The sequence below is a fragment of the Mchenga conophoros genome, linkage group LG11 (assembly GCF_057382185.1).
Source record: "Mchenga conophoros isolate Kocher_MC1m ecotype Shallow Benthic linkage group LG11, M_conophoros_male_GT1.1, whole genome shotgun sequence".
NCBI classification, from domain to species: Eukaryota; Metazoa; Chordata; class Actinopteri; order Cichliformes; family Cichlidae; genus Mchenga; species Mchenga conophoros.
This window is the reverse complement of record NC_140536.1, coordinates 5,820,887-5,892,975: the sequence shown is the minus strand read 5'-3', so window position 1 is coordinate 5,892,975 and position 72,089 is coordinate 5,820,887. Positions and strand designations below refer to the sequence as shown.

Here is a 72,089-nt window from a genome sequence, read left to right as displayed (position 1 = left end):
TTAGGGACAGAATAACAGTTCTATATAAATGTGTGTAAATGAGATGTGTCGTAAATAAACATACTGAGTGCTCAATTAGAGTAGAAAAGTGCTTTATAACTATTATCCATTTGCATACTGTCACTTGAGCAGAACCCATGTATGGACTGGGTATTAGTCCTGAAACTAAATAAAGCAGAGTCTACACATGAATTTAAAAGTGGTCTAACATAATACTCTAACCCTAGTGCCCTGTATAAAAATCCACTATTTGTCACTTTCACATCCAAATGTGAAGCTTTTGCTTCTTTGCCAAGAGAAAGCCATTCTGTTTCTGTCTTTCTGTAAGAAAATATTTTTCCCATTCAACCTTATTGTATATTGCATGTCCGATTTTGCCAAATAGTTATTCAGTCAGTGTTACTAGGCAGGTAATAACAATTACCCTTTTAGATTAGTATCTTCTACCATAGAGGTAGGATTAACTTGTACAGGTTAGCTAAGAAGGTTGCTAACAGCTAAAACTAACTAAGCATTATATATAAAAATGCATCTGGTGCTGTGCAAATTGGAGTTCCTGCTTTCCATAGTATTTCAATACGAAATGGCAATTGGTGGAATTGTCAGCCAGTACTGTATACAATAAATAAAACTGAATCTAACTGAACTGAACTTACCACCAGTCATTTGTTACAAGGTCAAAATAGAGATTAGAGGACGTGGTTTAAGTTAAGGACAGTTGGCCACTCTTTCTGTCTCTCACACACACTTAAGTTTATAAAGTATGCCACAAAGTTATTGAAAATTAAACTGCATGGCTTAATTGTTCTTAATCATTACATCTGTAATATGACATCTACACACACATATACACATCACATGCAAGATAACTCCAGAAAACTGCATGGCAAGAAATTCTCTCCCTATAGAGGAGATAATCTGATTAGATTTTGGATCACCCTGATGCCTGCATTTGCATATTAATGAGAAAAATTTCCTTCAAAACTACCATACTGATGATGGCTCCATAAGACCAAAGTGGGTTAAATGAAGACAAGAGTGGAAAGATAGAAAGACAGATTTGCTCATTTATATCATTTAATTACCATAGTTTGTTTTGGTTAATAATAATAGTAATTATGTTTTCAAGCACCCATGTTTTTCTCACTCCTCAAGCAAGACAGGTAGGGAAAAAGTCAACTGCATAAACTCACACCAGCAGATGTAAACAGATGTGGAAGGCTCCCTCTAAAAGCAGATATTTTGTGTTTGTCTTTAATGGTACAAATGGTTCTTTTCTATGAAAGAAAGCATTTTACTCTGCACATTGGTAAAGGAAATAAAGCGAGGGTGACCAATTTACCAACACACTTAATTGTTTACTTAAAAGCCACATTTGGAAAATATAAGAAAACCACAAACTCAGCTGTCATTTCAGCATTCACAGAATCTTTCTGCATCTTACTCTTTTCTCCATCCCATTAGCATTGTTGGGTATGATAATATAGCAGCTAGCTTATGTAATCATAACAGACAGAGGAGTGGGTTTACAGCCTCCTAATGGCCTCATCACTGTTAATCTCTTGGATAATAATGAGATGAAATGTGGGTACATGCACAAGCTAATGCACTGCACTGAGAAGAAAATAATTAACGCACATAACTTAATACTTAGACTAGTTTGCTAACATGGACTCATGTACTCTATAGTCTATAATTTGGTTGTAGGTGTCATTTTGGTGTTAATACCCACAAAACTGCTGTGGTGGTTTCATTTTGGTATAGCTGTGTATAGAGGTTGAGCAGTTAAAAAGACAATCTGTTATACTAGCACAGCTTTAATTGTAATTTAAGTGAACTTAATTGGTTCTGCTTTTTTCTAACATTTGTAAAGGTTATAGTTACAGTAACGGAAACTCATATTAAACATGGCTAAATTTCCACTAATGGGGTCACAATATGTACAAGTAATACCTGTAAGCCAAATGCCCAAGTTTGAGATTTCTCTAAACACTCGATTTTAAGTGATTTTTGTTTCATCTCTTGTGCCTGGATGATGCCAACTGGAGGTAATTCACTGTGCTGGTGGAGCACTTCGACCCTCCTGTTAATGTTCAATCAGATTTGGAAATATTTATGCTCTACTTATGAGTACTATTCAAGATTTGGAGGATAACCAAAAAATGTTTGTGGAGTAAATTGAACTTAGTCAGTGGGGATTACAAGCAGGTGCACTTCTAATGTTGGTCCCAAACCAAGATAAATAGGAAGGGTTGCATTAAGAAGGGCAATTGGTATAAAATATTTGAATAAACAACTTTGCAGATTATCTTTTCATACTAGATGGGTGGCGGCTGGAGTTAACAATCACAGCCACAGGTATGACTGACCAGCAGGTTATTGGTGGAAACTCTGCTACTGATAACCAGAAACATTTGGCAATGATAAAGATAATTGACAGGGCTATTACATCAATATAAGACAATACTGAGAGGTCCAAACAAGGATGAGCAATGGTGATACTATGCAGTCACAAAGTAACAGCACTAGCTACGTGCTACATTATCTTCCGAATTTCCTGATAGAAGTTGTGTACTTCGGTCAGCATTTTAGCACATTATTTTCCATGCATAAACTTATTGACTAAGACATGCAGTATACTGACAAAATACAGTTTTTGACTAAAAAGATTACATCCATTGTTATGTCCTTTGCAGATAATGAAAGTAGCATTTACCAGACATGATCATGCAGTAATCATTTTTGCTGTAGGTGTTGTTTTTTTTACTGTTTTCCAGTGTCACTCAGCTTTTTTTCCACTAGTACCTACTCAGCTTGACTCAACTTGGTTTCAGTTGTAGGTCACGTAGGTCACTTGACATTACTTGTATGCAAAAGAAACAACGCAACAATAGAAGACATTGAAGCGATGCTATACCTGCCACCTCATCAGTGGACAACACAGGGAAATGGTTTGTCTGCAGCCATTTAACTCATTCCTCGGTTTCAAAAATGGCGGTTTTAATTTTAGTAAAAGAGTCCCTCTCATGTCTCATCGAGTGATGCCACTGACTGGCCAATCAATGGCATGCAGTCTATTGACGTCACATTTTCAGAATGACTCATCCCACGTGGAACCACAGCTGAGCAGGTAAAAAAGTACCTGGTAACAGGTCCTATCAGCTAATGGAAAATGGGTACAAATGGAAACCAATTTACTTCTCTCAAAAAACTATCGGTCTTCTTCCAAAATGTGAAAATTAGTATCACTAAAAGAGTGCAGATGTGTAGCTCAGTCTTGTTCTGGTGAGACGGCTCTGTTTTGTTGTGAAGTGCGCTTGGAGTTGTTTGGTCTCTCCTATGTAGAGTCTAAGCACTCCTCAGTGCGCTCACAGCCTCTGGAATGAGAGGTGAAATGGCTTCACAAACCCAAACCATTTCAAACCCTCAAGAATTCACATGACACATATGTTCTGTTCGAGGTTTAGATTCTGACCTAAGAATGGTCTAGTAATAAAAACCGAGGAAGAGGCTGAGGTATTTATACTGGAAGCCTCAGAATTCGGACATCAGAGTTCCAGAAAAAATGAGGAAAACAGGATTTGTATTGGTCCTTACCAAAGTACAGACATTCAGATTACACAATACAAGACAATTACTTTTTTCAAACACTGCTGCATCACAGTTATGGATAGAGCCATGGTAATGCCCTGCATATGCCCAGGCTCTGTCCATGCCAAAGTGCATTTACTCCATCATAAACAAGCAACAATGGCAGTAGAGATGAAAGGTTTTATAGTTTTACTACTGTTTGCATTCAGCATTGTAATCTTGGATTGTTAACTCTGATTACTATCTGTTACACGGCACTAAGTTGGCAGTTTTAGCAACAGTTAACTTCAATGTTTAACCTAATTGAACCTATTTTAGAACTAGTATTTTAATTTACACAATTTACACAAGAGACAAAAATGTTTATGAGTATGCCAAATTTAATCATTAGCATTAATAACCATTCATTTAAAAATACCTATTAAAAAAACTATGAAAGATTTGTGGACCTGTGACTATTGCTCATGTATAGATATAGACATAAATGCATTACCAAGTCCAGCTCCTCTTAAACAATATGGTGGCTGCTTTGACACATCACTCAAAGGTATAGCAGCGACCAGTGTGCCATCTGTGTGTATATACCTTTGTAACATAAGATAGCTACAAGAAGCTCCACTTAGGGGGGTGGTGCAAAGAACACCAGCTGTTTCAGAATCTGAGAGTGTGCTGCACAGTTCTATAAAGTGCTGTTGTGTTTGTGTGCATGCACATAGTTTGATCATGCAGTTGACCCCACTTTTTCACTTGATGCCGTTTTTGTAGGAGCAACGACTGACATGTGCCATAATGCACCATAATATGCATATTTATGGTGTGTATTGTTCATGTCAGTTTGTATGCAAAGAGAAATATTGCAGTCAGTTGTACACCCCCACTGCTGGAACAATGCGCAGCCTGCATTATTTTTCATATGTTTATGTGAAACTGTTGTATCCAATTAGTGGCAGTGTGGTAATAAGGTTTTTTTCTTTAACAACAACAAAATTAAATATTGTTTAAAAAAATAATTTTCAGAGGAAATAACAACAGCTGATTTTCATATTGCAGACAAAATGAGGATCCCTAAAACTGCCATAGCATGCTCACTATGTGGTGGCAGTGCATGTGCAGATGTGCCACATCTGTTAGCTCAGGAATCAGAATAGCAGACACACCACATCACGTCTGGACGCTCTCATACAATGTTTCGCTTTATGGATATCGTAGACATACAGTGCTGCATACAATACACTTACAACTGGAAGTATACACACTCACGAAATGTCTCAAACACACAACAAACTGTCTGTGGATACGAGCATGAGTGCTTTGTCTCGCTTCTGTCATTCTCCCTGACCGACACACAGGCAGAAGTACAGAACACGACATCAACTGATGCACTCTTGACACAGCTACGTGAAAATGCACATGGATAATAATGTGCACATTAACATAACTGGATGGTACACGTTCTGTCTTATGTTCTTTAAAATGCAGCATAGAAAGATGTTGATATCTGTGCCTGAGCCGCAGCACTTCTTTTGCAACAGAATGTCACAGAGATGCAGTGTGACTGAAATTAAGGCTTTAGAAAAACACTTCACATTTTTGAGTGGCATCTAGCAGCGGCATCCTCCTCAAAGAAGGCTGCTTAGCTTAACATGCGGCTCATGAAGCTAAAATAGGTTAATGATACAATTTGTTACACAAGCATAGTGGTTAAAATCGGTTTCCGAGCTGCAAGTTACTCCACATGGCGGCATGTAAATGGGGCAGTGAAGAATATGGCTGCAGCGAGCTCAGCCTTGACTGCAGGGCTTCTTTGTGCACCTGTCAATCATACAGCCTGTCGATATGAGCCCCGGCGCCCATTAGCCTTGCCTTATGGTGCCAGTAACTGCAGGAATCTGCTGTATGCACTTATCTTGTGTGTTGAGTACAACACTGATATATATCTGTAGATAGAATGATAGATAGTTATGCTGTAGGCATAACACATATGCCTACAGCATGCCTACAACATGTCTACTAGCTATGTAGACATGTTTCTAAAACAGAAGGAATTTTCTTTGTTTTCCAGTTGTAGTTCACTGATTTGCCGTTCTGTTTTTAATCATATATGCATTGTTTTGCGGATTGTTTTTCTTCTGAGTGTGTCTGTGTGTTCTTCCGTGTTTGCAGTGTATTCATTTCTTTTTGGCCCTCCTTTTGCTTACTTCCAAAAGGGTTAGTTTCTTATGTGGTTTTCTGTGTTTTACTTCCCTCCTTTGTTGTTTTCCCACCCACATTAGTGTCTGTTCCTTGTGTCTCTACACTTCCTAATGTGTGTATTTAATGTGCATTCTCACTCAGTCTTTGTCAAGTTGCTGTCACTGCATCTCCCTCATGTGAATCCACATTATTTCATCTCCTCTGTCCTTTGTCTGTCTCCTTCTTCTTGCCAAAGGAACTATTATCGAGGGTGCATAAGATGTATCCTTTGCTGATGAGTTTGTTGAGTTTTTTATTATCTTCAGAATGCAAAAGAGCACACCGTTGGAATATACAAACTATGGCAGGAGGAGGCCTCTTTAAATGGCTTTTTATTCATAAGCTGGTTTATTTATTTAAGTTAATCAGACTTTGTACTGTTCCGTGATTCTGCATGTGCGAAATGTAACAGTAATAAACCGCTGTTGTGAATGTTGTCAGTTTTACATTATTATGTTTCAGATCACAAAATACAGCTATAGGTGGGCAACAAGCATAAATGTTTATGATGCAGTTTTGTCAAATGTCATGTTTACAATGATGGACCCCCTCATGCCTCTTCTCCATCTGCTCACTTCTCTGTGGGAGGGACTAAGATGCCAGGAAATGAAGGTGAGCTTTCATGGTTCTTGGATGGTTACTGTTCGACGTTGGATTCTTTTATTGAATTGTCATTGGATTTTCCTCTCTCTGTCTATAGTTAAGGCCACAAGTCCAATATTTTTAACAAAACTGCCGGTCTCTGTTGTCTACAACTTGGCTTTTCTTGAGGTAATATACCCAGTGTTGGTCAAGTTACTTGAAAAAAGTAATCAGTAACTAATTACTGATTACTTCCCCCAAAAAGTAATCCTGTTACTTTACTGATTACTTATTTTCAAAAGTAATTAATTACTTAGTTACTCCGTTACTTTTTAAAAACACGATTTACAACCTGAATAGGTGATAAAGCAATAGATTTTTCAGCCCAATTCTACTTTTTCTGCATAATCCATCATACAAAATGTAATCAAATGGAAAAGTCTCTTTTTAAAACTTGTTTTATTAGTTTTAATCTTTTAACTTTATGCATCAAGCAAAAATTTTATTAAATGCAACATTCTCTGACTGGAAGAAATTTGTTTAATATTTAAACCTATCTTCTGCACATTCCAGCACATAAATTTTTTTTTTTTGTGTTTGTGTTTACACTCAGTCTTTCAAATAGATGCAAGTAAAACACAGCAGAAAATAAATAAAGTCAAAGACTAGCGGTCCTGTCGCTCTACTTTCACCTGTAAAGCAGGAGCAGGGTAGGCGGAGGTTTACCCTGGTGCAGGTGTGCCGCAGCGGTCAGTTGAAGAATCCGCGAGTTTCTCTGTGAGTTTCCCATTACGTCGTTGCGCACTCGGTACTTGCTTGGAAGTTTAGGGGGGTTTTTCGCTGTAAAAAGAAGTTTTCTTCCCACGCACAACGGACACTAATGTTTTTGTCACTTTTTATGGAATCAAACTCAAAGTAAGGTCAGTACTTCCACGCTTTAAACGCTGCACGCTCATACTCTCTCCCGCACTCGATATATGATCCACTGTTGATCTGCACACAGCTGTTGTCACGAACGTCGCACTCGCTTACGTCACTGTCATGAGACACTCTTGCAAGAAAATCACGGTTTTTGTAACGCAGTAACGCAGCGTTCCTACGGGTAAGTAACGGTAATCTAATTACCGTTTTTGCAATAGTAATCCCTTACTTTACTCGTTACTTGAAAAAAGTAATCGAATTACAGTAACGCGTTACAAGTAACGCATTACTGCCCATCTCTGAATATACCAATACGGCACAATTGTGTACATCACAGAAAAAAAAATTGTTTTAAAAAAGTCTTCAAAGCTACACAGAATTGTAACCCATTTTAACACATATGGTTAGGAAAGTTTCACAATTGCTTGCAGACATTTAGGCACACATGACTTCATAAGCAAACATGATTAGATTGGTGAATGTGAAATTGGAAATACGTTCAATACTGACATTTATTCAAGTTGTTAAGTACTTTTTTATGGGAATGGCAGGAAAGTTTAATGGACCCAAATGCAGGAATGATCTTTAAACAAGCTTTAGTTCTTTGTGGTCCAAAAATCCAAAATCCCAAACATAGCAAAGACTCCTAACACCCAGAATATGGTTGTCCTTATATGAGGTCCTTGTCAAAACTATTTCACAGACTAAACTTAAGTCTGGTGGCAACAGAGCCTTCTCTGTGGCAGGTCCCAGACTCTGGAATAGCCTTCCTCTTAATATTAGATCTGCACAAACACTCGAACATTTTAAATTATTACTAAAGACACATTTTTAAGGTCTGGCTTTAAACACACTGATAGGTTTGTAGCTTGAACCTATTCGCTGGAACGTTGAAGACAATATAATTACACAGCAAGCAAGACACGAAGTAGGCAAAGTTCTTCATGTTTCTCGTGCACGGGAGAGAACCGGACAAACGCCGTTCCTTCGCTTGACCCCAGTTGCTCTCGTCCGCTCCCCCGTAACACTGCTGTTTTATTGAGGTTACATGAATATGCATAGGTTCATTAACATACGACGTCTACATACAAACAAAGAGTACCTTGCCTGTGTGTGTGCGTGGTGGTGGTGGTGGTGGTGGTGGGGGGGGGTCAGAGTGTGACCCCATAAATGACTTCCCTAAACCTGCTGGTCTGGAAGTCCAACAGTTCATCTAAACAAAAGGCACTTAGCCTAAAACAGATATAGATACGTTTATCCTACCATAAAACAATAAAACAAGGTACGACCTCTTCCCATGCTCCCAGGCTGTAGGTGTGCAGAATGCACACCAAGCCTTTGCGGCCTGCTAAAGATCACACATCCTATCACTACACAATTGATTATACACCTCTAAGCATATATGGTTAAATATTTCTAAGCATAAATGACAATCAACAATACAAAACACAAATCTAATTAAGCATGCACTCAGTACCCTAAGAATTATTATGGTAGTTAAACACAGTGATAGTTGTATATCATATTATATCACTTCAAACAGAGGCGACCCAGTAATGCTGCACTAATGAATTAGACTAACTATTCACTTTAGCTAAAGTTATTAAGTTAGCTAAAGAGTTGGGATGCTGTGTAAGACATAAATAAAGCTAAAATACAAAGGTTTGGACACCGTTTTGCATGTTTCCCTACTGTAGGGGTCTCTGCAAGCATACAGAGGGGGTACTCTGAGAGGGTACAAGATGACAACTTTGGAATTCTACTAGAAACAGTCGATCATATTTGTTTGTCAAAGCTGAATCCAGGGCAAACAACGCTAAATTAGCGTTTTTAGCTAACAGCTACAATAAGCATAAAAGTTACCTTACGGCTATCATTTGTTAACATTGACGCTTGTTCTTATACATGTAATACATTTATTACCAACCTGAGAGTTTATCCGCTGGTCATTCGACATGACGAATGACTTCTGAAGTCTTAATTCAGCTCAAGACGCTGTAGATTCCCGTCGGTAACACTTTCGGTCCGCTAGTAAAACGTAGTTCTATTAATCTGCGCTTGAACCGGAACCGGATGTAAGTTCCAAAAAACTGAATTTTGGAACTGAAACTGAATGGTGAGAAGTGAAACTGAAATTATTTGAGAGCTGAATTTTTAAAGGATAAAATGTAGTTTCAAAGAAAATAAATTCATTTTCAAAATTTAAAATGCAATTTGAATTTAGTGATGATCATTTTCAAACCATAAATTCAATTTCAAATTAGACTAATTCAAATTCAGTTTTCAAAAGCATTTATTCAAGTTACAATTCAGATTTAATCTGAGCAATTCAAATTCAAATTTAACTTATTCAAATTCAGTTTCTGATGGCACAGATTTCTGCCCATACTCAAGTAATAAGAGAAATTATGAAGTCTAATATGTATATACAAGGTCTGAATGATGTCAGTTAGTGTGGTGTGGGCTAGGCTCATTTCCCAGTCCATTGTGATTGCATGTGGATGACGATCGATACCTCCTCTCACAGGCATAACTAACTGACTTCATCCATAGCTGAGCATGTGCATCAATCCATAGGTGGCACATAGTTGTGGTGACTGATGTATTTGGGTAAATGAATTGGAATGAGTGTTTTCAAATGGTTGAAGAAAAAAACCCTTCAGTCAAAATGCTGCCTTCATCTTTGCATTCGTCTCTGCTTAAGATGTAAAAGGAGGATGGAGCTGCGGACGCTGGGAGCTTTTTCCTTTTAACCACCATAAAAGTAAACAGCTTTGCTCTAAATAATGTTTGCCTATGTGTTCTCAGCACCATACTGTATCTTACATTCATGGATAATCCCTTTCACTTTCTCGTTCTTAAACAAAAATATATGGTTTTATTGTCTCCTTTTTACATAGTTTGACTATACTTCAGTGTTGTAGTGTTGTCACAGCTTTACGCCTCTGAAAACTATTCCTATTTATTATCTTTAAATAATTTATATTAGTAATAATGAGGCATTTGCAATAAATAAGAATTAGATTAGAAAATTTCTTCCAATCCACCCTGGAAGGCTGCTCTTCATTTAGAGAGGAGGTGAACCCTTAGCTGGGCACAGATGTCAAGCCAGCTGTAGAAATACTCCTGCTCAAGACTTTTTATTCAGGCACATGCACACTCTGGTCACCTTCCTTCATGGTTTGGTGGGTATTCATTCAATCAGACCACCTTCCCTCTTCCAAACACACACACATAGTCATTCACACTGTACACATTAGCATGTCTCACCCCAGCAATTAAACCCAGCCTACTGTAACATATAGGCAAAGCTTGGTCATTAACAACTGATTAAAATATGCTTACATGAATTAATACAAGCAGTTACATATCAATGTGAGAATCAGTATTTTAAGGATAAAGCAACACTGAGGACATAATACTATGTTCAAGTGGTCTATGTTCAAAAGAGTGCCTACACAACTGAGATAATTGAGACAACAGGTTGGGTCATTAGAAATATGGTCAAATATATGAGATTAAAATTATATCTAATGGATAAAATTGTCAACTGTCATGTAGTCCAATTTTTATGCCTATTTATAATCACTGTATTCAGTTCTGTCTGAGTAGTCTCGCAAGCAGAATCTGATCAGTGAAGGATAAAGGTATGTGAGAGTTTGGTGAATCATTAAACAATATATGAAACCCTCTTCACAGCTCACATCTTGGACTTTGATGGACAGTGTCTGGTTTTTAAACCTGCTGGAATAAGACCACATATGACATTAAGTCAGGTGCAGCATGAAAAGGAGCAGCTAGGATGGAGGTTGGTTGCAAAGCAGCTTGCAGATGCACAGCAACTGTAGACAGCCCAAAGCAGTTTAATAGCATGTTTCTATACATTTATTCAAGGTGTGACAATTGGATGTGCAAAGGGGTATTAGCTTAGCTAATGTTGGCTTTGGTGAGATCAGCTGTTCTATAGGGATTGAGACTGAGTTACACTTTGTGGTTTGCCACAAGTTAACACTATGGCATTTATCCACCTATCAGTCTGACGTCATTAGCCGTTTCTGGGTCCAAACTCCTCGTCAGGTCCCAAAGTGAAACAAACACTGCAGTATCACTGAGAGTTACAAAGTGTCTAAATTCTTTAATCTTTAATAAAATGATCAGTGTGGCTGCTCTACCAGGTGAGTTTAACATCCAGGCATCCATGAGAAAGGGAATTTGTGAAATTTAACTGATTAATAAGTTCGCAGGGAGTTAGCTTGCTAGTTTCCATTTTAAGATAATATAACAATAATATAACATATTCTGACTGAGGGATTTCTGTAAAAATTAAAATGTACAGCTCTGCTATTATATAAACACATTAGCTCAGTGAAGCTGGAGGATGAACGCTAACTTGATAAAAATTAACATGAGGGTTCTCGATGGTTAGGGACAAATGCGATCGCCAGGATCCTGTAAATGGACCAAACTTCAGACAGGAGAACAAGTGAGATAATGCATCCACAATACGAGGTTAGTCAGTAAAATACTGCTGCATGCTCTGGACTGTAGTTACAGCGTAAGGTTTTAAAAACTGAGCTTTAAAACATGCTGCTGATGAATATTGGTAATAAAAACCGAGAGATCACTGACCAATGATCACTGACTTTTTTTTAAGGGCTTGTTCCGATTAAATACAATAAGACAAAAACTGAACAGCCTTAATAAATGCAGAGTAGTTTGGACCCGGAAGCAGGGTTCATACACATCACTTAAAGATAATAGATAAGGAAATTTCTCCCCAATTCTGCTCCATAAGTAGCATTAAATGCAGGCATAATGTCCAGGCTCAAAATGGTAGCAGGATCTGGCAAATCTGTCATATCAATCACACTGTAACTGCTGAAGAGCAGCATCTTCCTGAACTGACTGTGGTGAAAGTGAGGATGAATGGACAGCAATTTGACCAACTGCAGGAGAGATGACAGCTCACAGCGAGGCAGACAGTCGCTTAGCCACTGAGTCCTAACCTCTGTCTTTTTCTTTGGCTGTCTTTCTACCGCTCTCTTTCTGCTCATCTGTTTGTTCCTTGCATCACCAAATCATGACTGCTCTCCTTGTTCCCGTTTTATCACACATTTGATTCCTATACTTAAAAAATATCTCCTGAAGAGGCATCATTGATTCAGTCTACAACCCTTCGAGGCATCCCTCTCCCATTCCTTTCCTCTATTCATCAGTATCTTTTCCTCTTCCTTTTCATCCCTCCTTTCATTCCCACACTCCCTTCCACTCCCATTCTCCCTCATCCTTCTTTCCTTCCTTCTTTCCTTCCTTCATCTCCTTCTTAAAACCTCAAACTCGCAGAGAGGATGTAGTGAGGCGAGACCTCGGCGTCGATGGGAAAAAAAAGGGAGAGACCATCAGCTCGCAGACGGAGGGATGCAGAAAAGGTATAGGTTGGAAGGTAGTAGTATAGGCCTTCTAAGTCCTCCCTCACCCCTCCCCTCCCTCTGTGCATCCCATCAGCCCCCCCCCCCCCCTTTTCCTGTGCCAGGGTGGTATGACCTGCTGGATTACAAAACAGCCCTCCCATGTGTCTGCCTGTTCTCTGTGCCAGCCGAGAGACAAGCGATACCAAGCTCCTGGAGCACTGATGAGGGCGACAGAGAGGAGGAGAAGAAGAGCGGGAGGAAAAAAGAAGGAGATGAGTAAAGAAGAAAGTGAGTGAGAAAGTGAATAAAGAGTTTCCAAATGGAAAGTAAGAGAGTAAGAGAAAGATGAGAAGAAAGAAGAGGAACGTAGTAGAAAAAGAGGCAGGAAGTATGAAGATATAGCACGGGAAGATAAACACTATAGAAACAAAAAAGAGTGTTCAGGAAGCAGAGGAGGGAGTTTTGAGTGATAGCGAACATACTGTAGATGAAAGCTGTCGGAGGAGTGGGACGCTGAGAAGCGTCAGCATTGTCAGAGCATGTTCAGCCCTCAGGGACAGCCAGGGGTAAGTCACACACTACTCTGCTGCACATGCATGCATTCGATATCCACCGCTCTACACGCACGCACGCACACACACACACACACACTTTCACTCAGGCGTTTACACACTACAGCATCTCAGTGTATGGATATGCTCCCCTTTCGGAAAGGCCTAAAGGCTACATTTCATACCTAGTGGACACTTGACAATCTTTCAACAAAGTCTTAAATGCTGTTCCAGTCAGGTTAAACGGTTTTCCAGTCGGTAGGAACATTCTCCTAATGTGGCCAGCCCTGCAGGTTAGAAGCTTTATCGCGCGTTTAGCGATAAAGCTTCTAACCTGCTTCTAACCTACTTTTCTTTGTCTTTGTTAGGATACTGTAGCATGTTATCACATAATAGGATTGATCAAGAGCGGAGTCATCAGGGGACAATGGTGTAGAGAGAGTGAGGGGAGCTTTGGCTGCATGGAATCAATTTCATATGATGTCTGACAGGCTGTCATGGAATCATTATGCAACCCCCCGACACAAAGAGATGCTTTAAAAAGCTGTGTGTGTGTGTGTTTGGATTGTAGTTGTAGTGCACTTACACATTCCTGTAGCACACAATCAACCTGTCATTTGAGCTCAGTTTCAAAATAAGCAAGACCCAAACCAGGTTACAGAAGCCATTTAGAAATTTTTCTGGATGGGAGAGTAATCATGGGTAGAGTTTTTCATGTGAGAGAGGCTTGCCAGTTCTAAGGAGTTGTTAGGCTGATAGTTAGCAGCACTGGACATCAAATTGATTCCTATGCTAGCAGGCAATGGGTCACTAAACCCAGTGGAACTGAAGGGTAGAGTGGGTTTTATTGTCTGAATGACTCCTTGGATTGAGTTGCTTTAACCCCCTGGGGTGGAGGAATTACAGGAAAGGAGGAGGAGAGGGCTGGTGCTCTCAGTGTCGCTGGGCGCTCCGCAGCAGCAGCCATATTAGCTCAGTTACAGGCCTCGGGAGGACAGCTGGGTGGCAGAGGTCGTCATGGTGAAAGGGGATGGGGGGGGGAGGCGTCATGGTAAGTGGTTGTCATGGAGACTGTGCATGTGCTTATGATGAAGTTGAGTGGGTGGGGACCCTGTGGACGAGGCTCACCTGGTCTAGTGAGATCATTATGATTGTTTTCTACCTGGAGCAGTTTTCTTTTTTCATTATTCACAATGTAAGCATTCACATTGCTACTTGGTTTAGTATCTCTGAAAGTCTTAATACTTAATGTTTATTATTTATTCACCAAGAGTAAAAGAAACAGGTGTTAACATGGCAGGACTGGAGAGACAAGGCGGGGTCAGTGGTTTTTTGTCTAAGCTCTGGAAACAAGCTTGCAGCTTGTGTTGATATTGACAGAGTATCAATGCAGCTCTGACACCATGTGCTTCATTCATTAATCCACAGATAAATTCAGCCTTGCACATGCTCAGAGCTGCACATGCAGAGATGCATTCAGAAAGCTGTTTTAAACAAAAATGTTTTTTTTAAAAACCCCGCAAGGTCTTTTCATCAAAATGACTGCTCTCCGGGGGTCTAAGTGTTAAACTGAGCTGAGTGTCAATTCTGGTGAAGTAAAATATCTCAAAGATGTTTAAATGATCGTGTTCGTGGGCTTGGGATCTCCTTATTTGCATTGAATGGCACAGAGAGGAGTACACAGAGCTGGGTAGCTCATTACTATGCCAAGATAGGGCAGGTACTGTACATGTGGCACCAGCCCACCCTGCCTCATCCTCCCCCACAGGTTCCGTTTATCTAAGCTGATATCACACGCGCAAAAACATATTTTTTCTCTTATCCTGTTTTCTTTTTCATACTCTATCATAGTACGATCAGTTTACATCCCCATCCCCCCATGTATCTAAAAGCTTCTTTTATGTGTTAATAATTGCCCAAAGCATTGATACTGATAGCTTATGAGTTTGTATATTTGGCCAGCTTTTATGCCATGAAGCCTCTGTGCTCTCACATGCCAGCGAGCACAAGCGAGAGATAATTTGAATATCTGAAATACACGGAGCAGTTGCTGTATGCAGCGGTGTACTGCAAAACCCCTCCACTCTTCTGTGAATCACACAAACACTTATTGGAAAACGTTTGAATATTTCTCATTAATTCCTATTGTTTCCCTGCTTTGTCGTGACAGGTGTTTGGAACCAGAGCGGAGCTCCAAGCTGGTTTAAAAACGTTGCATTTCTATTATAAAATCCAATAAAAAATTAATCCATACTAAGCATTTATATTTAAAAAAATCTGATTAGTTTTGTATGTTTTATTTGATCCGATCTGCACTAATTCATGTATATATCTATCCACTTAGCACTTTTAATTCTTATTCTTATTTTTATATTTTTATGACAGTATGTTTGCACTGAAGCACCGCAGCAATTTCCTAATGTTGTAAACCTGCTCAACATTTGGCGATAAAACCCTTTCTGATTCTGATTCTGATTCTGATTCTGAAATTCAGTCTGCTTGTCTCGCTGACTGTTTGGTCATCCTTGTGCTCTCTTGTCAAGAGGCTGTGAGGCGGCAGCCTCGGTGGCCAGGCCATCTCAGAGAATACAGCGGTGTCATCATACACGGGGAAACTTGTATTTCACTGAGACTGGCCACTGACCCTGCTGCTGTGTGTGTGTGTGTGTGTGTTTGTGTGTGTCAGTGAGATGGCCTCTGAAGGAAAAGGAGTGGGTATCCATATACTGTGCTTGAGTGAGGGACCTTGGGTGTGGCATGCACTGACTGAACGCCTTTGTGCCACTCCGATGTGTTTAATCCTCTCGAAATTTGTCTGCATCCTTTTTCTTTTCCTTTAGCTTTGTTAGTTTTATTAAAAGCATTTTCAGAGAATGACATGGAGTGGTGGAAGGGCATGTGTAATAGAACACAGTGTACTATAAAGAGTCATATCTTCCACCGGGATCGCATTGAAGCTGAGAAAATGCAGACCATCAAAGAAGCTCTCACATACTCATACATTATTTTAAAGCGCTGCTTGATTATGGTTGCAATTAAAGGCTGTAATATATTTATAATGTTTTTCAGTCTATCAAAGAAGTTCCTGACATTTAACAGTAAATACAGTAAAGTTTTCTGATGTTAATAAATACTATTCATTTAAAACATTTTTACACATTACATATAAACGCCTGCAGGTGAAATGTCTGTGTGACAAACTTTAACTCTTCATGGCTCCAAAGTCAGATCTCATTGTGTTCACATTAAATCCCAGACAGTAGACAAGTGCTTCTGCACTGCTCTCTACAGGTGAAAACACATTATGATATATATAATATATATATATATATTATATATATATGATATACTGATGAAATCTCACTGCTCACTGGATTTCACCTGCATGTGATCTTTAACAAAAAGGTAATATATGTATGTTAAGTGAAAGAGTACCTACTAGTTAGTAGAAGGACAATTACAATTATATAGATTTTTCAAATCTATCTTGGTTATAAAAAACGGACAATGGTACACATGGGTCAAGTTTCCTTGAGAACAAACTAACATTTGTATCTGTAGTAGAGCGAGCAATAATTATCATATATAAGCTGCACTAAGTGAACTTTGTGAAAATGGCAACTCCTCTACTCCACTTCATTCCCATTCACATCCTTGTCCATAGTTTTGTTTTGTTTTTGTTTCTTTACCATAAACCCAATTCCTACTAATACGTATTTGTTATTTCAAATGTATATAACAAGCTTGACCTAAAAAGAAATAGTAAGTAACGCTAAAATATACAGAAAATATGGATATGAAATGTAAGCCTTTTTAAAATAGTAAAAATGTTCATTCATTCTTAATGTTTCCATTATTTGCAGAAAATACCTGCAAGAAAAAGTAGTGAAAATTACCAACAGGTAGGTGTAAGTTCTGTACAGTTAACAGAGTAGAAGGCACATCAGACAACGCTTACTTGAGAATGCACGTGTATTCGTGCACGTTGCTGAAATCCTTTGTTCTCCAACACAGAGTCGATAACAAAGACACTTATCCACAAATCCAATTAGAGTTTTTTTTAAATGGGTGTTTCAACACATCTGTACTTGCAGACATGTTGCAAAATTGTCTAAATTTCACTTTCACTGCAGAGTTAATAATTACAAATGTGACTTCATTTGCACCCTTTTATTTTATTTAATTACACTTCATTTGAAAACTTGTTTAACAAAGCTGCTGAGGAAAGTACAAAGGCTTATCAGATAGGAAGTAAATTAATTTCATCTTATAATTAAAAAAAAAGAAATCAAGCCAAAGCAAAAATACAATTTACAAACTTCAGCAGGTGTGTTCTGATTTATTTTAAATAAAAGCCATGAAAAAAAAAACATAATGCACTTTGGTGCTGGATCAACACAGTATGGTGTGTTCATGGGAGAGCAGAGTGTCTTTTCTTGCATGTGTGTGTGTGTGTTTTTCTAATTAGTAAGACAGATTGTAAATGTTGCTTGGATAAAATCCTGACCCTCACAACCTGTCTTGTTTCCACAGCAGTGCTGCCTGCTACAAATGCAGCCGGTATGCAGATCAGAACAGGAAGCCAGCTCGGCTTTTTGTCACACACAACCACTTTGCTAAAAGGTAGCCGTCTGCTGTTTTTAAGATTTACGTCTATAAGATTTACACCCCATGTCTGCACATTCAAAAAATACAGACGGCTAAGTTGACGACTTGGCTGGACTCAAACGCCTCGGTCAGCAGGATATAAACCACAGTGGCTCGGCTCAGACCAGTACTATCACACCAAACTGCCATATCTTAGAACATTAATTAGCTGTCTATCTTTTTTATAAAGGCCTAGAAAATAGCTGAGCTGTGTTAGCGCTTGGACCACCATTGTTTTAGTAACCCTCATTCTCTGTGAAAACACTCCACTCTGCTTCCTGCTCCTCTCCCTTTAAAATGCCAAAGTTGGCCCAGTGGACTTTAATTCCTTAACGCTTCCTCATTAGCCCTGTGTTAAAACATCAGCAGCTTCCTATCCTTGTAACTATCCTTGTAATGGCACCATTACATCCATCAATAATGCAGTGGGGGTAAGTACAGGTAGCTTTACTGCCCCTCAGGACTAATAGAACGGACATGAGAGCAGTTTCCTCGCCCAAGTGGCCTCGCCAAACAAGGGCTTGTAAGGGTGTGTGTTTGTTTATCCTCACCCATAATGCCTTTAGTGGATAACACACAAATACGCGCTTATGTAGTCACATGTTACACAGTGTGTACGTGCGAGGAAAACACACATCCTACATTGCTGTATCACAGCAGGCTGCAAAAAGGAAATGTGCGCAATGTAGACAAAGTAACTGTGGAAATATACCACATGCTCTCACAAGCATTGTGCATCACACGCATCACATGATCACATGGTGTGTGAGTGGGAGTCTTTGTGTGCTGTAAGCATATAGAGTGGAGAAAGTGTGTGTGTGTGTGTTGGAATTCCTAGAGTAAGGGTAGGGTACAAGAAGATAGATTGTTGATGCTGCGTGTTTCTTTTTTACTAGACACTGTGAGAAAGTGTGTGTGTGTGTGTGTGTGGGAGAGTGCTACTCCTACATGTATCCATCCAGACAGAGCTACGCAGCCGTGTGGGAGGGGTTATGAGAACAATGATGGGTTCTCGTCTCTCCCTCCCTGCACACAGTGTGTATGAGCGCGTGGGAGCACATGCATGATGACTGTGTGTGTGCATGTGTGTGTGTGAGGGTGATGGACTCTCACATGTGGCTGTGGAACTGAAAGGTAAGCCATTTTTCTTTATCTTGGTGGACTCCTTCAGTCTACGGACTTTAAGAATGTTTTGAAATTAATTTTCATATTCTCTCTATACACCTGGAAGATATTTGACTCCTATCTATCACCCTAACATGTCTTAACTGTATGCTCATCTTTCTTTGTTCACGTTGCCTGCCTCTCCACTTTGAGCACTTAGGTACTTAGTGTGTCTAAGCGGGATTGAACATATTAAAGAGATTATTGGCTCACAGTAACTCCATCATCCACACCTACCATTTGTCATGTGTCAGTTTCATGTGTGCGTATATTAGCTGTGGGCTGCGACAAACCCTCTGAGACAGTTTACCCTCAGTCCCAATTTCTCCAAACGGTTTACGACAGGGTTCCCCGAGGATACACCTTCCATTTTTCATTGTCTTCCCACGCTTGTCTCGCTCTGTCTGACACACATACACACACACACACACACACACACACACAGAAGCACACAAATGCAGTGCATATGTGTGCATCGTACATGGTGGCAGTGGTGGCATTTCCATATCAAAGACTGTCTCCCATCAAAGGAGCTGTAATGGGCGGTAAACTTTCCATAATCATTTGTTGCGGGCTAATATTAGCTCCTGGCTGTGTAGTGGAATGACATCTGAGGCACAGACAGGAAGAGGAAGCATGGCGGGAGGTGGGAGAATTAGAAGGGAGTAGAGGGTGAAAGGTAGAGGGGTCGTGGAGATGAGGCGAGCGTGAATGAGATGAAGGAAAAGGACAGTGGAAAGAAAAGAAACAGAGCACAAAGGCGTCAGGAGGAAGAGGAAAGAGACAGGCAGTGTGGAGTAATTTCACACGCCTGGTTGCTCCCCGCAGACAGCACACCCCCCTCCACTCCAAAATCTCACACACATGCACACACACCCACATACTACATCTCTGCCCCCCACCCCCACTGGCTGGCGGGGTGGGGGTGGGGGGCAGGCATAGCGGCCCTTTGTTTGACATATAGCTGCACACAAAGACATTCAGACCTGAAATAGCAATGGAGAGTACACCCCTCCACACACACAGAGTCAGACACTCTCATCAGGACCACTTCTGATTGGCTCAAACTAAACAACGTGCTGATGCTGGAGGTTGCCTCTATAATCAAACAATGCTTCTGGTTGCATTTCTCTTTCCACACGTCTGCACTCTTCTTCTCTGACATTATAAAATGCACTAATAATGAAGCTGCTTCCAAGAGAAGCTGCAAGAGACCTTTGTCTCCCCTCAGACAAAAGAGGAGCTATTGACTCTACAGAGCACATCAGCTCGCTCTGAGACCATTCCTGTCCTGAGGTGATGCGAGTCGACTGTCACTGGCATCCTCGCAGAGACCCTACATGAATCATTACACTGACTGTACAGTTCTCAGCGATCAATGTTTTTTTTTTCGTCTTCCAGTTTTGTATTCAGAACTGAAGCCAGAGTGTCTGTTGTGGGAAGGATTTTTTTTAAAGGTTTGATGCATATTGATCGTGAGTAAGAGCAGCATTTTGCCTCCATATGGTGCCTGAACGATGGAGGGGCATTCAGTGATAACCCGGCATGAAAGTGATTGTTGCACCAGCGTGCATGTCTGATGAAATCAGCCATAGGTTGTTGCATTGTCGGGGCACGGGAGCAGAAGTGCTGTAGTAAATGAAATGTTAAAGCTTTACTTACACCTGTTAGTGCTACTGTGCCGCGCACAAGGGGGCGGCTGCATACTGCATACAGACTTTATGAAAGATTAACGCCACCATGACAGAGACGCGGCAGCCATCTTTGTTTACTACCAGCTTTTCTTTTTGTGTATTACACTGAAGAAGAAACAAAGGTTCGGTCTCGAGGGTTGTGGTGGGGCTGATTTTGTGGCAGTAAAAGAACATCCTACTTTTTTTCTGTTTTGTAGTTAAGGCTTCTTTCCATATTTCAGGGGGGATCTTTTCAATGAGATGACAAGCTTTCTGCAGGAATCTGTGCTAAATGGATTTCACACCACACTCCTCGCAACAGGGGATTTATGGCGCTGGCGGGCAAGAGAGCAGTATCTGCCACCAGAATGTCAGCACTTTCCAATCCGCCATTTGAACTGCAAAACACTGTGGGAAAACACTGTACAAGATAGTTCACGGCATCAGCCCCCCTTGGAATCCTTTAAAAAAAAAACACCAAAAAACCAAACTTGAAACATAAAACGCAGCTGGAGTTTCTCCACAATAAAACCAGAATAAAACCCACAGAGGACACGAAGTCTGTGGGTATATACAAAGTGTAAGGCATTTCTGTTTCTAAGAAGTCTTTGTGAACGTGAGGAAGCCCAACCCTGCATTTTTTTTTCAATATGGAAGTTATTACCACAGTGCTTAATCCTGCACACTGTGTGCAGCTACTTAGAGAGAGAGAGAGTTAAAGAGAGAGAGAGAGAGAAAGTGTGTGCATGAAGGGGAGGGGAGAGAGGGGGGAGAAAGAGGTGAGGCTTTAATTCCAGCTGAGGATGGCAGGTATGTTAAAACCAGATAAAACGAGACATTAATTGAGTGACAGAGTTTGCCAGTGGGTTTTATCACAGGATACGTGAGTGTGTGTGTGTGTGTGTGTGTGTGTGTGTGTGTGCAGGCTTGTGAGAAAAAGAGGATTTATGCTTGTGTGGTCTTACTGAGTCTCTCTTTTTTTGGTTTGCTGGTTTTGGGCCATTCCTAGGAGCCCGGTGTGTAGGCAGGAGGTGTGAGAGCGAGGATGGGTGAACCAGGTGCCGCTTCCTTCCTCAGCGTGTGCAGCTGTCTCAAAAGCCTCTTGATCCCAACAGAAACTTGAAATCAGAGAGCTTTGATAGGCCACTCGGAGGGGAGGCTTTAAAAGATGTGAACGTCCTTGCACGTCATTTCTCTTCAGATGCTGTGGTTTGTGTCGAAACCTTCAGATTCTCACACAGTTCGAATCACCTCCAGGAAAGAGCAAAAGTGACCCTTTTCTCATACACGGACATACGTGAGTCCCGAGTTTGTTAATCAGTGCTCAAAATGTTTTTGCCTTGTGTGAGTGCGTCTCCAGCAGCCTCCGTCTGACGCTTTTAGCGGGGCTTTGAGGACACATTTGCTTTCATTTGAGGAGCAGACCGAGGTAATTTTGACCAGACCCTGGAGCCTCTGTGCTCATCTTTTCTATTCCCATCTCTTTTTTAGGCTGCCCTGATTCCATATCCTGGTTTTTTTGTAGAGGAGGTGAGGGACTATTGTAGCACAAAGTACAGCATTCACTCCGATGGTAACAGAGATACATGTGAACATAACGCGCCCCTGAGTGCGCCATATGACGCCTCATTATATTTCACTGACTGATACAGTTCAGGCTTTAAAGGAATTAAAGGCTCGGTTTGCCTAAAATACAAACAACACTGTTAGCAAAGTCAGATAAAAGCAACATTATCCACATGGATGCATTAACCTAACCATGGATTTAAGAGTTGTTGATAATTATAAATGGTTTAAACAGCTTCTTGGTTCTTCTTCTTCTTTTTTTTTTTTTTTTACAAATACTAATATCAGTTTGTGTGATCAGTCAGATGATCTGCATATGCCTTTGAGCTGACAACGAGCAAAATGGGCCTCATTCATGCATTTGTAAGCCGAATTAATTAAAGCGCAATGTATGGAAGCCTAATAGGTGATTATGTATATGAATGTTATTTGCATAATATATCCAATATATCCATTTTGTTAATGCTGGTAATCGATTTTTGTGATTGCAGCCTATTTCCAAACATACACAAGAATAATAGCAAACAGTCACTTTTTAATGTGCTTACAAACAACGATAAACTACATTAATGACTTTTGTTATTTATTGTTATTGTTATAGTTCATTATTATTATTCACCCTGAATGAATAACTCTGTTGCATAGGATTTTGAATGACATAAACAGAATATGCATAAAACACAATAAAGATAAAAAAGAAATAAATCCCTGCATCAGTGGCATCCAGTACAACATGACATGATGTAAGCATGAAAAAGTGAATCGTATTTATCATTTAACATAAGAATTTATATTTTAGTAGCTCCATAATGTAAAGATTATCCACCATACAGTCTTTTCACTTCATAATGTGAAGCTTAAAATTTAAAATTCTATTTAGACGCTTCTTCCTTCCAAGCAACATTTTCAGATTAGTTTGTTGTTAAAAATGAAATATTAATACTTGATAAAATTGTAAATAGTTATGTAATTATTCTATAGCTTTTGCACAGTTATTGTCTTTTTCCACCTCCGTACAGTTCTGAGTAAATTAATTTGCCAAAAAATTGACAAACACATATTAAAGATGAGTTTTACACAGTATAAGTGTATATATAGTAATTACATTTTCTACTGCCATTTTAAGGAAATCATTATTGTGAGTCATTTTGAATGCAATAATCATGCTGTGGAAATTTGATATCATGACAGTCTGCAGCTGCACCCTGTCACAGAAGCAGGTAATCACCTTTCAGATACCTGTTATGAAGAAATCGTGGAAAAATTCAAATTTTTTACACAATATTTTTTATTGTAGGGTCTACCTTACATTATTAAGCACCTTGAGGCGACTGCTGTTGTGATTTTGCGCTGTATAAATAAGGTTGAATTGAATTGAATTGATGATATTTTTTACCATCTTTAATTCCATGTTGTGGTAAATATATTTTAGCCCTTTGTAATCTGCTATGACAGCACAACTTTTGTTATATTAAAAATTATAATAATAATTAATTCAAACAAAAAAAACAACCAGATGAGGTGTATTATTTTGGAACTTTTCAGTGTAATCAAAGTGATGTTTTACCGCTTTTGCAAGACTGGTTTAGAATCTAATGCATACAATAAAATCAACAGAATTGAATAAGAGTACAAAAACATATTTGCAGGGAATTTTGTGATCAAGCTGTTTAATTATTATAGACTCTTAATTAATATGAAGTTATTATATCCTGAGTGCAAAACTGAATCCATCCTTTTGGGGACTGTGTCTTGCTGACACACCCAGCACCACCAATAACTGTCTCATCTCTGAGGAAAAATATTCAGATTCCATTTAGTCTCCTCTCACACTTAAATCAATAACCATCCACTCTGTTACACCCCAACAACCTCTGCCTCCATTGGTCCAAAGACGGCAGTTGCTTTTTCTCTGAGCCAATTGATGCTGATAATCATAGGTATGGAGCTGCAGGCTGTGCGTGTGCATGATTAACGAGACTGCTATCAACACAAAACGGACCTCAGCGCCGCAGCGCTGCTTGGGACAGACATGGTCAACAGGGAGGTGCATGTATATGTACACACAGATGCAAAGCACATGCATCATATGCCTGTGTGCAGTCGCTGACCATGCTTATGTGATTTATTACAGTTAATTAATACAAAGATTCTATATGTGTGAGGAGTCCCAGTCCAGCCTGTTTAACACACACCACTGGCCCTCTATTATTATTCTTAAAGGAAAACAAATTAATTACTCTGACATTTGCTTTCCTCCCACAGGCCGGACGTCAGCCTTTATTTGGAGAGCAGAAGCTTTTCCACACTACCTGAAATCAGCTGAGAGGTAGGAATTACTGCAAATGAGTCTGTTTACTGCCTGTTTGCTTCAGCCGTGTGAACATGAAGGTCACTTTCATTTGGCTTTGATTGCACTCAGTTGATTGCAATAAATTTATACTTCAAGTTTCTCCTTTTCAGATGTAATAGTTGCAGTGACACCTTGTAACCAAACTGTGTGTGAGAAAAGAAAAAAACAATGCTGTTCCACCCATGTCGGAATTTAATTGCACCTAATCATGGGTCCAAATTGAATAATAATATTTTTATTATATTTTATTTTTATTAATATATATATATATATTTTGTATTTTAATTGAATAAAATAAATTACATTTAACAAGTATAGCTCCATAAATCAATGAAAAGCATTTGCTTTTTTGTGGTTTCCACTGGTTACTCTGGTTGGCAGTCAGGTCAAGGTCACACTCTGCAAACAGGCAGTTTTATACAGAGGAGGCCTCTGTATAAAACTGCCTGTTTGTTCAGTCGGGCTGGTTCCACTGCTGATTAGGAGGCCACTGTGGCTGATAGTGTGAGGTGGCAGCAGGACGACTCCTCGTCCTGGAAACTTCCATGATTCAGCTGAAATGCATCAAGGCAGCTATTTTAAAGGCGACTCTAACATTCGGAATTATCCATATTTTTCCAAAGACGATGATACAAAGGCAGTTATTTTAATTAGAGTCTCTTATTTTTATGCTAAGGTCTTATAAATTGTGTTTTATATATATACAAAAAAGACATAGTGACACAGTAACAAAGGACCATTATTTCCTAACATGTCTATAAAAATGAGTGGGTGCTCATTTATTTTCATATATGGATAAACTGTTTTTCAATTACTCTGTGATAAGAAATGTAATTACTAACTAAATGGGTTTTTGGAGAATTTTTTTCATGAATGAATGAAGCAACATATTCATAAAGTTCATCACAGTCAGTAGGAGGTGGTTGGGGTGTATGATGGCCATACTAAGTGCTGACTAATTTATGTCCAGCAAAGCATCTTTAAAGAATAAAGATAAATAATAACCTTGTATTTTTATTATTTTTATTTTTTAAATAATATTTTCTCACATTAAAACAACTTTTTATCGCATGTTCTATTTGTAATGATTCACAGGCACACATATTATAATCTACTTGCTCCAGTGTTTTTGGAGCAAGTCGGTTTTGCCTTGCTCCAAAAGCATTAAACCAGACATCAACTGCCTTACTGCACGCTGACGTCTTTTACTTTTTAGAATTTTGATATATTCTGCTACTTTCACTTGTGGTGGAGTAGTTTATTACTTGTACCTGCTGGCAGACATAAATCCAGTTAAATTCTCTTCTGTCAACACACACTGATGTCTACAGTGACAAAATATGATGAATAGGCTCTGGTTCTTTACACAGTGTGAGCTACATAATGCAGTGTTGGTCAGTTCTAACATGTATACTACGAAAATGGTTTCTGCCAGCCGGCTGAGCTTCACGTCAAGCGCTCCTCTGGCGTAGCTGTGTGTCCGCTGTGACAGACCACTTTCATAAAGTCTGCCTGTCAGTCCATTCAGCAAATCATGCCCCACTGGAACTACTCTCCTTCCTCTAGCTCTGTTTTCTTTCTCTCTCTCACACACACAGATCCCTGGGGAGTTTGGCAGACATCCTACTCAGTTAACTAGAGGGATAAAGCAAACTGTCTGCACAGCTCTTGAGGAACGCCATAGCAACCTTTTCTCTCCTCCGAATAATCCCACACTTTCACTCTTATCCCTGAAAGTTCTTCCTTTGCTTGAAAAATCGACACTAAACACACAACAAACTTGCTCATAAAGACCAGGAGATAATGCTCTTGTGTCTGAGAATGTTTTAATTAGTTTTGAGTTCTGGGTTGGATTCAATCAGATAATCCTGCCTCTGCTCGTCTGCACCTGCTTCGTGGCTGTGAGTCACTGTATTCAATTTGCATTTGCACTCTTCGAAGCATGGAACAAATTACATAATTGCTTAAATGCTTGAATGTATTTTTTTTCTTTTCCTTTCTCTTTTTTGTTACACAACTGGCACATCCAGCTCCTTGCACGATTAATCATTTTCATCCCTGACTTCATTTTTCTTCCATCATTTTCACATTAGGATTAATATGACAAAAGCTGTCTCCTTCACCTGGCTCAATCAGCTAAGCTATATTTCAGCCTTATTACAGATCTTATCATTTAATGTGGCCTGGAAATGACTCCAGCCACGGTGCAGCCTAAAGGTAGTTACCTCCCATTTTAAATTGCTCTGCGGGAAGGATTATAAAAGTGACACACATTCTGGGATGCTGGGCCTTAGAGTTCACACTGGAGCTAATTAGGGAAAGCAACAATTTAATCTGTGATTCGCTACCACAGGCTCTTGCAGATGACAACTCAATTTGGTGCTCTGTACACAGAGAGGAGAGAACCAGATGTGAACATTTCTCACATGTGTGTGTGACAAGAGTGCTTGTCTTCCATTCCTTTCTATCCCTCCTAACCTTCCCTCACCCTCCCTTTCTTCACCTCTGTCTCATAGCTTCCTTCCTGTCTCTTTCTGTTCCCGTCTTTCTAATTGTGGATGCCAGCTGCTTCAGAGCCTCTGCTGCTGCTGCTGTGGTGCCACGCCTGCGAAGTGTCCAGCCCAGAGTCCCTCTCTCTTTTCTCCCCCTCTCTGCAGCTTCAACACAATAGCTCCCCCATCATGAAATTATCAGTGGCTCCATGGCCTCTCCTTGCGACACCGTGACACACCACTTTGTTGCATTGTGCCTCTTACTTGCAGGCACAGATGGCGGTATAGTTGGTGTTCTCTGTCAGAGTGCTGACACACGGTTCCTAAAAAGGAAAAGAAAAACAGCAGGGAGAGGGATGAGAGTGACAGTAAACACTGGTTAGCGCTGTCCTCTTAAGGCAAAAGGTGGGAGTCCCTCAGGTAGTCCAGCTTCCTCCCACATCCCAAAGACATCCACATTAGGCTAACTGGTGATTCTAAATCAGGATGTGCAGTAAAGTTCTGTACAGCCTACAGACTTTTAAGTGGACGCTAAGACTAGAGCAGTATATAAATACAAAGTCCGGTTCCATTTCCACACCCATAAGATGCTTTAAAATTAATTTCATTAAACAGGATGCAGCAGGGTTTAGATTAAAGGTTGCTGATCCTACCAAAAAGGCACTAATATAGGTGACATGTCAAAACATTAAAGCAGCAAAGCTCAAGAAAAGATAACAACATACCAGATTTTTCCAGTTAAATAAAGCTAATACTGCCGTTTACAGTCAGCTACACCGTAAAAAAAAATCCTAAAAAAACAGTAACAGCTCAGGCGCCAAAATAATACCATAAAATAACAGAAAATAACTTGCATGAAAATACGGTTATTTTCAGTAATGACAATACAGTTTGTTGCCCTAACTTTACATGGAATTTTGCCTTTTTCAATTGCTTTTAAACATTAAATTAGGAACAATTTAATGTGATTAAACAATGAAATTACCTATAAACAAGGTCAATGAATGTGGCAATATGAATAATAATACTTAAATGTACAGAAATATACAGTTAACAGTTGGTTTAAATAATAATGGATTGCATTCATATAGCGCTTTATGAGACCCTCAAAGCGCTTTACAATTCCACTTTATAATTCCTCTCTGGCCATCACCAGTAGATAGCAGGTGAAGTGTCTTGCCCAAGGACACAACGACCTAGAGTGTCCAATCCAGGGCTTGAACCGGCAACCTTCTGATTACAAGGCGAACTGCCAACTCTTGAGCCGCGATCGCCCTAAATAATAATAATAAATATATATGTAAACATTTTAGAACACTATATTTATTTAAGTCCACAGTATGCTTATAATTTGCAGAATTTGGAACTGTTTGCATTTCATCTTATATAATTAATTCTGTTGAAGCATATATATTTCACATCTTATTATCCAGTATAATTCCATTTTTATTTTGTTTCCAGTGTTAAAATAGTAAAATATTCCAGGTCTTTTGCATTATCTTAATCTCTTTGTGCTATGCTGCATAGAAACAGCCCTGTTGCTGAGCTATTTTCCTAACTTAAACCAAAATAGTGTCCTCCTCCAGTGTAGCTCTGTAAATTACACTTGAACTGACAGAACAATCAGTATGATATCCACATCAGTTAAATTAATTTTTTTAGAGATGGTAAATGTACTGCGCAACTACAAAATTTAAAACTCAGATAAGATTGCAGGGGTGGGAGTTAAAAAGCTTGTCTTCATCCCACTCCTTTTCGAGCTAAACTTGTTTTTTTTTGTGTGTGTGTGTGTGTAATTGTACATTACAATAACTTTATTATTTGGTTGCTCGAATAAAGACATTCATTCATTCATTAAAAGGCATTAATATAAATATAATGTGGTGTACAAATTTAAAAACTAAAGATTTGACATGTTTTTGTGAGCTCTCTGGCACAAAATGGAAAAAGACATATTTGTTAGTTGGTTTTGGTTCTTTTCTTGGGATTTGTAGGCACAAAGAAAAAAATCTCAGAGTTTTCAGAGTGCTGTGCACATGTACCTACATTTGAGCATGTGTGTTCCTGTAGCATCCTCTAAACCACAGAGACTTTGATAGCAGCCCATGCAGAGCAACAGACACAGACCAATGGCTTTCTCTAATGAGCAGACTGTTGTTGGTCTGCCGTGGGGACCCTGCTTCAGGGCTGGCACACATTGCAAGATTTTATGAACTAATTAAGCACTAAAAGTTGCCTTCTTTGACAAGAAAGTCCAGATTTTTATGCAAAGTCAAAGAAAACTACTGGGGGATGGGAAAACATAGGAAATTTCATTCCTATGTTTCATTTGCATTTGCAGTTCAAGTTTAGACCAGATCTACGAGCACAGAAAGAGACAGTTTGCTGTTGATAGGTGTTAATGAATCTTCCTGAAGCTCTGCCACTGTCCTGATATGACCTGGCGATACTGCCACATTTACTTTGGAGAGAAAATGAAGGGTTAGGTAAGTATTAAAACCAAACAGCTGCTTAAATTTTAGCATGTATAGCTAATTCTGCTCCATAAAACAGCTTTCTTATGTTTAACTGACTGTTTTAAACAAAGCTGACAGGTGGATGCAAACACAAGTTACCCCTCTATGGGGATTCACCTCTTCTAATTCCAGTCACCGCATTAGGTTGTCACGTTTGTCGTGTGAGTGGCAGTTTTGATGGAATTATCAAGAGTGTGTGTTTATGCTTTGTGTAGTCTTTGTGATGCCTTAAGTGCAACATTCAGAGTTTAATTCTTTATGGTTTTAAATGGTCACTTTTTTCTAATTAGTTAAACATAAAGTAATGAAACCTTTCTGACCTTGAAAACTGATTCTGACTCGAGGAAAAACAAATATCAAAAAGTTCAGTTCGTGTTTTTCAGAGCATTTACATTAATGCTCTTTCCAGGTGTTTCCCACATCAATGTTAAGAGCTCCTTTGTGCTGATGATCTGCAGCACTGAAACATAGTTTAAATGAACAGAAAAGACTAGATAAGGATGCTGAAAATGAACCGTCAGGAAACAGACACATCCACTGGGAGAGGCTAAAAAACAATATAAAGTTTTGCTTAATGCCTGGGGTTTTTTTTCCCCAAGAGTCCCTGCAGATACATTTGTGAATAAAAGCTGAATTACCTTCCCCAAATTCTGGAGCATGAATGTTGTAAAATTAGCTGCGATGTCACAAAATCCTGCTTGCAGATCCACGTGTCAAGCTCGGAGTTGAGGTGAGCACAGAGGAATGTTCCCTTCTTCAGCAGATGAAGATGTGGAAACAGCCCTCTGGTGTCAAACTCTACAACATCATAGTGACAAAAACATATTTTTGGTGAGTATCAAAAGGAATTTCCTCTGAGATCAGGCTCTGTCACTACATTTTGAACATGCGGTACCAGTCACTCAGCCCGGGGATTGTTCCAAATTCCTCGATCCTATTAGATGACGCATGTCAGGAAGTCACATTTTGCATTTCCTAAGCTGTAAATGCAGCTCAATCTGTAGATCAGCTACATTTTTCTGTGACTCATGAGAAGACTGCAACTTTAACTGTGCAGCTCCTTTCAAGCAGCAGTGGAGTTCACCTCCACGTTTCCCTCCTCGCTCTGGGAATCTGGAAAGACGTTAGATTGGCAGGTCGGGCTGCTGTCAGTATCTGTCTCCGTCACCTGTCCTGCTCGGCAGCCAGCTGCTCCGCCTGTGATAAGACTGGAGTTTATTCTGAGGCTGAAAATACCGGACTCAGTCTGGCTGCGTGCCGATCGCCTAGCCTCTCTGTCTTCTCACAAACCAGATTACAGATTTCTCACTGTCATTCAGTCGGCCGTGATGAGGGTGAACGAGCTTGTTTGTAAATTCCTTTTGTGTTTTTTTTCTGGTAATTTTTTTGAATTCATAGCTGAGAAACTGTTTTGTTTCTACACTCTCATCCTGTCACTAAAGTTGAATAATGGATTTGATTCACAGTTAAATCTTAAAATAGGAAAACATCTGCTTGAGCAATGAACAGGCCTTTAATGGCGGTACGCTGGAATCAAAAGATTCTGGTTATGCTTTAAACTGACATATTTATAAAAAAGAATGCGACTTAATGAATGACTGGGTTAATGCAGAATTCCTGCTGCTCTCCTCATTTCTCACAAGTGTCAGCTACCTTCAGCTCCTCGTTCTCCTCCTCCTCCTCCTTCTGAAATGAATGATGTTAAATCAATGATGCCAATGTCAGCCACTGCCTGCATGACTGATCTGAATAAAATGGGCAAGGATCCATTAGGAAACAAAAAGCTTGCTTTTATCCAGCAGGCACTCTGTTTCTCCTCTCCATCTTCTGTCTTCCCCACACTCTGCTCTGCGTAATGCAGCGTAAGCACAGCTGTCTAAAAGCAGCATGAAGGATAGACGTCTCTTACAGGAGCTGAGGGAAGAAGGAAGGAGGTGGGGAAGGCTTGGACTCTACCTCTTCAAAGACTATCAGAAGTATCACTTGAAGCTCTTTTCTCAACTGAGTGGTACTGGGGTTAGTGAGGGTGCTTTCTGCCTTTGCAGCTAACCTGCAAACTGTTCTGATGGTTGTCAAACCACATCTTAACTAATACATACGAAGGTGTCACAACTCGTTATTAAAGATACACAGTTGTTGTCTCTGTTGTCTTGTGTTTACAGGGGAAAGAGTTAAGCCCAAACCTTTAATAACAACTTTGATGATAACATGAACCTACGCGGTATTTTTAATAACCAAAGCTTAGGACCTGTACAGCACTCGCTGTCTCAAGAGGGCACGCAGCATCCTACGGGACTGCACACACCCAGGACACCGGGTGTTTAAGCTGCTGCCGTCTGGCAGGAGGTTCAGGCTGCTGAGGTCCCGAACAAATAGACTCAAGGACAGCTTTTACAACAGGGCAATAGCCCTGATCAATGTAAATAGCTGACCTGACTGGATACCTCCCTGGACTTTTTAGGGGGAGGTAACAATGTTTAAAACGATAACAATAATATTTATATTTATAACAAGGTGCAATAATAATTAATGTGCAATAATAACAGTGTGCAATACACATACACTTATTCTTCTTTTTTATACTAAGTTAATATACTGTGTTGTGTTGTTTGTTACGTTGTGATGTGTCATATCGTGTCGTGTTATATGTAGTGCCGACGTAGGACAGTTTTTCCAATTTCATTGTACTACTGTACTATGTATGACTGTGCAATGACAATAAAGAGTTATCTTATCTTATCTTTAATTGTCCTATTAGACAATGGGAAATCTTTCCCTAAATTTAAGTTCAGTCAGGACCACCCATCTGTCAAAGGCAGGTTGTTATTTCTATTCTGGGACCCCTGCCCCCATCCTTCCATGGAAAGCATAAGGCAGAGAGTGCAGCAGATAGACCCCAGCACACAACAGGACTGTCCTTAATTATTCTGATTAAGTCAGGTGCAGCAGAAAGGGAGGAGCTGGGTTGCAAAGTGGTATGCAAACACCTGCTGTAGCAGTGGACAGACTGAGGGAGCTTAAATAACACAGCCACTAGGAGATTTATTAGTAGGATGTCAGTCAGTAGTATTGCATTGTGGGCTGGCACTGAACTGCCAGCCTTGCAGAAGAGAGGCACCAAGAGGGTTTTGTCCTGTACTCAGTGCAGTCAGTGACCACCTCAGGCAGACAGCTGAGGCTTGATACAGAGAGAGATACACTGTAAAAAAATTGTAATATAAAAGTATTTTACTGTGTATTTTACAGTTTTGTACTGTTCTTCTAGAATATCATTAAATTCACATAAATAGACTGTGATTTTACATTTCAAATGTAAATTAACGTAAAATCACTGTAAATGTAATAAAACATAATATTCTTGTTTTTTAAATGTATCAGTCTGTACATATGCATATTTAGATTGTTAAAATAGATTCACAAATGTATCATAATTTCATAAATATTTGTCCGTTATTTGAAAGATTGAACTGTTAAATTCAATGCTATGGAAAAATATATAAAATGATTTGTATAAACGTTTTTTACATCAAATAATAATAATAATTATTGCTATTTAGGGCGAGCGTGGTTCAAGAGTTGGGAGTTCGCCGGTTCGAGCCCCGGCTCGGACACTCTCGGTCGTTGTGTCCTTGGGCAAGACACTTCACCTACCACCTACTGGTGATGGCCAGAGGGGAATTATAAAGTGGAATTGTAAAGCGCTTTGAGGGTCTCATAAAGCGCTATATGAATGCAATCCATTATTATTTAAACCAACTGTTAACTGTATATTTCTGTACATTTAAGTATTATTATTCATATTGCCGCATTGTTTATTAGTAATTTCATTGTTTAATCACATTAAATTGTTCCTAATTTAATGTTTAAAAGCACTTGAAAAAGGCAAAATCCCATACAGTTTGTTGCCCTAAATCCCATGTAAAGTTAGGGCAACAAACTGTTTTGTCATTACTGAAAATAACCGTATTTTCATGGGAAAGTTATTTTCTGTTATTTTCTGGTATTATTTTGGCGCATCAGCTGCCGGAATATTACGTTTTTTTAGGATTTTTTTTTTTTTACGGTGTACGTTGCAATAGGCCTAGGCTGCTGGGGCTTCCCATGATGCACTGAGTGTTTCTTCTTCATTCACTACGTGTCTATACACGTGCAGTTAATCATTAGTTATCAGTAGTCTCTGGCTCTTTTACATAACGTGTCTTTGTCCTGTCCTTCCTCCCATCACCCCCAACAGATCGTGGCAGAAGGCAACCCGTCGTGAGCCTTGTTCTGGTGGCGGTTTCTTCCTGTTTAAGGGGAGTTTTTCCTTCCCACCATTTCCAGGGGTTCTAATTGTTTCATCACTAGAGTTATAGCTCAGATATTTAAGGTCTTAACCTGTCTTAACCAGTAAATTACCTTGGCATTGTTGTCATAAACAGACATTTTTTTAAGACTCCAGTGATTAGCAAATTTTACACCAGGTGGAGGCATAGTGTGCTGCCACAAAAGCCATGATAGAAAAGCTTAATAAATAATGTGAAGAAAAAATATTAGATATATAAAACTAAAGCTGTTTAGATATCTTTACTTTGCATATTAGATATGTAAAGTAAAGAAAACTGTTAAAGAAATGTTCCCATTCTAACCATCAAGCCCCCAGCAAAACGTAATAAGACATGAAAGTCAAAATGATTAAGAAGGTCTGAACATTTAATATTCAAGAATTAAATAAAGCAATGATAAACATATGAGTAGGGAAAAAAAACCCAAAAAAGCAAGCTTGCGCCCAGACAAACGCAGAGCAGGAGATGAAGCATAGCTAAATATGTTTTCACCTGCACAAGTGCCAAGGTAGGTCTCCCCTGCATAATTGGTCTTTCCTTCGTCGGGAGCATGCGCTGGGCTCTCCAAATCACGGACAAACAGTATCCCACATTCTTGATTTTTAGTTCACAAACACTTCTTATAATGACTAACTACTCCTGACATTTTGGAGATGTTAGCTCTTTATACAGCAAAGTTACAGTGGGATACAAATAATATCAGGCTGATCCTGCCATGATTTGTTGCCCCTGTCTAAATCACGGACAAACAGGATCCCACAGCTGTTTATGTTTTTAAACCCATTTTGCACAGAGAGGCATTTTTTGAAAAATGTATTGATAGCAATGTTGAATATTATTTACACAGGAAAAAAACAACTACACGTAAAATAATCACATCGTGACGCCTCTGCCTTTCTAAACGGAGGGACAGTAACTGCGTGTATATGTAAGCGTGTAAAACCTGAAGATAATCAGATTAACAGTAACAGTATTTTGTCTCTATCTGCCATTCTGCAATTCATCTCATGTAAAGAATAACGTGGCGCGCAGCGTGCAAACAGACACATACCTTTGACGTTGAGTGATGAACCCTGTATTCCTCGTCCATACATAAAAGGAGTTTTAAAAAATCTCAGTTTTCAGTGATTCGAAACGCCGTTTATGTGTGGACGAAACAGCTGCGTTTTCAGAAATACCCGTGTAGGTGTGGACGTAGCGTAAAAGAGTTAGTAGTTTATTTTCTTACTACCTGTAAGTTATTGCAGATTACTTGTATTTGCTTGTTTACTAAATGTTTGAGGTGTGAAATAAACCGCAATGGAGCAAAACATGGTGTGTGTGGTTGGAGGATGTGTTTGTGCGTGAGTGCGTGTGTGTTCTTGTAAAACAAAGGGGGGCCTTGCAAAAAAAGTTTGGGAACCACTGCATTAGAGCAAGTGACCTTTGAGAGGAACCAGAAAAGAGGCTGAGTGGCAGCTCTGTTTGCTGCTCTCTTAATGCATCTGTTGTTTCAATTCTTAGCAGATGTCAAAATATTAGAAGTTCCTAATATTACAACGAAGTATTGGTTTAACACTGGATCATTCACTACAGGGAAACCTCCACCACCCTCACTTTCTGCCTCTGTACACACACTAACAGCATTGGCACTGAAGTCTCTGCAACTGTACACACACTGATGTGTACGGACAAATACATATGAGCCTTTTCTGACAAAGTGCACTGCGATCCACTTTTTCACAAGCTCTGTGCAGTCGTATGTGTGACTCGGTCCAAATGAACTGGTGATGTAAAGGCTGCTGAGAGAGTTGGGTGGTAAAGCTTAAAATCATTCTGGACAGTCAGAGAAGGAAAGAGTTCTGGAGTCATGCACTTGGATGTTTTAAAGGAAAAGGAAAGATCCTGTGAGCTGTGGTAAAATATGAAAGGTTTTCAGACTTGCTGGAACATAAAACAAAACAGAAATCAATGGAAGCTTTTAAAAAAGTCATTGCCCAAAATCTTCAAACTGAAATGCTAGATCTAAACTGCTTTTCCTCCAATAGCGTTTTGTGACTGAACTGTGACTGAGCTTCCCCCTCTATTTCCACACGCACACACACACACAGCGTTCTCCGGCTCCTAATCCCTCAGGCTAGTTTTGATTGTTACTTAAATCTTTGTGTTCCTTCCCTCTGAAAAGACAAAAAAATCCCCCCACATTTTCCACTTCTTTTCCTCCTTCCTCACTCAAGTGTTTCTATCCATTATGCGCAGTGACATTCTTTGTCTGAAGGACACTGGCGTTGAGCCAAGAGGCTTCCGCTGGGCTGGCCGAGGCGTTTAATTGAAACCTTAAAAGAACTTTCTTTTGGCACAAAAGCCCTTATGTGTGCTTTGTCACAATTAGATTGACCAGAAAGGCCAGCAGACCTGATAAAAAGGGATTAGAAAAAATGCTGGGATATTATGTTCAGTGTGACATGGCCGCTTGTGGAAGAATTAGTGCAGGCCTGACCCGTCCTGGATTAGTCAGGCAAAAGGACAAACCTGTGATTAATGGAGTGGTCAGAGGCTACAGTTTCACAACACCTCCTGCACACCTCCCATGGTATTGTAAACTGTCCCTCTCGACTGCTGTCCAGCACAGCACCTCAGAACAGCAGGGTGCAAATTCATCCTGTGAGGTCGCCCGCTGTGAGGGTGCAGAGTTTGGCCTAAAGGGGGCGACACAGTCAGGTTGCCAGGAAAATCTGTTACGTCAAACAGCCCAGTGTAGTCAGCCCCAGTCAGCAGGGCCCAAACTGGTGGAGTTAGGTGCCCCCACCCCCAGACCAAAATATGATTTATGCCAACATGGGTGGCCCAGGAAAAGATCAGATTTGACCATCCTCAATAAATCACATTGTTCTATTAGAATTACAATATGGATAAATATACAATATAGATGCAGTGCCCAGGTCTACAGTTACCACACACTGATGGTGACCTAGGCTAATATAATACATTATAATACAACAGCATGTTCTATACTTTGTTATTATTTTGCCACATTATTTTATTATGACTTTTTTTTTTACATGCATTACAGTAACAAATTATTACCTTTTAAATATATAACAATTAGAATACAAAAACAGACATTTCTGAACAGCTATAATTATCATAACAAAGAAAACTTGATATTTATTCCTAAACAGAGAAACAAATTTTCTAAACAATGAAACACATAGTATTTGTAAAATTGATATTTGTTTATTTAATGCATGTCCAACACGTAATTAAAGTAATAACCAAAACATTTTTTACAATGACGCTTTGAGCGTGAATTTAAAACTTTGGTACAGTATTTTGTAAAAGTTTATAGTACCAGGAAATGTGGAGGTTTTGATCAGGTCTTAGGTGCCGTAAAGATTTCATTTAGCTCACATCTTGTTATAAATGTTAGTCCGCTCCAGGAATAAAGGCAACCTGTCTGTTAGGACAGCCAGAGGTTTAAATGACAGTATAGGGGGAAACAATGATTTTAAGAATTCACGTTTATGTTAGCACAATAAACTGATACACTTCAGTTAATGTAGCAACAAGACAATCAGAGCACTTTTTAAACAAGAAATTCTCTCAAGTTGACAGATAAAACAAGACACACAGTTTAATTGAGTGAACACCATCATGAGGACAGATACTTCCTTCCACAGTATGAAGCCTCTGGGTCCCTGTCTGTCCCAGAAGGGTTAGATTGGGGTGAAGTGCCTACTTGGGCGAAATATTTTGGGTAACTGCCAAAGTGCCCAAGTGCCGTTTAAGATGGCAAGCATTTGGATTTTTAACAGAGCTCTGTGGGAGAGCTGACTAAAGGCATCCCATTAATAACAGAAATATAAATACTGCACATGACACATCCCAGATCTGACTAGCTGCTGCCATAAATAAGAAGAATCAAGCACACAGTTATAAAAGAGGAACAAAAGAGCCTGGCACAGCATGACAGACTCACCAAACACCCACATTTTAGTGGTCAGGAGTTCAGGTTTTTCCCTTTGATGCCCGAATGGCTGAACTTTGATTAACAGTAATATTTTTATGTTTTGGATTTTGATACCAAAGTATCAGGACACAAATTGGATGGCATTCTTCATATTTCATAGACTGACAAATTCTTTCTAACTCTATTTTGCTCCTGGCTCTTAAACGTCATGACTCTTTAGGACCTGGCCATTGCACAATTGCACAAAGCCTGTACACAATTCTGTTAACAATTCCAACATACAGACATACCAGGAAACTGATTTTCCAAACATGCCCTGTTATACTGAAGCCCTGCATGCAGATCATTTTCCTGTAAACCTACTTTACAGTGACATTACTCTGAGCTTTGGTACACAGCGGGCCGCTTCAAGGTGGATTAAGGCTTGCCGCTGTGAAACCAAAGTTATTCTCAGCTCCATCATGGCCCTAACCTCAATTCCAAAGCACTTTAAAAATAGGCAATAAATAGAGCACTGTTACATCCAAGGACCCTGCTTAGCATTTCACTTTGCAGTCACACACTTTTGGCTAAAGATGTGTTTATGTAGCTGAGTCCTGTGTGATGTTTAAGGCTGTCCTTGGGTCACAACCTGCTTATTCAACTTTAATTCTCAAACACTACATTTGCATTGAAAGCTAATCCTCCAGCATGAAATTAATGTTCCTGTTTCTGCCTCATTATCTCCAGGTTAAGTCGTGGTGTGTGCAAGCTGCCAGCATCAGATCATCGTCCTCAAAGTGTGGGGGCAAGAAGGAGAGATGTTAGGTGCCCCCCGGTGGAGACTGTTTACTGTGTGCAAAGTGCTCTCCGCTCTCCTTTCAGTGTTTGTTAGTTAATCACCATCTGCTGCTGCTGCAGTTAGTTGTATAGCAAGAGTGGAGAGGAAAGGTGAGTATTCTCAGTCAACCAGCTTCTCATGCAAATAAATGGTTTTAATGGCTCCACAGTGTGATGAACAAAAAAGCTTCAAAAATACTGGTTGACAGTTTGACTTGGTCCTGTCACTGAAGATTAGCTTCCATTAGCTACTACAGCACTGATGGGTGGGGAGGGTCAGCTGGTGTTGTGAATCAGGCCGCTGAAGTGTCACGCACGGCTTTTTCACAACACCAGGGTTCCTCCCTACTACTTCCTGCTAGGACACATCCACCACATGTCTCTGCACAATGCTGTACATTAGAATACAGCAAAACACAAAGTGTAAATGTACGAGTTACTAACAAGTTTTTAAGGAATGTCATTTCATTGTTAAACAGTAAATAACTATTAACTTGTGACTTATTACCAATAGTATCGTGTTACCTACCAGCTTTGGAACAGTTTGCTATTATCACTATCATCTACACTGTTGTGTATGTGTATATTTTCTTGCCATGTTACACACAAAACTATTTAGACTATGGATCGTAATCTACTTTACAACTTTTGGACTTTGCAAAAGTCTTGGGCCACCCTACATTTCATTGCAATTCTAACAAGCTTGAAAGTCAACCCTTGCTTTGAGCACATTTATTCTTCAACACAGCATGAACTCTCTTAGACAAGCTTTCTTGTCATTTGTTGAAGTATTCTTCAGGAATACTTTGATAACTTTAGGCTCATTGAATGACATTACAAGCTCTTCTCTGGATGCTGGCTGTCTTTTGTTCTGCACTCATTCTTTCAACATGATCCCACACTTCAGTGAACAGCAGTGTTGGGTAAGTTACTTTAAATTAGTAACTTAGTTACATTACTAGTTACTTCTATTAAAAGTAACTCAGTTACTTCAAGTTACTCGTTACTTTCAGAGTAACTAGTTACTAGGGAAAGTAACTTTGATTTTACTCAGAATTCTCTTGTTAATGTGTTGCTTCCATAAATGGATACCCATCAAGATTGCCAGTCTTCTAGCTTCCTTACTTGCCACAAGTGCACTGTGCCACCTACCAATAGAAAGGAAAAAATAATGTGCACATTTCCACGAGAGAAATCCCACGCCTGATTCTATCCTAGCCTGCTTTTTACATCCAACACAAAAACTGCAGTCGTGGTGCTTTCGATTGTACTCAGAACTTGGAAATTCTGCCTTCTGAATAGGAAGATGTAGGCAACACCAGACTGAAGATGAGCTGCATACAGGGCTGGACTGGGACAAAAAAATCGTCCCGGGCATTTTGACTAGAGACCGGCCCACTATTATAGGAAAAATCATAAAGCCTTTGAATGAAAATAAACACTGTTGTGACAGTGATGTACACTGTTCTGATGGTATATATGTATCAATCTATCAATTGTTTGTTGTAAGACTCAGATAATTATTTTTTTAAAAGTGAGACATTTTAAATGAGAATAAGTATTTCCTTGTGCCCCCCTTTCCCTTTTAATGCCCTACATGGACCCCTGGCAACACTTTGCTAGACCCGCCCCTGCACAGTTACCAGCTGTCAGCTACATAGAAAAGGATCCTGGTGTTATTTGTCTCTCAGAAACAGTTCATAACTTCCCTTCAACTCATTCATGTTAACTAAAAGGTAAACCTGTTTCTCCATCACAGCTCTGATGATTCAGTAAGGACATCTCCTGGTTTCATCTTCATGTTTCCCTCTCACCAGATAACCAAACCGATATCATGACCAGCAGCTTTACAGCTGTGGCTCCAGCAAACATCAGCTGATACTAGAAACTAATATTAAATAAATTCTAACAACAGCTGATCAAGCTTAAAAGTGCTGCTGTTGTTTAGCGCGACATCCGCTGGTTTCCTCTTTCTGGCGCAAAGTGGACGATAAATAAACAAGAGGGAAAAGCCGATCAGCTGATCATTGATCAGTTTCATGATTGAAGTAGAAACAGGAGAGGGAGGGTGAGAGGATGAGAGAAGAAGAGGCAGCTGTGCAGCGCAAAGACAGAATAACTCCAGCTTTGTGTCTTTTTCATTGTAGCTGAAGTCCGGGACAAAATGTTCCTTTTCACCTAAATACGTAACACGTAATAATTTCTCTGAATACGGGACGATTCCGTTTTTTACGGGCGGTTGGCAACTCTAATAATTAACCTTATGAACAAAATAAAGTTCAACATCAGTAACATAGCACCACCCAGCTGTATAGAAACTCAGTCATGCTAGCTAGCACGCAGTACGAAAAAGTCAGCACAACGAAAATAAACTCCACCTAAACTTGGTTCATATCTGACCCAGATAGACTTAAGTAAAAAAAGTAAGTAAAATTTATTTATATAGCACATTTCACAGATAAAAATCACAAAGTGCTTTACAGTAAGATCAGACATACAAGTTAAAATTAATTAAATTAGTTAAAAGCCCGTTTGTATAAAAATGTCTTCAGCTGCTTTTTAAAGGAGTCAGTATAGAGTCTAGACAGCGTAAAGACAACGGCAGAGAGTTCCACAGCCTAGGTGCCAGTGCCTGAAAAGCCCGATCCCCACGTGTTTTAAATCTAGTACGTGGGACCACCAGTAGCCTCTGACCTGAAGACCTAAGTGCTTGGGAGTGCATGAGGTTTCAACAGGTCAGAGATATACTGGGGAGCTTCACCATGCAGAGCTCTAAAAGTTACAACTAAAATTTTAAAATGAACCCTAAAATTTGCAGGCAACCAATGAAGAGAAGCCAAAACTGGAGTAATGTGTGACCTCTTGTTTGTACCAGTTAAAAGTCTTGCCGCTGCATTCTGTACAGACTGAAGGCGATCCAGAGCTGATTTGTTAAGACACGTAAAAAGACCGTTACAATAATCCAAACGAGAAGAGATAAAAGCATGAATAATTATCTCAAGTTCTGCCTTTGACACCAGTAGCCTGAGTTTAGAAATGTTTCTTAGATGATAAAAACAGTTCCGGACAAGTTGTTTAGAGTGTTTCTCAAGAGACATCGAACTGTCAAATATAACACCTAAGTTTCTGAGACTCGACTGAAATGAAGGTTCTAAAAAACTGATATGCTGCCTAATTTCTGAGAGCATGTGATCAGGTGCAATAATCAAAGTTTCTGTTTTATCTGCATTTAACTGAAGGAAATTGTCATTTAACCATTGTTTGATTTCTGACAGACAATTATTTAAACAAGACAATTTATACAACTCAGAAGCTTTGAAAGAACAGTACAACTGAATGTCATCAGCATAGATATGAAGAAAGTTATTGAGAAAGAAATGTTATTGTAACATCTGATAATGTGGCCTAGAGGGAGGATATACAGCAAAAAGAGAATAGGACCTAAAACAGATCCTTGAGGTACCCCAGAAGACAGAACTGATGTTTCCGACAGCACATGATTTATACAGACAGTAAAGGATCTCTCAGATAGATATGACATAAACCATTTTAAAACAACGCCAGTAATCCCAAACAAGTCCTTCAGCCTATTTATCATGATGCTGTGATCAACAGTATCAAAAGCAGAGCTGAGATCCAACATAACCAGAACAGTGTACTCTCCAGAGTCTGCTGCCATCAGAATGTCACTAGACACTTTAAGCAAAGCGGTTTCAGTGGAGTGCAATTTGCGGAAACCAGACTGGAAAATGTCCAGAACATTGTTCTTTTCCAAAAAGTTGTTAAGTTGTTCTGCAGCTGTTTTTTCCAAAATCTTTGACACCAATGGAAGTTTTGATATTGGCCTGTAACTGCTTGGAAGAGATGGATCCAAATTTGGTTTCTTTAATATTGGTTCAACAATAGCTTGTTTAAAATAGCTGGGAACTGAGCCAGTATAAAGAGAAGTATTAATTATTTCCAGAATACAGGGGCCAATAGAATCAAACACACTAATGAAAAATGATGGAGGAAGTACATCAAGGTGGCTTGAAGTCAGTTTCATTCGACCAAGCAGAGCACTGATGTCCTGTAAGGTAACAGGAGTAAAAGAGGACCAGGTATCAGAGGTAAGCAACGTGTCAATGTGATACTGAGAGGATGATGGAGAAATATTAGACCTGACAGCAGCGACCTTATTAACAAAATAGTTTAAAAAGTCATTACAGTCAGATTTAGTATAGACTGGTACATGAGGAATATCAGGAGAGACAATGTTTTTAATTGTATCAAACAATACTCTGGGATTTTTCTTTTTTGAAGCTATTAAATTAGCAAAATATTCCATTCTGGCATTTTTTATCATGTTGTTAAGTGAGAAAATTGATTCCTTGAGATGTACCCTATGGACCTCAAGCTTGGAAGCCTTCCATAAACGTTCTAATTTGCGACAATATCTCCTAAAATTTCGAATACTTTCATTTATCCAAGGACAGAAATTTGAAGAATGGACAACATTTAGTTTCAGAGGTGCCACCGTATCTAAAATAGATTTACATTGATTGTTAAAAGACAAAATAAGTGAATCCATATCATTTTGAGCCATGCGAGGGACAAACATGGCAGAAAACCTTCTAGCAGCATCCTGGTTTATAATCCGCCTTTGGATCATCAATTTAGGAGGTGAAGGATCCACGTAAAATGACAAATTAAAGAATATACAACTATGGTCACTCACATGGACATCTTCCACACATACATCATATATATTTAAACCCAGGGAGAAAACAAGATCAAGAGTGTGGCCCTTCGTATGTGTGGGGCCAGAAACATGCTGCTTAAAGTTAAAAGACTCAGTGATAGTGATGAGCTCAGCAGCAGTGTTACAGGAAGCGTCATCAATATGAAGGTTTAAGTCTCCCAATATTACAACCTTCTCCAGTTTAATGATCGATGTCAGAAGGTCGTTAAATTCAGTTAGAAAGACCCCAGCAGGTCCAGGAGGTCGATAGATTAAAATACAATAAAAGGTTTTCAGAGAACCGACCTTCATCATCTGTGACTCAAATGAAGAGAAGAAGTCCGAAGTCACCAGTTTGCATATGAGTCTGTCCTGGTAAACAACAGCAAGTCCTCCACCACGTCCTAAAAGACGCGGAGTTCCAATGACAGAACAGCCAGACGGGCAGATTTCATTCAAGTGGACATAATCCTTATTTTGCTGCCACGTCTCAGTCAGACACATAAAACCTAGAGACTCTTTGATAAAAAGATCATTTAAAATAAATGATTTGTTCGTTATAGAGCGAACGTTAAGCATGATGACGGTTTATCTGCGGAATCTACAGCTGACTGCAGCGGTACTTGAATTAAACACCTGTGCAAACCTGTGGACCTGCCGGGCAGGGCAGCGACTCCAGAGTTGGAAAAAACCTTGATCGATGAGCAGACGTAGCTGTCACCAACAAAACGGGAAATGGGTGACGGACACAGAGTGAGCAAACTGCTTTCGAGCCATGGGGCTCGGGTCCCAGGCGGCAGCGTAACATCCCCAGCAAACGACAGGAGAGGAACTGGTCGCAGACACCGAGAGTCACCCCACAGCAAAGCAGCTAGCCTTCGGTACCTTCTCCGTTTGCAAACGACAAGTGACGGCAGTGAAAAACTACACTGTCGCCTCCAACGAGCTGTAGCAGCAGCGGCAAAGCCAAACACAGGCGCCATTGCTGTGCGGGTCTCTCCTCTTGCCTCCCTTTTCCTTCATCCACCTGCTGGCCTCCACCACTTGCTAATGTTACTGAATCTGTGGAAGCTCCGCGATAGCCACCACACGAAGTAACGAATAACGAGCCTATCTAAATCCCAGTAACGAGTAACGCGTTCATGGTTTTGGCATAATAACTAGTTACCGTGCTCGTTACCACAATACTAACGTAGTTACTGTAACGCGTTACTTAATAACGCGTTAGTCCCAACACTGGTGAACAGTAGATGGATCACCAGGTGTCAGGTGCATCTCTCAGGTTCTGTATTAGGTCTTTGTTGGATTTGTTCCAGTTATTTAAGGGCATGACTTTCAGAATCAGTTTAACTGTTTCAGCCCTGCCACTTATGTTTTTGTGCTCTGCTTGTCCAGTTTCCTCAGATTTACAGGACACACCGCATCTCATGTCAAGCTTTCACCACCTCTGGAAATATTATTTTCTGTCTGTCAAACAACAGGTGCCAACAGGTGATTGAGGTGCCTGGAAAGGCACCTCAATCCTGATAGCTGGTGTTATTTGTGTCACCTGTGGTTTAATGCTCTGGTGGGCCAGATATGCTGTATATGCACTAGAGATTTAAGACACAAATCCATGTGTCTAATTAATAAAGCCAATCTATTTGACTGGATATTATTGAGTCTATTTTACAGTGAACTACTGACATTAATTTTTTTTAAATTCTAAAACTATAAAGAAAAAAATAGCATAACTGTTTCTTGTGCTAGGAGAAGAACAAACACATTTTAAATGTTACATTTAAGATATAGTCTTAGTCATTAAGCAAATCTGCCGCGATCTTAGTGAACAACGCCAACTGTCAGATGCATGAAGAATTTGCATTTATCTCAACGGGACTCATGGGGAACTTCAGACAATGCCTGGACTGTCAGTCTGCACATCGACTGCTTGGAGCAGAGCATGTGTCTTTGCAGCCACTCTCAATCTAGACCAGGTGCGGGGGAACTCCAGGCCTCAAGGGCCGGTGTCCTGCAGGTTTTAGATGTGTCCTTGATCCAACACAGTTTATTTACAGTTTTTCTCAGTTCCTTTGGTGCTTTTCTCAGATCAGAAAATTCTCAAAACCATTAGTGCAACCTCCACAACATTTATTCATTTGTACACATCATAGTTGCAATTTCTCCTTCCTCTGAACAAATTGCAAATGCTCTTGTACATGTATTAGTTGCTTTCATACAATTCTCTGCCGTTTTATAACATTATCATTTTCTTATGTCATGTCAGTCAAAATGAACTCTACTTTCGGATGCTGAATAGTCGTTCCCAATAAAACTAATAGACTTCATTTCATTGCTGGAGTCATTACATACAAAATTGTTGACTTAGTTATCAAATTCTGCCCAGAAAATTTTATACCTTTTGTTATTATTTTTCCTGGAAATGTCTCCTAAATAGAACAATTTCTCTCAGGTGAACTTCAGCTTTCACTGATGAGGAGGTGTGGAAAGTATTAGTTGTAACCAATGACAAGCCACTCATGGATCAATCATGGATCAATCCCATGAACCCTCAACTGGCAAGCATATATGAACCGAGCAGGACATAGGCTGTATCCCAATTCAGGGTCTACAGCCTTAAAGTACGCAGCCTTAACGATCCTCAAGGGCCGCATACTCAAAGACCGCTAAGGCCGGAAGTGCGAGGCTTGTGAAATGGGACGGTCTAGCCTCCGTTGCGCTGCCCAGGTTGCCCAGCAACCATGATACTAACAGCTGGAAACGTGTCATACAGCTTTGTTTGACAGAAATGAAGGAGAAAATCTTTTGTTCATTTGTTTGTTTGTTTCTACATGAGCTTTGATCATTCTCTGTAAGATTAAGCTCAGCTATTGAACGGCGTATATTTTAAAGTAAAGGCTTTAAAACCAAGTTAGTAAAAACGTCACTAATGTCACATAACTTTGCCAACATGTGGCCAAAAGTAACGTTTTAATGTTCTTCGTCATTAAACATTTGCACATAAATAAGTGACATGATATTTAGTACTTACTTAAAGTTTACTCTTCGGGCGCCCCTCATCCGCCGTTTTTTTTCGGCAAAATTATCCACACCCGCCGCCGCGCTATGCATTCTGGGATATGTTGGGCCACGAAGTCTACACCGCCACAGCCTTAAAATTCAGGGAAATGAAGGACACATTTCAGGGCCGCATTTCGAGCAGCCTTTGAATTGGGACAGCCTTCGGCGCGCTGCTGTGACGTAATCGGCCTTGAAATGCGTACTTTAAGGCTGCAGACCCTGAATTGGGATACAGCCATAGTGTGTACCATTTCTACAATTCTGTGACACAGAAATGGAAGGTCAGCATCGTGGAAGAGGGTTGAGGATGCGGGGGGGACAAAACAGGGGAAGAGGGAAAAGATGCCAAATACAGGCAGATTCCTAATTAAATTAGGGCAACACTTGTTGATCATGTTGTCAATCACGGCCTGGATGAGGCTGGTCGGAGGGTGTTGGAAGAACCACTGTGAATTTAATCATTTAAACATTTCGTAGGGAGAACAGGTATGTATAGTATTGGACAGTAATCCAACATCTCGTAATATCTCATGTTTAGTGTACATTATTGTAATTTTACTGTAATCTGCACCACAACGGATTGAAAGACAACCTCGCAGAGGTAGAAGAGGGCCCTTTTTTACCCCGCAGCAAGATGAAGCCATTTGTGCAATGGTGATTGCAAACAATGCAATAAAGTTGAAAGAAATTCAAAGCGCTGTAATTAATATACTTTGATGATGCGGGTTTCAATCTGGCCAAAGGCAGAAGGCGTGGAAGAAATCGCATTGGACAGAGAGCAACCACTGATGTCCCAAGCCGGTGCGGAGGGAATGTTACAATGTGTGCAGCCATCTCAGACAATGGCATTCTCCCATATTCCCCTTCTTGGCCCATACAATACACAACATCTCCTGACTTTTTTAGACACTCTTTACAGGGACATAGTCCCTGAGAATGAGAGGGGTGGAGGCCAACTCAACAAGTATGTTGTTGTGTGGGATAATGTCAGTTTTCACTACTCACATCTGGTCAGACAGTGGTTTGCAGCACATGACAGAATGCTGGTTCAATATCTCCCTCCCTACTCCCCATTTCTTAATCCGATAGAGGAGTTTTTCTCTGCCTGGAGGTGGAAGTTTTATGACTGGCATTCACATGTGCAAATGGCCCTGCTAGCAGCCATGGATGCAGCATGTGACAACATCACAGCAGAGTCATGGAGAGGGTGGAGCATTTTCTTGAGCATTTTCAGGTAGTGTCACCAAGTTCTGACCTTCTTTTGCATTGGAATACACTGAGAGAATACTGTACACTGTCATAATGAAAACATGACAAGCCATTTGACTATCTTGTTCATAAAGATGGTGTCACGACTTCTCATTTTGATGACACTGGCAGTTTCATTGACATGAATACTTGCTTTTGAGGAATGGATTATCGATTTTGAGCAAGTGACCTGCTTTTGCAGGTTATCCACTAGGTTTTGCAGTTTGCACCAATTGTTTTGAGAAATACACTAAGTGCTGTGCAAATGTTACTAGTGATGTGAGAAACGCACCAAAGCGACTGTAAATGGCGTAATTACCTCCTCAACATGTTTTGGAGATCTCCAGAGGCCTGGTAATGAACTAATCATTTGATTAAGGAATGACATACTATAAGAGTGAATTTTTCAGGAGTGAATAAATGACTAATGGCTAAAGAAACAGTATTTGTATATGTCTCTCGTATTATTAACATTCATAAAATAACATTTTGTATTTCTCATAAAATAAATGACGTATTCGTAATATTGCATTGTCCAGCTTTTACTACATGACACACATACAAACACACTCACAGTGCTGCCCAAGTTTATGTGAACATAAACACTGGCAAAAGAGATGGAAACAGCCAAAAAACCATGAGATAATGCAAAAATAGATGGACTTGAGGTGCAGATCAGTAAATGCGCCACAAGTTTCAAAACCTTATGAAATAAAGATAAAGGCACAGTAAAAATATCAAAACACACTTTTCTATAGCTGGAATGTTTTTGAAGAGGTCATGTGATCATACCATAAAACATCACACACTAGTCCTCTTAATCTGGGACACTTCATTGAGGTATGCGATGAATAACTTGGTTCCTTCAATATAATTGTACCTAGGAGAGAGAGAAAAACTATGGTTGGCAGAGTTAAAGGTCCTGTTTGTTTGGGTTGCAAATTTCCAAGTTTCCTTAACATAAATACAATAAATTCACATACACTATTATTTGCAGCAGTAGATGGCTACATTACACCTTCTTAGAAGTCCCCAAAGCATTGTTCCACTTTTCTGCTGCCAGCAGCTTGTAAGACTTACAAAGCCCTCTGGAAACAGACCAGTATGTCTTTATATCTGCTGCTTAAGTCTCACAGCATCCACCTTATAATCGGAGAAGTCTGCTTTTAACCATCTTTTCTGATTTCTCCAGAATTTGCCCATTTACCCTTGTTGTCTTATGCTGGATTCCAACAAATCTGCCCCTAAAATTTGTCTACTTGGGTCTGCTTAATGTTTCAGTGTTAAAATAGTTTCCTGTGTCCAGGTCCTGTATGGTGTCTCTATGGTAGTTAAATAATTTTTCAGTTGTGGATGGTTCTAACAGACTGCAAAGCTTTCTCCCTCAAGCTTTTCTTTTAAATATTGTGTTGAACACTCAGAAAGACTCAGTACAAGCTAATTTCTTTAAACATTCCTGTGAAATGAATAAAACTGCAGGAGTGTACAGACAGTCTAACCTGCTCATTTTCTCATTCTGAGAGTGCAGACCATCATCAAAGCCTCCGATGGGCATCATGATGATACTTTTTCCCGTCACATCTTGGAAGGTCCTGGCAATTGGGATGGTTCCACCCTCACGGATTAGATCAGGGTCCATGTTGAAAACTAAAGGTAGAGCAAAGACAGAATATTTTCTGCTAGTAAAGTGGACATGAACATTAAGTGGGAACTATTCTGGCATGTTTGAATGACTAATTGTGAAAATTGAAAGACTAACTTGTTTTCTTTACATTGTCTCACATTTTTTTTATATTCCTATAATACTAAACAATTAAGGACAGGTGAAAACATACACTGTTTCTTTGGTAACCTTTCAAAACTCCTGCAGGATATAAATGCAACAAAGCACACTACAAAGGAATGAAGCTACAATAATAATAAAAGGATACAAAAGTTAAAAGTTAGCCAATATCTTAAGGCTGTGTCAAAACCACTGAAAATGCATTTCTTGTGTTTCTACTAAACTAAGAGCTCCAGGTTTTGTATTTTACTGGTGTAAAATACTGGTGGCCTTATAGTGCTACCCCTCAGCCCATGGTATCAATTTCTAAATCCTAAGTCACCTAGGTCCTACGTTGTTGCATTCGCAAGATTTTCGAAAACATGACCTCTGACCTTGGCCTTGAGATCAAGGTCACTGGGATTTGATCTCATCGAAGATTTTTAGTACATACACCTATATCATGTCAGTTTCTAACTCCTGTCGCCTAGTTCTCTGTCATACAACAGACGCTACAATACTTTGTGTATATACTAATGCTGTCAGTGTTAGTCTCGTTAAAATGACGTTAAGGTCATAACTGCATTAATGTGGCATATGTCCGTCGGCGACTTAACGCGGCTCGCCCCGTGCGAGGGGCTGCACAGCGCTAACGGATTAACAGGCTAACTGCGCTAACACGTTGACGCCGTGCAGCCCTTGCACGGGGCGATCCGCGTTAACTCATTAACGGAGATTTGCCGTGTTAACGCAGTTATGGCGTTAACATCATTTTAACGAGATTTACGCTGACAGCACTAGTTTATACAATAACTATAACCACCAAGAATCATTTTCAAATATGATGAAAAAGCAGATGACTGCTCCTCCCTGAGACTGGTTCTGGAAGTTTCATCCTATTAAAAAGAGTTCTTCATTCCCACTGTTCCAACCCACTTCTTTGATGTCATCAGTTTTCGTTAATACTCTAGAGTCTTTGCCTTGAGGAGACTGTTATGTAAGGGAAACTGAAGACTGCCATCCAAAACACCAATGTGATCATAATCATAACTAAGAAATCGTTGTTATTATTACTACTAATTCCACTAGGTTTAGGATGTACTCCTGTCAAAACAGAGTGGCCTTATGCCAACAAAAGTCATTTATAACTGCTGTGGGACAGGGAAAATCAGTATCAACACAATGTCCCAATTCTTTATCGTTTCATTAAAGTCTATTCAAATGACCGAAAAATGAAAAAAATTGCCTAGTAATGTTAACATATGAAAATGAAGATTATTTGGGTAAAAACTGTCAGTAATTGTCTGGCTTGTAAGAGCCAGTTTTGGTGAAATTTTATTTGCAGTTTATCAAACCCGAGACCCGACATTCTGATAGCAACATCACCGGTGATTAAAGTAAGGTGAACGGTCAATACCTCTCTTAATAGCAACCTTTCCAGCCTCGTAGAGTGGATGGTGAGTGTCAGCCAGCCAAGGTTTGGCTCCTATCACCATTGTGACTTTGAGCTTGTTGGGACTCTTTCTTTTGGCAAACACAGAGTGAAGGTAGTCTGTTACCTGAAGAAGAGCACATCAAGAAAACAGCAGAAGCAGTTTACAAAAAGTAAATGCAACAGAACAGAGCACGTACATACTTTTCATGTATTTTACCTGTTTCTTGACCATAGCAGGGTCCATGTCAGGAACTTGCCTAATTGAAAACTTAGCAGTAACCTTAGCAGGGATGACAGTCTTAGTCCCAGGGTCTGAAAAGGCCCCCTCAATACCGTGGATGGAGACTGTGGGGTAGCGCCACATGTGAGCCAACAAGTCCACCTTTGGGAGAGGGATATAATTCTTTATTTTCACTAATAATTTTACTTATATATTGTCAATGAAAACAACACTCATTTTAAGGAGCTTTATCCTGTAAAGATCTCACGAGATTGTAAGCGTTGATCTCCTATGACCAAGCACTTTCATGGAGAGAAGCAAATAGATGAACTATTTTTTCAGGATCATCCTAGTTCTGGTAATGTTTTACGTAAGAAATAAAGCCATATGAGAGACTTGTTTAAACAGTAGTTAAAAAGGTTCTTCACAGTAGCATTGGAAGCAAGGGTAATGACAATCTAAATTCTGGATTGTACTCACCTGCTCTTAATGATCTTCTGACACCAAGGATGCCTTACATTACCTTATTGCTGTACATGAGTTGGTTGACACCAATCTTATTCTTGTAGTTGTCCATGTCAAACTGGATATCCTGGTACATTTTCCATTCTTCATCAGAGAGGGGAGCTACAGCCTCTCTGATCCCAGGAATCAGGATCTTGCCACTGGGGCTGATCAGTGTGTCTAATGAAGTAATAATAGGATGATGCTATTGTTAATGGAACTAAACTTAGCTTTTCCAAAGATAAGACTGGACTGGTTTATTGCAAATACTTATTTGATGCTTTGCTCAAGGACTTCAGTAGGGAAGATTCTTTCAACGCTGTAAGGACTAAAAAAAATCTCTATTATGATTACTGATTACTGTATATGACATTTGAAAATGTAACAAAATTCTCCCACTCCCAAATCAGCGAACACTTTTAACATTTTTCAACCAAATCTTAGATTTTATTTATATTTATATTACATTTATCTTTGACACTGACTTAGGCCTCACAGGGTTAAACACGTACTGATGAGACCCGATCCTCCTGATGCTTGAGTCCCACTGATTATTACGCATGCCTCTTATGCCTGATCCAAGAGAATGTAGCTTACTGAATGTTTTTATTAAATTTAATGTCAGCTAGAGTTGTCAACAAGGAAGTCTTGCATTGTTGAAAACACACAGGACAAAGATGATAAATATATTGTTAGATGTGACTGGACACCAGCACTGCTTATTGTCACCTGACTTTTGTCAGTTTGACAAAACATGAATTTGCTTGTGAATGTGCTAAATACGATCTAATGAACAAAATTAATGAGTGCATGATAACTGAAATGAAATAAGAGCATTTTCTTACTATTAAAATCCCCATCTTCTTCAATTTAAAATAGCCAACTTAGAGCCAGAGGTTAAAAAATGCATGTTTGTAATTACTAAAGTAAACTTAAACTTCAAACTTCATTGAGATTTAAAGTTGCAGCAGCCCTATGACAGGCCTTGGCTGCAGTAGGCAACCAAGGCCTGTCATAGGGCTACAAAGATTTATCAAACTGTAAATAAAAAACTCTCGTTGCAATTCTTTTGCTCTGATGCTCAAGGACTGAAGTGGGCGCCTGCTCAACGCACTGAGCTAAAACGGCACCCTAAGAAGACAATCTTTCTGGAAATGTGGTCTCATTTCACATTTCTGGCTGGAATAGTGGGATTCCTTATCATAGTGAGTTCAAAATGTTTGAAAGCACCAAGGGTTAACCTTATCACCACTGGGTTCATATAAACCCTGCTGAACAAAATCAATGAAACAGCGACTTGTCAGCAACAGACAGAACGCTTGATTGGCAATCTCTGTTTATCTGAAGGTAGGAAAAAGATTTCTTGTTGCAGAGAGCTCCTCCAGTTTCCATTTGTAGTTATTGCTTCCAGGGAACTGGAAATGCAATGTTGAGAGTACTGGGTATATTTTCTGATAACAATTTAGCTTCTACAATTTCTTTAAGTCTATGTATTGATGCATGCTCAATCATTTAGGTAGGTAAATCCTAAAAAAATGGCTGATTCTGTTAATTTTCAGTGAGGGAAACTTTTTGTCACTCATCCAACTGACTTCTGCAGCTGACTGCAGGTTTCCCCAACCATATAACAGTACATTTGCATGATAACTGAAACTAGTCCACTCAATGAACAATGGGCTGTTAGATCAGTTCCTCGATTATTTAATTTAAGTCTAATTTAATAGAACAGGGCGCTTGGGCGGGGGTGGGGGGGGGGGGGGGGGGATAACTGGTATTCTGCTGATGAGCCAAGAGTACTTTTAAAACAACAGTTTCCTTTACAGTAAGTATATACCCTTACTGGCCACTTCATTAGGTAAATCTTGCTAGTTGGACCCACTTTTGCCTCCAGTTTTGCTTTAATTCTTCATGAATTTCCTGAGATTTTGGGCTGTATTGACATGATGGCATTTCACAGTGTTGTGAATCTTCCACATCCCAAAAAGGTGCTCTATTGGATTGTGATTTAGTGAATTTGGAGGCCATTTGAGTAAAATTCAGTTATTATAATGTCCATGACACCAGTATGAGATGATGTGAGCTTATGACATGGTGCATTATGCAGAAGAGTACAGAAAATCGGCATTTAAACTATGCTCCACTGGTACTAAGGGCAGTATCTACTGAAATACTGTAATGCTGATAACAGGCAGGATTAAGAATCATTTAATGTTGTTAATGCCAAATTCAGACACTTCCATCAATGTCACAGAAGAAATTAAGATTCATCAGAACTGGCAACATTTTTCCAATTTTCTTTGGTTGAAGAGTGGCACCCAGTTCTGCTGCTGTAACCCATCTGCTTCAAGGTCTGATGTGTTGGACATTCAGAGAAGTTCTTCATACATTTGACTGAATTATGCGGTTTATGAACAAAGGCTGCTTGCTTACGCGCATTCAAATATGAGACTCACCGAGAATTCCAATGAGGTCGGTCATTGGTTCAATCACAGTCCCTCCATAAACACCAGAATGCAAGTCCTGCTTCGGTCCTTCTACCTGCAAACATGGCAGCACAAATCAAAGACTGGAGGGTGACTCTTTGAATAAAGGATGGATGGATGCTTCTTAATACACCACCTCAGCAAAGAAGTAGCAGTTGCCTCTGGTGCCATAGGTGAGGGCGGGGCGTCTGCTGAGCCAGCCACAGTCTGATATGATGATGTAATCCACTTCTGAGAAGAAGGTGTCTCGCTGGGCCATGATCATGGCATCCAGGCCGTTAGAGCCCGTCTCCTCCATGCCCTCTATGACAAACTTCACATTCACTGGCAGATCCTGGTGAATGGGGGGAACAGCTCCATGATGTTTGGTAGGAAGCAAACAAACAGGCTTTCTGGGCAGAAAATTATTGTTTCCATAAAAACCTAAATTGTCTTTTTGACATTGTGAGTGATTAGCTTTGTTTGAATCAGTCTTCTCAGCGTCCACACCAACGCATTTCTCCTTCCACAGTGCACTCAGCATGTGGCTGAGGCCTTCTGATGTGTGCATATTGCGCCATATTTTTTAACATGACAACAAAGCAGCATGGATGGAACAGACTGCTCTAGTGACTCCACACAACTAGCACTGACATGGAAAGTTAGTCTGCCTTAGACTTGGCTCTGCTGTCTCACTAGCCTGAGGGTACGCACTTTGTTCCCCATATATCTGCTGAGTACTTCACTCAACTTAAAAAAGTCTGCTACAGCAATAGAAGTTATCTCTTGAATCTAGCCTGCCGAAGGCATCTCTCTCTGTTCCCACTCTTTGCATTTTAAATGTTTCCATTCAGCTGGGACATGAAAGCCTATCTAACAATATGGTGAACTCAGTCTCTTACCATACTGAGAGCCTGGTAAGCCTCTACAGCATGGATCCAGGCTAAAACTGGGGCCTTGTTGTCTGATGCTCCTCGTCCATACAGATTGCCTAAAAGTATAAAAATTACAATATCACTGTATTTATTAATGATGTACATAAAACTTTTGCATTCTATTTTTCATCCTATTTTGTAAATGTATCTACATGCATCCATGAAGCCTCATATGAAAAAAGCATCACCTTCCAATTCGTTTTGACTCTTTACATAAAACGCCAAAAGTTGATTCTGTTCATCTGGACATTGCATTTTCAGTGGGAGAAGAGTTTCGTAAGCCATCCAAGTGACTTCTTCAGTCTCAGCTCAAGGTTTCACCAAGAAACTCAACTGCTCATTGTTCACCAGGGGTGCTAGTTTCAGCCATTGTGCAAAAGTACTGTATATAAGGTTGGAGAAAGCTGCAGTCAGTTAAGACTGAAGAAGTCACTTAGATGAGTGACAAAACGTTTTTCCCACTGAAAACGCTACATCTAGATGAACAGTCCCAAAGGTGCCCTACGGGTTGATATACTCTACATAGCTTGGTTGTGATGAGTAGTTATTACCCTCCCGACTCACCTCACCAATCTGAGTCATGGTCTGAGTAACCCTCATCACTCAAGCCACTCATATGTGGACTATACTCAGACCAAGTTCTTTGCACTACTTCAACTTTGCACTCCAATGTGTGTCTTTTCTCTTGTTTTGTGTATATTCCTCTAGTTTGTATATATTTCTCTTAACTGCATATATTTATCCTGTTTGTTATTTATTCCTGCTGTCTTACTATTTGTATGTTATCCCTACACAGTTGGCATGGAGCACCCATAATTTCCTTGTACATGCTTCTCTTATGCTTTTTTGGCTGTACCATTTCATCACATGAGAATATTCTAGCTGTTTAGTTGGAAAGTTGGAAATAGCTTTCTATTAAAATCTGGTATCAGAAATAGACTGGGAAAAAGTTTTTTGGTATGATCAGTGATGGGAATATCGGCATTACTTTTTTTTTTTTTGCCTGTCCCGTTTGGCTCTTTTGCCATCAGAATTGTTGTCTAAAGGCAAAGAAAGATGCCCAACGGATTTACTTTACCAAATTGACCATCCCAGCCTTGCCGTAATGGTCCATTTGATTCACCTTTTATTGTTTATTTTATTTTCACTTACTGAATACGGGACAGACTTGACTGGGGGAAAGAAGGGGAGAAAGAAAGAGGGAAAGAGAAACAGCTGAGAAGAGGGACGGGGGAGAAGGGCAAAAAACAAAAACCAACAGAACGGGCAGAAAAAAAGAAAAAAAAATACATATATCAATCACCTGGGTCACCTGCTGAGAAAGAAAAAAGAAAACAAGCAGAAGAGAACAAGAGTAATAGAATAAACAACATCACAATGATATATGGGAATATGACAGTAAATACTAAATATTAAACATTATTGTGCAGCACATAAGCTCGACAGAACACAGTGTGCTTTGAGGTAGGAGCCAAAAAGGGTGTAGTTTGTGGGTGTGATCACCCGTGTGTACACCTGTGAGCATGGACATGCTTGTTTTTTTTAAAAGGTTCCTTCATGTAATGATCTGCTAGAGGGTGTGGGGGGGGGCACAGCCCCGTCCTCCAGGGCATGAAGCAGGTATGGAGGAGATCAAAACTCCAGACATCCAGAGGCCCTCAGAACACAAGAGACCAAGGAAGACCAACAGAGGGGCAGCCGTGCCACTGTCCCAGAAAGAGCTGAGGAGAGTCCCAGATGAGGGTTCACTCAGCAGCCGCGGAGCAGAAGCCAGGGGGAGTTGCAGTGACGTGCCCGTGAGCTCCGCCGGCAGCCAGCCGTGCCTGAGTGACCGAGCCCCAGGCCGAGAGGCCGGGGGCACCCCACCTCCGAAGTGGCCCGAGCGAGCCCCAGGCTCCAGGCCCCGATAAGCGGCTGCCAAGGAGTGAGCCGGTGTGTACCTGGACGCCCATCCCCGGACACAAAGAACCACCAACGCACCGACACCTGAGGGAGTCCGCCACTGGCAGGGGAAGTTCCCACCCTCATGCTCTCATATGCACTTACTCCACACTCAACCAACGTGGAGACAGACATAAAGAGACGCTGTACACACGATCACACTCCCCAAGCGTACTCTACGAACCGGGTCTAGGTACCCTTGCCCCTGGAGGGGGAACTGCACCCAGACCCAGGTGGTGTTACCCTTTTCCCTGCGGTGGGGGGAGGCAGACCGCCCCGACTCCACAGCAGCAGGGAGGCCCCACACTCCAGACCGCAGTCGGATGGCCAACTCTTCCTCCTAGCCCCCCCGCTCCAGCAGGCCGCAGAGAATGGGGGTGAGAGAAGACTCCAAACCTCCCTCCACCCGCTCATTGTAGTGTTGATGCATGTGTGTTCTAAGGTGCATTTAAAACCCAGGAGGGCATGGAGCTACCTGCCAGAGAGCAGCAGGTAAGCGCATGGTCCCTCCTGCTAGCCCTCAATGTCAATGTCTGTGTATTTAAAATTGAGAGGTGGGCAACGACGCCAGGGGTGAGGTGTACACCCTGATGGTAATTTGGATTCCGTGTATCGTGCCCACCCCCAAGATCCTATATGTATGTGTAATGAGAGTGTGAGTAATGTGAATGTCTAAGTTGTGGGATAAAATTGAGGCAGAGGCAGCCAGAAGGGGACGGGGGGGGGGGTAGCCTCCTCTGCACCCTGGTGACATACCCCTACTCCAAGGTCCTGCATGTGTGGGTGGTTGTGGTGGAGCGGGAAGGGGGAGGCAGCTGGAGATGGGGAGGGAAGGGAGGGGCAAGTGACCCCTCCCTGGGGCCAGCTCCCCCGCTGACCCCAGTAGTAACGCCGTTAGTAATATCGGCATTACTAACGGCGTTACTTTTTTCAGTGATGAGCAGTGTGAGAGCAGCTGATAAAGGATTCAGAAAGTTTATTCATGCGGGCCCATATGACAGAGAATATGCATGTTCTTTTTGTTTTCATATTATAATTTATATTTAATTGTGTTGTGGTTTGCAGTGTTTTGTGTTGTTTCACTTTAAATTTGTAAAAGGAAAAAGCTGAAAATTTAAATAGTTAAAAGTTGAAATGTGAATAGTTGATTTTTGTATTATATGATTTATTTATTACATTTTATGTGGAGTGAATAAATAAAAGTATATTTACGGTGGCCCCTACAGACAAAGCACATACAAACTTAAAATCACGTACGAACTCTGAAGCATGTACAAACCCTGAAGCACGTACAAACTCCAAAACACGTAAAAACTCCAAAACACATAAAAACACGTACAGACTCCGAAGCACGTACAAACTCCAAAACACGTAAAAACTCAGAAGCACATAAAAACTCAAAACACGTACAAAAGACAACAGAAGTGCTCCAGGATGCTAGGGGCAGTGTTGAGCTTTTGTTACGTAGTGGCTACACAAGCCAGCAAGTACCAATGACCGGATTTGGTGTGTGGTAATAACAGGTAAATGAACTTTTTTTTATTTTTTATTATTTGACTATATATGAATGCTTGTATATAAAAACACAAACAATACACATATGCTTTCATGCTTTCAATTGTGTAATTTAAGTGATCTAGGTAGCTCTGTTTTGGAAGTTCAGTTCATGCTAGAAATGTGTTTTGGAGTTTGTATGTGTTTTGTCTCTAGGGGCCACCGCATATATTTATATATAAACATATATAAATAAAACCACTTTTTTTTTACATTAGTAATTCCTTTTGTGCATAATTTTATATTATTATTAATAATAAATTAAAGCAACAAAACAACCTGAAGAGCCGGTTCAGAGCCGAAAGAACCGGCTCTTTTTAGTGAGCCGAACCGCAAGAGCCGGTTCTCTAAAAAGAGCTGGAAATCCCATCACTAATGACCTGCAGTCTATCTGGGTCAGATATAAACCAAGTTTAGGTGGAGTTTATTTTTGTTATACTGACTTTTTCGTACTGGGTACTAGCTAGCATGATGGAGTTTCTATACAGGTGGGTGGGTGCTATGATGTTACTGATGTTGAACTTTATTTTGTTCATACGGTTAATTATTACCAACAATCTCATAAAAAACGGAATCGTCTCGTGTTCAGAGAAAATATTATGCGCTTCGTATTGAGGTGAAAAGGAACACAGTTTGTCCCATACTTCAGCCACAATGAAAAAGACACAAAGCTGGAGATATTCTGTTTCTTTACCCTGCAGCTGCCTCTTCTTCTCTCATTCTCTCCCCCTCCCTCTCCTGTTTCTACTTCAATCGTGAAACTGATCAATGATTAGCTGATCGGCTTTTCTGTCGCAAGTCCCGTCTCTCTTGTTTGTGTATCGCCCACTTTGCGCCATAAAGAAGAAACCAGTGGAGGTCGCGTTAAACAACAGCGGCACGTTTAAGCTTGATCAGCTGTTGTTAGAATTTATTTAATATTAATTTCTAGTATCAGCTGATGTTTGCTGGAGCCACAGCTATAAGCTGCTGGTCATGATGTCGGTTTGGTTATCTGGTGAGAGGGAAACATGAAGATGAAACCAGGAGATGTCCTTACTGAATCATCAGAGCTGAACAGGTGATGGATGACATGAATGAGTTGAAGGGAAGTTATGAACTGTTTCTGAGAGATAAATAACACCAGGATCCTTTTTTACGCTCACAGCTGGTAACTGTGCTGGGGTGGGTCTAGCAAAGTTTTGCCAGCGGGGCCACGTTGGACATTAACAGGAAGAGGGGGGCACAAAGAAATACTTTTCTTTCTTATTCTCATTTAAAATATCTAGCTTTTAATAAATAATTATCTGAATCTTACAACAAACGATTGATAAATTGATACATACAGTGGGGCAAAAAAGTATTTAGTCAGCCACCGATTGTGCAAGTTCCCCCACCTAAAATGATGACAGAGTAATTTGCACCAGAGGTACACTTCAACTGTGAGAGACAGAATGTGAAAAAAAAATCCATGAATCCACATGGTAGGATTTGTAAAGAATTTATTCGTAAATTAGGGTGGAAAATAAGTATTTGGTCAATAACAAAGATACAACTCAATACTTTGTAACATAACATTTGTTGGCAATAACAGAGGTCAAACGGTTACTATAGGTCTTTACCAGGTTTGCACACACAGTAGCTGGTATTTTGGCCCATTCCTCCATGCAGATCTTCTCGAGAGCAGTGATGTTTTGGGGCTGTCGCCGAGCAACACGGACTTTCAACTCCCGCCACAGATTTTCTATGGGGTTGAGGTCTGGAGACTGGCTAGGCCACTCCAGGACTTTCAAATGCTTCTTACGGAGCCACTCCTTTGTTGCCCGGGCGGTGTGTTTTGGATCATTGCCATGTTGGAAGACCCAGCCTCGTTTCATCTTCAAAGTTCTCACTGATGGAAGGAGGTTTTGGCTCAAAATCTCACGATACATGGCCCCATTCATTCTGTCCTTAACACGGATCAGTCGTCCTGTCCCCTTGGCAGAAAAACAGCCCCATAGCATGATGTTTCCACCCCCATGCTTCACAGTAGGTATGGTGTTCTTGGGATGCAACTCAGTATTCTTCTTCCTCCAAACACGACGAGTTGAGTTTATACCAAAAAGTTCTACTTTGGTTTCATCTGACCACATGACATTCTCCCAATCCTCTGCTGTATCATCCATGTGCTCTCTGGCAAACTTCAGACGGGCCTGGACATGCACTGGCTTCAGCAGCGGAACACGTCTGGCACTGCGGGATTTGATTCCCTGCCGTTGTAGTGTGTTACTGATGGTGACCTTTGTTACTTTGGTCCCAGCTCTCTGCAGGTCATTCACCAGGTCCCCCCATGTGGTTCTGGGATCTTTGCTCACCGTTCTCTTGATCATTTTGACCCCACGGGATGAGATCTTGCGTGGAGCCCCAGATCGAGGGAGATTATCAGTGGTCTTGTATGTCTTCCATTTTCTGATGATTGCTCCCACAGTTGATTTTTTCACACCAAGCTGCTTGCCTATTGTAGATTCACTCTTCCCAGTCTGGTGCAGGTCTACAATACTTTTCCTGGTGTCCTTCGAAAGCTCTTTGGTCTTGGCCATGGCGGAGTTTGGAGTCTGACTGTTTGAGGCTGTGGACAGGTGTCTTTTATACAGATGATGAGTTCAAACAGGTGGCATTCATACAGGCAACGAGCGGGGGACAGAAAAGCTTCTTACAGAAGACGTTACAGGTCTGTGAGAGCCAGAGATTTTCCTTGTTTGAGGTGACCAAATACTTATTTTCCACCCTGATTTACGAATAAATTCTTTACAAATCCTACCATGTGAATTCATGGATTTTTTTTTCACATTCTGTCTCTCACAGCTGAAGTGTACCTCTGGTGCAAATTACTGACCTCTGTCATCATTTTAAGTGGGGGAACTTGCACAATCAGTGGCTGACTAAATACTTTTTTGCCCCACTGTATATACCATCAAGACAGTGTACATCACTGTCACAACAGCATTTGTTTTCATTCAAAGGCTTCATGATTTTTTCTATAATGGTGGGCCGGTCTCTAGTCAAAATGCCCGGGCCGATTTTTTGTCCCAGTCCAGCCCTGTATGCAGCTTATCTGCAGTCTGGTGTTACCTACTCGGAAATTCTGCCTTCTGAATAGGAAGATCTATTCGGAAGGCAGAATTTCCGAGTTCGGAGTACAATCAAAGGACCACGACTGCAGTTTTGTGTTGGATGTAAAAAGCGCACATGAGGCTGTGACGTTGGCTAGAATCATGGCGGCAGTCAACGACGGTCCAGGTGTGGGATTCCTCTCGTGGAAGTATGCACACTATTTTTTCCTTTCTATTGGTAGGTGGCACAATGCACTTGTGGCAAGTAAGCAAGCTAGAAGACTGGCAATCTTGATAGGTGTCCAGTTACGGAAGCAACACATTAACAAGAGAATTCTGAGTAAAACCAAAGTTACTTTCCCTAGTAACTAGTTACTTTGAAAGTAACGAGTAACTTGAAGTAACTGAGTTACTTTTGATAGAAGTAACTAGTAATGTAACTAAGTTACTAATTTAAAGTAACTTACCCAACACTAGTAACGAGTAATCTAACTAATTACTATTCCTATCGTTACAACGCCGTTATGGTTACTGTTAAGGTTCAAAATATTGGGGATGGAGACAAGAGAAAAACCACAATAACAACACTGGTCCGGTCGGGTTGAGTCAAACGATGATTTAATGATCACACACGTGGGAGATGGACACTGATGCAGACAGCCTCAAAATCTCAAAATGGTGGAGCATTGCTCAAACTTTTATAGCCTCTGGTGCCTCCACCTTATCATACAAAGCCTAAACATTCACATGCTCTCTCTCACACAGCGCCTAAGCTACGACCTTGGCTCCCTGTTTATCTGCTCCTGCTGAAATAGGGCAGAAAACTCCAGCACACTCTGTTCTCTTCTACTCAGACAAATTAGACAATAACCTTCTGCGAACAGTATTTCTTATAACTCAGCAATATAATGCATCATAAAACAATATCATTCATTCACAACAAGTCAGCAATTTAATGTAATGCAAATCAGTTTAACTAATGCAATAGTTATCAGCTTCTTCTAATTCAGGAGAATAATGCAAACTAAAACTACATAATAATTCACAATCTTTAATTAGGGGTATAACATGGCATAAAATAATATTATAATCTAACATTACTAACAAGAAAATCGGTGCGGTCACGTTACTATTTTTCAACAAACAGATGGTTGAAGTTGTGTTCAGCTTACCGCACCTTACATCAGTTGCACGGAAGTCGCTGAGTGCTACAGCTGTAAGCAGCTGCGCGCGCTCCCGCGGACGGCAATCATGATCACTTTCTGGCACAACACCTGGAGTTAATGGGGATGTCACTACCTGATCCGTACTGGAAACCTGATCGGTACCACGCATGTGCGAAAGGTGTCTACTTCCGGTCATGATAAACAATATATACGCCGTGTGTTTTTTTCTGAATAGTTTCGTCACGTTTATCATCAGTACAGTGGAAATACATTTCACATAAATAATTTAGTGCTGAAACGAGAATTAAAATGTTTAAAAATGACATTTTGTTTATCTTTGTAAAACAAATGTGTTTATTGTGGATGTGATATTGTCAATGGATTTAAGCAGCATTTTGTTCATGCTTTGTCAAAGTTGTGTTGAGAGATTAATACAGTCTCTAGCTCAGGAAACTGTGACCATGTACTGTAAATTGGACTGAAGCATATGGACATTTCTTTGCAGTTAGTGTGGTGATACCTGAAGCTCTTGTGAAGAATAAACCTTCCTGTTATGAAACCGACATCAGCTCCCTTTTTCTATTCTTTATCACAGCACCACACATTGTTGAACAGGAAACCAGTTGCCCCTCTGGTCATCATCTTAGGAAGGCAACAAGTCCAGCATTTGTACTTCACCAAAGGTTTACTGTCACGGTTCTGGGCCAGTTTGACCCAGTATTTTGAGTTGTTATGTTTTGGTGTGTTTTTGCATAATGGATTGTTTTCTTATTCTCTTGTAGTGATGATGATGATGATTATTAGAGTTCCATGTTTCTGTTTATTCGTGTTTAAGGATTTGTTGTCTCATGTATTGTTTGAGTTCCATGTGTTATATTCTGTCTGCCTCTCAGTCTGTGTCCTTGTTTAGTGGTTTCTTGTTTCCTGTTTTATTGTGAAGGTCTGTGACTCAGGTGAATGTGTTCAGTTTTACTGTGTATGCCCTTAGTGTCGCGTCGTACCCTCAGATTATGCCTGTGTGTTTTTGGTCTCTGCATTCCGTGTTCACTTCATGTTTTGTTTTCATGCCAGCAATAAAGCTGAGGTTTTGAGTTGCATTCTGTTTTCGAGTGCTGCATTTGGATCCTCATATCCACCTGCCCGCACACAGAGCCCTGACATTTACCCAGACATGTTCCTCTTTTTTAGAATCAAATGAAATTTGTGAGTTTGGATAGCATTCCTTTGTATTTTTAATTAGCTTAAAGGCTCTTACCATTGATCTCAGTCAGGTTGTATGGATCTGTTGCCCAGCCGTCTTCCAGTTTTGCTGGCTGGACATCCACGTGGCCGTAGATGCACACTGTGTGTTTGCTGGAGTCATTACCAAACTGAGCCGTCACCACTTTAGGCAACTCTAATGTCTGGCCATCAGGAAGCTGCACATACAGTCGAGATCAGCACACAATTTCTTTTCCATCAATCTATCAATCCTTCTGATTTTAAAGTGTGTTCAAAACGCTTGCAATAGTATTCAGCTGGTCTATGTCTCTCTCACATATCAATGCAATTTCTTTTATAGTCTTGCACTGTGTGTAAGACTATAAAAGGGATACTCCTCCAGGAGGCCAGAAGATCTGCTTTTCTGGAGGCATTATAGTACAGTAACAGTTCACACTGGGTGGCACCTAATTAATGGTTAATGGTGAAAAGCTAGGCCCTCTAGTATGGCCTCTTTCTCTCTCTCTCTCTCTCACACACTCACACACACACACACACACACACACACACACACACACACACACACACACACAGTGTGTTTAATGAGTGTGGAAAGCGGCTTTGTTGTGGCCCAGTCAGTAATAAGAAGGCAAAGCTAGTCCTGAGCCCTCTCCTGCTTTTTTTGAAGTTTGCCAATGAGCTGACCTCTGTGAGAAATCCACCACATTTACCAGCCAATTACACTGACAATTAGATACAAAGCTCCAATATCAACAAGCACTTCTAAAGAGCAGGGAGGGGTAATATTGCAAAGATAGGTGGTTCTTTCACTGACTTCTTGTTCTCCGATATCCACCAGCTGTACAGTCCCCCCCATCAACTGGAGTTTCTGAGCCACAGTCTCCATCATACGGTGCAGCTCTGGTCTCTTTTGGACATTGCTGGAGTCGCTTTCGATTGCAACCCAGTCCCTCAGCATCTGAAACACACAACCAAGATCCAAAACATTGTCACTGGACTTGATCTAATCCACCTGCCACTGAGTTTTATGTTATTTAATACTCCTGCCCTCAACTAGTGTCCAGTTCGCAGAATGTGCACTTGATTCTAAAGACATATTTTATTTGCAACACTGACATTCAGAAATAGTCAGTTGCTATATTGCCACTTTTTGACTTTGGCCACCAACACTCATTCATAAGACATTACATATTACATTTCCCCCTGTGGAAAATCACTGCGTTCAATATGTAAAAAAACACACAAAAAGTGTGAAATACTGTTGATGATTTATTCAAGTCTCCTGCAATGTCTTGGAATAAGCTGAATGTGAGAGTTGGCTAATTTCTTCTTCAAACTTGCTTTGTGCCTCAGCGGATGTATTCGTGGATACTAATGGATAGTAAAATTTTTAAAAGTTGTGACTATTCATGATATTTGGAGATTACCTAGGGCTGCTCGATTATGGCAAAAATGATAATCACGATTTTCACTGAAATTGAGATCTCGATTATTTGACGATATTTATTTAACAATAACAATGTATTGAATAATGACTTTAAAGATTGTCAAAAAATAATATAAAATAGTGTGCAAATACTGATAACAGTGCAAATGTTTGCAATATAAAAAATAAATGAAAGTTTACACACTATGTCTACTTGATCCACGTCTGACTCCGCGAACCCATAATGTTTCCACACCACTGAAGTTTTTTTTACCTCTCTTTTCAACCAACGGCAGTCACTCTCCTCTCCAAATAACTTCTGCTTAGCTTTCCGAGCTTCCCTCGGGTCCTCTTAATCAGCGGTCCCCAACCCCCGGGCCTCGGACCGGTACCGGTCCGTGAGTCGTTTGGTACCGGGCCGCGAGAGTTGAGGCTCAGGTGTGAAATGTATAGTTTTCAGGGTTTTTATCGGTTTTCAGCGTTATTTTGTTATCGTTTTTATCGTTTACTCGGTTTTCCTTGGTCTTTTCACGTGTGTTATGAATAAATTTTCTTTTTTTCGGTACCAGTACAAGTTTTATTTTGTTGTATTTATCCGCGACACCTTAAAGGCCGGTCCATGAAAATATTGTTGGGCATAAACTGGTCCGTGGCGCAAAAAAGGTTGGGGACCACTGCTCTTAATTGTTGTGACATGTGTTCGAAATGCAGAGAGGTGCGCTCGATTTGCCACACGGAGCAGCGCGAGAGTAAAGCACAAGGGAGGGGCTAATAATCAGCTCAGTCATTTTTAATGATCGTTGAAAGCCCAGATCGTAATCGAGATTAAAATTCGATTAATTGAGCAGCCCTAACTCTACCCCATTTTTTTCTAACTCCTGAGCCTTTATTTGATGTTTTTGTTTTAAATTTTGTCAAAATTTTGACAAAAATACATTTTAATGTCTCTTTAGTTGGAATAACTGCTTTCATATTCAAGTAGTCAGAGTATTATTATTTTTCTCAACAACAGCCGATATTGTACAGGTAAAAGTTGTGGTTGTTACTTCAGAGTCAACACCTCACCTTACTGTCTTTCCGTGTTGATGCCGAGTAAAGAAAGTGATCCAGAATCATTACAGTGTACTTTTGACCTCAGCCCCGACAATCTTCAAGGAGTCACACTTATATCACATGCAGATTCTTTTGTAGTTTGTGATTATATACAGCACGCTTAGCCTTACTTTTATTTCTTATTTGGTGTCTTATTCTAATGGCCTATCTATTGGTATTAAATTATATTCTTTCTTCTTGTCTAATAATGGTCTAGAGTGAAATATGGAACTATAAGTATTCTCTATTGAGATCAATGGGAGAATTTTGTAACAACATAGATTGCTTTCCACGATTGTTATTATTAGTTACGCTAATTATTACATTTGATTGGAGACTGTGTACATGCAGTTTGTAAGTCCTAGTCTCCACAGAAATTAAGTTAGTTGAAATAATCCATGTAGCTGCCAAATATGCAGCTAGATAATATTGATACATTTATGCATTTGCATGAACTGGGGATGGAGGCCATTTTTGGCCAAGGTCTTTAAGGTTGTCAAACTGTATGACACACTGACAGACAGAAGCCACACTGCAAGACCAACAAATAGACTGTGACAGGCACACACATACACCATTCTCCTCATAAAAACACTTAGCTGATCTAACTGAATCCCTCTCTGAGCTTACCGCTGCTAGCGGAATGAGTGTGATTGTTTTACACTTGAGTTTGCTGAGTATCTCGGCAAGCTGATTGTTATACAGTACTTTTATTTTTTACTGATTATTGCAGTATATAGGCTGCAATAATCATTTAATTTCAGTCTGTGTATTTTTGTAGATACCATACGAAATGACAATAAACCTTGACGACTTGACAGAATAATTTAATAAAACCAAAACTCATATATTTTGAATCTGTGTAGGGTTTAGGATTAGGGCTGGCACTAGGGTCATTATTGATGATGATTGAGATTTTGTTTGACTCACAAGCTCAGATATTAAAGTAAATTGTCTAAACCCAATACACCTAACGGCATAGATTACAACAGTTCTAGCATTCAGAGTTCAGTGCTGCTAGAGTAAGGAGCAGATATTTGTACCTCCACATATTCGTCCTGGTGGCTGTCAACATACTGCGCTAGCTCCGTGTACTGGAAAGCATGGGCAGCAGAAATGAGCAGCAGGATGGAAGGCAGGACTTGAGGGTTCATCTGTTACAAGAGTCAGAAACAAAATCAGCAAAACCACACACACAAAAAGATTATTACTTTATTACACTAGATGTGTGTACTCCGAAAGCTCCCACAGCCAAAACACAACAGATTAAAACTTTCCTATTTTAAATTTTTGTCACATTTTTGTTAATCTCCCCATCAGTTTAGAATATAAGCTGAATGGGAGGACTGTATCCTGAAATCATGCATGTTTTAATTTAGTTTGATATAAAATTCACCTACAAGCATTCTGAAAGTTACTGTCCGCTAACTTGTGTCTTACCTTTTCTCTGCTGGAAATGTGTAAGATAGTTTCCTCAGGCTCGCAGACTGTGGTCCTGTGCTGTTGACTTGATTTTTATACCGAGCCCCAGGGTCAAGCAGTGAAACATTTCTTGACATAAAGCCAGGACAGCTGACAAAGTGATTTTTTTTTTCTGCTGAAAAGTGCAGGAATTAAACTCTGATCTATTGATTTGACTCCAAGTATGTGTACCTGTGGGCGAAGAGTGGACCTTAGGAATGCAGGGTCAGCGGGAACAAAGGAGCATGTGAAAGTCCAGTTGTTTGTGTTTTGGAATCTCCAAGCAAACCCAGCTGTGAGGACAAAAGCAGAGCTCAGCAAAGCTTTTGTTGTTCCATATTAGCCTGGTGTCCCACTGTGGTTAACTTAATGTCAGCCATTTCTACCTGACATTATTAACCTAAGCTGGGATTGTCTGAACATATTTAATCCCGTCACCACCTCCTGTTCATTGGATAAATTGTCCTCGCTCACAACATCCTGTTTCTCTTTGTGTGCCTCAGTGTGAGACAGGAAAAGAGACTCAGGAGTTGTTACACTGAAATAAAAATGTACGGGGGGGTGTTTAAGAAAGCCAAAGACAGCTGCCAACTTCTTAGTTCTTACTTTGTTTACTTATATTCATTAATGCTCTTATGGTCTTTCTTATTTTCCACAATGAGCTGATACAGTCATGTCAAAAAGAAGTTTTTTTTAATGTAGCCCTAAACTAAGCAGACTCCTACTGCTTGCATAGGAATTAAGAGGGTATGTAGAAGCTGCTGCTATGCACTTGGTTTAACTGCTCATCGAAGAAAGTTTTGGCAGTTTGCTGATGTGGAGCACTCAGTAAACACTATACCAACAAGGAAAGACATTACCAGTGACCTTAGATTAGTAATTTTTCCCATCATTGTGGAAAAGGTCATATCGAAAAAATGTGAACTATCTAATTCTACACTGAGAAATTCAATTCACTTTTAAATTCAAGATAGATTACTCACAAGTGAAAAGGATTCAAGACAGAGAAAAACGATCAGAGAAAAAGCAAAAAACCCAGGACCTACATCTCTTAATTATATTTTATGGTTTATTCAATGGGTTACCAGGAGAAAGCCTGTTCTCTTTAAAAAGAATATGACACATTAACACAGCTTGTTGGGCTTGTTTTGCCCCCACAGGATCTGTACAGCCATTCTGTCAACCAACTCCTTTGTATACCACAGTAATGTAGAGTCAAATGTAACACCATCTGTTTCACAGACTAAAACTGTGTCATACATCAGGAAAACAACCCAAGCACATCAATAAATCTACAACAGAATGACTGAAAACGAAAAGAATCAATGTGTTACAGTAGCCCAGTCAAACCTCAACCTGACTGAAATGCTGTGTCAGGAGAGAGCCGAATTAAATGCCAGCAAACCTCAACTGAACTGAACTGAAGCAACATCATAAAGATGAGTGGGCCAAACTTCACCCACAATAATGTGAGAAACAATAAGTAAGTTAAATCAAATTTATGTTTGATCTACGATCACTAAATTGTCAATACTCTTGTCAATACTCTCTCTCCTAAGAGACATGAAAGAAGTCTCCTTGTCTGACAAATTTGGAAGGAAAAGGAAGGTTAGAGATTGGCCTATAATTACCTAAGACAGTCAAGTGATGTGTTTTTAAGTATGTTTAACTCCTGCCAGCTTGAAGATTGACTGTCTGCTTTCTGTTTGAGATCAGACAAAATTGGGTGTGCTCAGGGTGGTATGCTCTAAGCTCACTATAAAATGCATAAAGAGAACTAATAATTTTTTAAATAACCCCTCAGATATCTAAACTCAGTTATTTACATTTTGTATTAATCACAACATAGCGTAAAGCATGCATAGCTTTTTTAGTAAGTACCTGTTCTGCTATCGTGGCTTTTCATAAAACACTGAGCATGTCTAAATGTCTGTGAAGATTCTCCAGGTCATCGTAGTCTAAGGAGCTTGGAAAGAAAAGCGTCTAGACTTCTTTAAGTTGCTTGAAGATGTTTCACCTCTCATCTGAGAAGCTTCTTCAGTTCTAAGAGTCAAATGGTGGAGAGTCCCAGATTTAGGACACGCTGGTGATCCTCTACCTAATCACATGAGCCAAGGTGCGAAAGTGGGTGTGGGTCACAATCAGCCAGGGTTTCGGGTGAGCTCATTGTGAAACCTGGCCCCACCCTATCATGTGATTTCCTGAGGTCAGATGACCCAGGATGTGAGTGGGCCTTAAGGCGTCTGGGAAGGGATCTCAAAACTGGATTATAGATGGCAGACAGTTGGTGTCATAAACCACCGCCTCTGTTCAAAGATGGTCGCTCACAGTGGACATAGATGGCTTCTTTCACTCCTCTTTCAAACCATCTGTCCTCTCTGTCCAAATTGTGAACATTGGCATCCTCGAAAGAGTGACCTTTGTCCTTTAGATCCAGATGGACAGCTGAGTCTTGTCCCGTGGAGGTGGCTCTTCTATGTTGTGCCATGCGCTTGTGAAGTGGCTGTTTGGTCTCTCCGATGTAGAGGTCTGGGCATTCCTCGCTGCACTGTACAGCATACGCCACATTGTTAAGTCTGTGTTTTGGCGTTTTGTCTTTCGGGTGAACCAGTTTCTGTCTGAGCGTGTTGCTGGGTCTGAAATACACTGGGATGTCATGCTTGGAGAGAACCCTCCTGAGTTTCTCTGATACACCGGCTACATAGGGGATGACAATGTTGTTGCGTCTGTCTTTCTTATCCTCCCTCGCTGGTGTCTGATCTTCTTTTCTGTGCCTCTTTGCTGACTTTATAAACGCCCAATTAGGATAGCCGCATGTTTTAAGTGCTTCCTTTATATGTGTGTGTTCCTTCTTTTTCCCTTCAGGCTCAGAGGGAACATGTTCTGCCCGGTGGTGTAGGGTCCTAATTACTCCAAGTTTGAGTTCCAGAGGGTGATGGGAGTCAAAGAGGAGGTACTGGTCCATGTGTGTGGGCTTCCGGTAAACTTCAATGTTGAGGTTGCCATTCTCTTCGATGTGCACAGCGCAGTCCAGGAAAGGCAAACAGTCGTCCTTTGTGTCTTCCCTGGTGAACTTGATGTTTTTATCCACAGCGTTAATGTGCGCAGTGAAGGATTCCACTTCTTGTGTTTTGATTTTGACCCAGGTGTCGTCTACATATCTGTACCAGTGGCTGGTTACTCTTCCTTTGAAAGAGCCAAGAGCCTTCCTTTCCACTTCCTCCATGTAAAGGTTGGCTACAATAGGTGACACGGGGAGCCCATGGCGCAGCCTTGTTTTTGTCTGTAGAAACCCTTGTTGTATTTGAAATATGTAGTGGTGAGGCAGAGGGTAACAGTGTGCAAATCTGATCGGGTGTGAAGTTGGTCCTGTCCTCCAAGGAGCTGTCTTCTTGTTGTCGTTTTCTGACAGTCTCCACGGCCTCCGTGGTGGGTATGCAAGTGAAGAGGGAGACTACATCAAAGGACACCATGGTTTCATCTGGGTCCAGGGTAAGTTTCTAGACCTTGTCGATGAAGTCGGTGGAGTTCTTGATGTGATGTGGGGTGTTCCCCATAAGAGGTGCTAGGATGGTAGCAAGGTGTTTCGAGATTTTGTAAGTGGCTGAGTTTATGCCACCTACAATGGGTCTGAGTGGGACACCTTCTTTGTGGATCTTAGGAAGTCCGTAAATGCAGGGTATGGCATCCCCTGGGTAAAGGCGGTGATATGTAAGGCGGTCAATGATTTTGTCCCTTTCAAGGTCTTGAAGGCAAGCTATAACTTTCTTTTTGTAGCTGCTTGTGGGGTCTCGCTTTAAGGCTTCGTAGGTATTGTTGTCACTGAGGAGAGTAGTAATCTTTGTGTGGTAATCTGTTGTGTTTAGGACCACGGTGCACCTTCCCTTTGTCCCTCTTGTCTCCCACTGGGTGTCCTAAATCTGGGACTCTCCACCATTTGACCATTAGAACTGAAGAAGCTTCTCGGATGAGAGGTGAAACGTGTTCAAGCAACTTAAAGAAGTCCAGACGCTTTTCTT

The 72,089-nt window shown here is 40.3% G+C and overlaps 1 protein-coding gene and 1 long non-coding RNA gene across 2 annotated transcripts; one reads left to right on the top strand and one right to left on the bottom strand.

The window, feature by feature from the left end:
• The first annotated feature begins 12,881 nt into the window (after positions 1–12,881).
• LOC146563483 (uncharacterized) lies at positions 12,882–39,064 on the top strand. Its single transcript, XR_014894327.1, has 3 exons — positions 12,882–13,303; positions 24,604–24,667; positions 38,703–39,064. It is a non-coding gene; the product is annotated as an uncharacterized LOC146563483 (long non-coding RNA).
• A 9,282-nt stretch (positions 39,065–48,346) lies between these two features.
• On the bottom strand, positions 48,347–68,278 carry cndp1 (carnosine dipeptidase 1). Its single transcript, XM_085290582.1, has 12 exons — positions 68,050–68,278; positions 67,653–67,763; positions 64,906–65,049; positions 64,126–64,288; positions 55,106–55,194; positions 54,361–54,558; positions 54,195–54,279; positions 51,761–51,921; positions 51,235–51,399; positions 51,000–51,141; positions 49,320–49,467; positions 48,347–48,700 (listed from the first exon to the last, which is right to left on the bottom strand). The coding sequence occupies exons 2-12, from the start codon at positions 67,761–67,763 to the stop codon at positions 48,622–48,624; spliced, it is 1,485 nt and encodes a 494-aa protein (XP_085146708.1). The 5' UTR covers positions 68,050–68,278; the 3' UTR covers positions 48,347–48,621.
• Positions 68,279–72,089: the final 3,811 nt, after the last annotated feature.

Bases quoted from the DNA above. Each gene is read 5' to 3' on its own strand.
- cndp1 (XM_085290582.1), bottom strand. From the start codon at position 67,763: ATGAACCCTCAAGTCCTGCCTTCCATCCTGCTGCTCATTTCTGCTGCC. The intron at 64,289-64,905 runs GTCAGTGAAAGA...CTGTATGTGCAG, and splicing joins TGGATATCGGAGAACAAGAA to CTTCCTGATGGCCAGACATT. The intron at 48,701-49,319 runs GTTAGACTGTCT...TCTCTCTCCTAG, and splicing joins CAGAATGAGAAAATGAGCAG to GTACAATTATATTGAAGGAA.